The sequence below is a fragment of the Urtica dioica genome, chromosome 5 (assembly GCF_054948205.1).
Source record: "Urtica dioica subsp. dioica isolate 48M chromosome 5, U.dioica_male_clone48M_v1_H2, whole genome shotgun sequence".
NCBI classification, from domain to species: Eukaryota; Viridiplantae; Streptophyta; class Magnoliopsida; order Rosales; family Urticaceae; genus Urtica; species Urtica dioica.
Window position 1 is genome coordinate 30,986,801 of NC_142760.1, and position 72,089 is coordinate 31,058,889.

The 72,089-nt window shown below is 38.9% G+C and overlaps 4 protein-coding genes and 1 pseudogene across 5 annotated transcripts in view; 4 read left to right on the top strand and 1 right to left on the bottom strand.

Moving 5' to 3' along the window:
* The first annotated feature begins 13,107 nt into the window (after nt 1-13,107).
* Nucleotides 13,108-14,735, top strand: LOC149397862 (Bifunctional inhibitor/lipid-transfer protein/seed storage 2S albumin superfamily protein). The gene is made up of 2 exons (XM_089615082.1): nt 13,108-13,983; nt 14,506-14,735. Exon 1 carries the CDS (start codon nt 13,215-13,217, stop codon nt 13,968-13,970), a length of 756 nt encoding a protein of 251 aa, XP_089471208.1. The 5' UTR covers nt 13,108-13,214; the 3' UTR covers nt 13,971-13,983; nt 14,506-14,735.
* Nucleotides 14,736-34,627: 19,892 nt separating this feature from the next.
* LOC149397863 (small ribosomal subunit protein mS37-like) lies at nt 34,628-36,010 on the top strand. Its single transcript, XM_089615568.1, has 3 exons — nt 34,628-34,836; nt 35,341-35,514; nt 35,602-36,010. Exons 2-3 carry the CDS (start codon nt 35,344-35,346, stop codon nt 35,665-35,667), a joined length of 237 nt encoding a protein of 78 aa, XP_089471694.1. The 5' UTR covers nt 34,628-34,836; nt 35,341-35,343; the 3' UTR covers nt 35,668-36,010.
* Nucleotides 36,011-47,431: 11,421 nt separating this feature from the next.
* LOC149397864 (uncharacterized) lies at nt 47,432-52,635 on the top strand. The gene is made up of 10 exons (XM_089616018.1): nt 47,432-47,664; nt 47,813-47,880; nt 48,066-48,127; nt 48,209-48,358; nt 48,794-48,970; nt 49,109-49,321; nt 49,481-51,054; nt 51,458-51,523; nt 51,641-51,713; nt 51,831-52,635. The coding sequence occupies exons 1-10, from the start codon at nt 47,465-47,467 to the stop codon at nt 52,464-52,466; spliced, it is 3,219 nt and encodes a 1,072-aa protein (XP_089472144.1). The 5' UTR covers nt 47,432-47,464; the 3' UTR covers nt 52,467-52,635.
* Nucleotides 52,636-64,647: 12,012 nt separating this feature from the next.
* LOC149397865 (uncharacterized) lies at nt 64,648-65,927 on the bottom strand (annotated as a pseudogene).
* A 2,647-nt stretch (nt 65,928-68,574) lies between these two features.
* The window catches only part of LOC149397866 (Tetratricopeptide repeat (TPR)-like superfamily protein), a 6,799-nt gene continuing 3,284 nt past the window's right edge, over nt 68,575-72,089 (top strand). Inside the window, exons 1-5 of one of the 2 annotated variants that reach the window (XM_089615189.1) lie at nt 68,575-69,106; nt 69,683-69,769; nt 71,055-71,234; nt 71,359-71,445; nt 71,529-71,600. In XM_089615189.1, coding sequence (XP_089471315.1) covers nt 68,891-69,106; nt 69,683-69,769; nt 71,055-71,234; nt 71,359-71,445; nt 71,529-71,600 — 642 coding nt within the window. In that variant the 5' untranslated portion in view covers nt 68,575-68,890. Of the gene's footprint in view, nt 69,107-69,682; nt 69,770-71,051; nt 71,235-71,358; nt 71,446-71,528; nt 71,601-72,089 lie in introns of both variants that reach the window. The other variant, XM_089615187.1, reaches the window with a different exon arrangement.

Below are 72,089 nucleotides of genomic sequence, written 5' to 3' on the forward strand. Positions count from 1 at the left end.
TTAATATGTTTTATTCATAGAATAAATATCTCATCTTAAAATAATAAGATCAAATCAAATAAAATGAAGTAAGTGCGTATTCTATTTTGGGTAAATTAGAAAACTATAAATAAGGGTCTTAGGGTAATAGAAAAATGGCCCATCTTAGCTCAATTCCACTCGTGGAATTCGACCAGCCCCCTCCCCCTAGTATGGACATTTTTCCTCTCTCTCGGAGTTGGAAAACTCATTCATACCACTCCCTAAAGAAAAAAATAATAATTATTCTGACACCTTGTTGGAATAATTAGTTACTAAAGAGTTGGCTGACACCTTGGTCTCTATCCTTCCAGAGATTACATCTTGGAAGACTACATTATCGATCAGCCCGAGCAACCGAGGAATCGACGATCCAAGAACGATGAGGAGCCGGGGAATCCGAGAGCAAGGATATCCAGAAAGCTAGGACCGTGGAGGATCTGTAGATGAGCCGAAAGGTATGTATAACCAAATCCTCTTATGCTTTGTGTTGATTGTGCTTGTCTAAATAATAGATCTATTGTTGTTGACTAATTCTAAGTATCCTTGTAATTATTGTTTACGTTAAAGATTAGCGATTGTTTGTGTTTTTTTCTATTCCGCATTTGTAAACATATTGTAAGGCTAAGACATTGGTTACCCAATAAAAATTATTGAAACGATCGTTCGTGTTCAATACATGGGAACCGTAATTAACTTTTTATGGAAGTAGTTTATCCACCAACTGGTATAGGAGTGATTGTTTGTGTTTGATACCAATCGTATTTTCCAACAATTGATATAAGAGCGATTGTTTGTGTTTGATAACAACTTGTATTTTTTTTTACAGTCATTTGGTGAACAAATGCTTCCATCAATTCGATGTTCATTTCAACGGCGCTTCTCCATAGTCTCAGAACTTGCCTAGTCAAACCAACACCACTCCGTACCAAAATAACAACCAGGCGTATAAAACCACAACTAATGAAGATCAAGAGTCTCAAGAGTGGTTTGGATAGCGGAGTGGTGAACCATGTGACCTCAGACAGTGGCAACGTCACCAATTAGTTTGACTACAAAAGGAAGAACAAATTTACAATAGGTGGTGCCGGGTGGATCTTCACTACCTATATTACACATTGGTAATTCAGCTTTGACAATAACCCATGATAAAAACTTATTTTGAGAAATATTTTACATGTACCAATCATTAATGAGAATTTTCTAAGCATATCTCACTTCACCAAAGACAATAACGTGCAAATTGAATTTTATGCTCTAAGAGATGGATTGTATCTGCTGGATCTCTCCAACTTATAGTTCCTCTCAAGCCAAACTTTCATGTTGTTATGTCAAGTCTTAATGGTCACTTGTTTTAAGTTTCGAGTCAATGTAATGGTAGTGTTTATATGTTCAAAGTAGATTTCATGTAGTCCTATATCTGAGTCTAAAGTTATGTCTAACTGTGACGTACTTACACTAAACACTGTCAAAGATACTCAATTTCAATCCTTTGTGTGTAATATAAGTTCAAATAGGTCAAGAACTTTTTATGCCAATACTTGGCACAAAAAATTAGAACATGTACCAACTAAGATCATGAATTATATCTTGAAATATATTCAACACAATGTTGCAATAAATAAAAGTTTTTATGTTCAAATTGTGCCATTGAAAAAATACACCAATTTCATTTTAAGTTTGTACCAACACACAAAGGCATCTTTTGATCTTGTTCACTCAGACTTATGACGTCCCTCGCCAAACTAATCTCTAGAGAGGTATAGGTACTACATATACTTCATTGATGATTAAATCCATTTTACCTTGTTTTTCCCTTAAAAACCAAGTCAAAGACAAAATCTATTTTAATAGAATTTCAATGTCTTTGTAGAAAGACAGTTCAAAATCACAATCAAAGCCATCTAAACTGAATGGGGTAGGGGAATATAGGACACTTTTACCTATCCTTAAACAACTATAAATTGTCTTTAGACACCATTGCCCACACACTCATCAACAAAATTGGAAATCGGAGAGAAAATATGAACACATTACAGAAATAAGTTTGACTTTTCTCCCATAGCTAAACTCCCATATTCTATGTGGTGGACTCTTTTGTCAGTGATGTCTACACAATAAACAGACTCCCATATCAGACCCTTGGTCTCAAATCACCTATTGAATTGTTGTACAAAGAAAAATCAGACTATAAATTTATGAAAGTTTTTGGATGTGCCCGTTACCCGTACCAGAGACCTTAGAACTTGAACAAGTTCAAATTCAAATCTTCCATGTGTGTCTTTATTGGTTACAATCCAACTCATATAGGCTGTAGATGCATGACTGATACGGGGAGCATTTATATAGCCAGGTCTGTCTTGTTTGATGAAAATGTATTTCCATACATATAACAGTTTTCTAAAAAAAATCATATTGTTTCTTTGTCCAACAATCACACACATGTTTTACCTATTTTACTTTCCATCTCATTGCAGTCCTTTGAGTCCATGCCCTAATAATCAGTATATAAATCAAAATGATTCACAGGTTAGAGTCTTAGGTGTTTCACCACAACACTCACACAACATTCCAATCTCGTCAACCACAAATGACACTACATCACAGACTGTAGGTCACCCCATCACTCAATTACCTAGTCCAAGAGCAACATCACCACTACAAATTCTCTTACCCATTAGACAACAAACAGCTATCACAGATACACTAGCTCGAACATCAATCACAGAGCACATATCACAAGCCCAAATACCATCACAACCCTCATCCAACAACACTCACACAATGACCACGAGATTAAAAGCATGAAAAAAAACAAGAATGTACTCAGTTGAATCATCTGTGTGTGATGTAGTTAGTGAATTATTATCTGTTTTTGAAACTTTGTCTAACCCTAAGTGGAAAGCTGCTATGGAAGTGGAGATTAATGTCTTGCAGGATTATCATACTTGGTCCATGGTGCCAACCGAGCAAGAAACGACCATCGTCTCCAACAAATGGATCTTTATAGTCAAACAAAATGCCGACAGTTCAATAAACAAGCTCAAAGCAAGATTAGTTGCACACAGATTCGAGCATAAACCTGGTGCTGACTTCTTCGAGACCTTTAGTTCAGTGGTCAAGCACTTAACAATCAAAGTCATATTTGTTGGTGGTTATTGCATCTTGATAACCATATTAAGTGCGGAAAAGATTAATTACATTAACAAGAGCTAATTAATATTATGGTTATCTAACAAGATCTAGATTTACTTATTAATTATTCACGAAAAGCAATATCAAGCAACCAATAAGAGTTAGGATCAGAGATTCAGTAATACTTACATGTTTTGGATCAGCTAATGAATCTTCAAGCTTTGATTCCTCCGTCTTCAGTCTTAAAAGACTATCTTCAAGCTTTTAGCTCATTCTTTAAGCTTTAGCTCCTCGATACTCTAAACTCGTATATGATGACACAGTAATCTTCCGAAACGTAATCTCTTAGACGAATAAGAAAGATGAGTGGGCACAATCTTTATCTCACAATGATCTAGAACGAGGTGTTTCGATCGCACCGTGTTTATGGGATTGGAATCACGGAGTTCCAAGGGGGAGAGGGAGAAGTCGGCCAAGAGAGAGAGAGAGAGAGAGAGAGAGAGAGTGTGTGTGTGTCTTGTCAAAAATTTTAATGCACAAGAGTGTGAAGAAGTGTGTGTTCTTCTCTTCTCATGAACCCCCTACTTATAGTAGTGGAAATTATATATTCTTGGTAGTTTCCAAAATATATTATTTCCTTTTATTATGTTCACACTAGTGAATCTAATTTTGGCCATTGGATCTTATCTCATGAATCTTACTTTCTCTCTTAGCCATCAGATCAATATCTATGAGATTTTATTTCATGTTTAAATAGAGAATATTTATTAATGAGAGGATAAAGGAAATATCTTATTTCCTTAAATATTATTCTCTCATGAAAGAGAATAAAGGACAATATCTTATTTCCTTTTGAATATTATTCTCATTAATATTCATGAGAGAGAATAAAGAACAATATCTTATTTCATTTTAAATATTATTCTCTCATTAATATTCATGAGATAAAATAAAGGACAATATCTTATTTCCTTTTAAATATTATTATCTCCTCATATTCATGAAAGAGAATAAAGGACAACATATTATTTCCTTTTAAATCTTTTTCTCTCTCATTTATTTAAACAACTAAAGAGAAAATATTTGTAAGTATCAATAAGACATGAACGATTTTTATGGCACACGGCTAAGGAGGATTTCGCGCAAATCTTGTGCCGGGATCCTCCAAAAATCGTCCACCTCAATATGTGCAAGGCTCAATTGCTTAAAACCCAATTAATTATTTATTTACTTGGTCCAACAATAAACAAATAAGTAATTGATTAATTATTTACTTTATCAAACAATAAATAATTAATACTACCATAAATAATTATTTAATTATGCAAATACCCATATTCCATAATTGATACTGTCAATCACAATTACAGCTAGTGGAAAGTTCTTATCCGCCTTTATCAGAGCCGAATCAGAGACTATGGACCTAGTATTAGAAGCTTAACAAGTCCGATGAAAAGACGAAAAAATCATTTCTCTTTTCTACATCGATTTGTCTAATCTTGGTCAGACTCCACCTTGCAAGCCAAGACTGAACCCTCCCTGGTACTAGAATTATATTTACTCATCGTGACGTGTGTACACTGATATAGTCAGTTTGTGATCAAAATCCTCCAGGTTCAACTCGTGTCGAGAAAAGTCAATTATTCCGTTATACTTTTCTTGACACCTATAAGCGTTGTAGAAACACCAAGTTTCTACAACGCTTATCCATATGTGTTGTAGAAAGAAACACCAAGTTTCTACAACGCTTGTCATAAGCGTTGTAGAATCCCTAGTTTCTACAACACTTATTTTAAGCGTTGTAGAAAGTGGGTTGTATAATCCAACATTTGTAGTAGTGATTGTTGCTTCCCTAGCGAAAGATTCTTCCGAACGTACAAACTTCGGAAGTGTGCACAATATATCGGTTCTGGAATCAACTCTTAGGTGAGAGAACATTTACTTCTTTCAGGAATGCTAGATTCCATATCTGTAAATCACTTCCCACTCGAACCATGTTCCGCAATGCTCCCAAGACATAAGTTGTGATTAACATGATAGTAGCCTTTTAGCGAATGAGTCAAAGAGTACGGTAACATAATCAAGTGTCGATGATCACTTTAGGATTTAGATCAAGTACTTGGACGAAGGTAAGAGAGAGAGAGAGAGAGAGAGAGAGAGAGAGAGAGGGAGAGAGGTCAAACCAGATCCGTAATCAGGAGACCAAATAGAAAGGCAAAAACTCTCGCTGCTGGTTCTGGGATTGGAAGAGCTGCAAGGTTTTCAGGACTCTGCGCTGCCACCAAGGAGTCTGTATTGGAGCCGAGTGGCATCCTCTCGAGCAGAGCAAGGTCGCCACTTGTGGCTGGGATGGTCTCATCAAATACTGGTCAGTCACTCAATCATCAAATCCCATCATATGGTTTTGTTTGTTTCTCTGTTGTTCTCTCTAACATTGAGTGTTTTTTTTTTTTTTTGCTTTTTTCTGGTTCATGTCTTGCCGGGATTAGAAGAAAGAGGTTTCCTTTTTTTTTTGGTAACAAGAACCAGTCAAAACATATATTCTTGGTGCATAGTAAACTAAACTTACAAGTTCATTTTTTTTTTTTTTTAAAGTTACTGTCTAAAAAGAGAAGAGTTCTCTACTTCAATTCCTTGTAAAAAACCAAGATCTGTACATTAATTATACACAAGTATATAACGTAAGTAAGTTTCAAAAGCCATATATAACTTATTATAACAAGTAAGCTAAAGAAAAAAAAGCTTGGCGAAACATTGCAAAATACTCTTGCCGTTGACAACTTGCAAAATCAGTAAAAGATAGTAATGATGAAACTCACAAAGAAGAAGAATGCTTCGGGATTTCGACTGGCTTCGGAGGAGTTGTCAAATCATGAGATTCGCCGGGAAATAACCGATGGCGTTCCATTTTCGCAGCTGCACAATGGAAAACGGTCCCTGACCCAAACAGACACATTCACACACACACAGACCACACATAAATGTAGCCAACGAGTAAATCTAACAAGCCTTTATTTATATAACCACAGCTAAACATATTTCTCATGACCAAAACATAGAAAAGTTTATGAAAGTTCATATTTCACTACCTGATTCAGATCTGCAACAAAATAAACTATTCGTCACTTGTGAATTTCTTTTTCACGAAAAGACTTAAGTTGGTCATTTTATTTGCAAAGCTTCGTGTTCTCCTTGCTTATATCTAACTTGGATTAAGCTCCCGAGAGTTTTCTGCAATTGAAAATATGTTATCCGGGAACAAAACTCACCAAGACAACACTCCATCCATAATTTCTTTTTTATTAGAAAAAAAACACTCCAGCCATAATGATCAAACACAGCAAATGGGTACACAATACACTGCTACTTATACACACACTCACCCACACACACACACACACACACACACACACACACACACACACACACACACACACACACACACACACACTGATTCATTTACACACAGACAGACACTCAAATACACTGAACACATACACACAAACAATCACATACCACATTTGGAGAGATTACTTACACAGGGCTGAGAAAAATCTCGGGGACGAGGTGGAACTCCATTACTGCTTGCACTGAAACCCAATTTTCATATCAATAATGCTCATACAAAAACAAATAAAATTAATGGCTCTTATATTATACCTTTATAGTTGACTCTTATGGGAGAGAGTATTCACTTGCACAATCACAAAACAAGGCAAAAGCTAAGAAGCTAAGAAGAACAGAGTGGTCATAGTGACACGTCGAGGCCTCGCAACTTGCGCCCGTACCGCTGTTGCGCCTCTCGCATCGTTAAAGTTCCTTGACACGCCAAAAATAGGGCAGCCTTCTTTGCCGCGTCGCTGAACCCGAGCAAATCCTCGATGCTCGTCCGCGACTCGCCGGAACCTTCTTTGACGTCTCCTCGCACCTATGGTACACAATGCAAATGGTTTACACTTACTGTGACATCATAAATCCAGTCTTAGTCATTCAACCAAGGCTCTCTAAACACATTATTGAAGATAAAAACATTATATTACTTTTGAGTACTCAGAACATGTTGATGCAGTCTGTTTGAAACCTAATTCTCACGTGATGCACTGACTTAACAAAAATTGTTTTCATAAATTTAAGGGTGTGACGTAGAGGGTGGTGAAGAGTCACAGAAAAATTACCGATGAGCTCGTGCAGCGTTCGGCAGTGGTCGCAGCTCTCTGGTAGCAGACAACAGCTCGGGACAGCTAGGAAAGCCTGAAACCTTTAATAGAGCACGAGAAGGAAAAACTCAACAATCAATCCATCGTTTATAATTCCAAAATCAGAGACTACGACATCATAGAAGATATATATTATTTCAGCTCCAACAAACAATAGTCGTCACAAAATAAGCAAGACAAGTTTTATATTCAGATTTCAAATCCCAATTTCCAACTCTGAAATTCGAGACATTGAAAAAAGAAATCAGAGGTCCTTGCCTTGCTGTGAGATCCGGCGAGCTGCCTTTATGTCCTGGGTCAACTTTTCTTCTTCTTAAACTCTGATTCACGACGCCAAATTCTTCGAGTACGAACCCACACCAAATCACCATGAGATCTCTTCGAGAAGCATCAAAATTCTGAACATTACATAATAAAAAAAAAACAGAGTTTGACAATGCAATACATCACTACTATCAATTCAACAACTACACGAAATTGCAATACAACGAATCATTAATGTGAGAATTATTCTAAAACCTTAGGATTGAATGGTTCAGCTCCCCCAAATCCACAACGCACCCTTTTATCCTCTCCATCATGTCCTGGCTTCTCAGCAAAAATACTTCAAGAATCCAACCATCTCTGCAAAAAAGAAATAAAAATAACATCTTAAGGCTTTCACTTCGCATATCTCAGTTTCAGTCAATTGGATCCACAAAACCCCCAATTTAAACATTAAAATTCGAATCAAAATTTTCTCAACTACAAAACAAAGTCAGAAATAAAACCCCAAATCTTACAAAAGCATTTTATCAAACACCTACTGAGCAATATGCATTAAATCAGATTAATAAGAAAAACCTGGACTCATTCTACCAAATTTATCAATTGATTCCTTGCCTATCTCTTCAATATGCAAAACAGTAACAATAAAAATAAAAACAAAAATAAAAAAGAGAAATGTAGACCAAGATTGAGCGCTCATAGAGACTTATGGTAATTGGTATTCCATTTTTGTGGAGGAGCGGAGAAGAGGATGCACAACTGAGCTCAGTTTGTGATTCGAAACCCTAAATCAAAGATTTTGATTCATGGTACGAAACCATCAACAACAACTGATTTAGGTCAAATGGGATTTTTTTAGAGAACTTACAAAGATAAAGAGAATGTTGAAATGAGATATATATATAGACATTGAGATAGATAGAGAGTAATGAGAACGAGGGACTTACCTTCGTGGCGCCAAACTGAGACGAAGAGTCGACGACCGTAGACAAGGAGCGCCGAGAAAGAACAGATATGAGGAGAAGTTAGTTTGGTGGTGGTAGCGGCAAGGGACGAATAGATTTCATAGAGAGATACAATGTCGATGATGAAGAAAATAAAAGAGGGTTGCAAAAAAGCACAGAGATGTTGAAAATGATTTGGCGTTGTGAGGCATTTGTTGCGAAATTGGGGGCTTTTGGTTTAACGATGGCGGTGCTGCGTGGTGGCTTACGTGGTGGTTGTTGCAATTTAAGAGCTAGGCACAGATAGAAAAATGGAGAGATGGTGTCTGAGATAGAAAGAAAAGATACACGAAGATGAAAGAAAGAGTCTATTTTCAATACTTGGTAGATTTTAGTTTATTTTCATCTACCGCCCAAATCAATTTGTCATTGAGAAATTTCCCTCCAATATGAAATGTGGGAAATTTTTAATTTTTGGAAAAAAAAAAAAAAATTTAGTGTTATTACTACTTCTTTAGATTAGACTGTAGTGAATATATGTCATATATTAGTGGGAAATTTCCCTCCATTCTAAAATGGTGAAATTTTGGTAATTTTTAATTTTTTTAGTATTACCACTACTTTCTTATATTGGTTGTAGTGAAAATTACTCCATTAACTACAGTTTTATATTCGACTAGAGTCTAATAACGACAAAAAAAAAGGGTGACCGTAGTCTGTCTTAAAAGACTCCATTAAAAGGCTAAACTAGAGTTAAAAAAATAAAATAAAAAACTGTAGTTGTATCCCATATTTCAGGTAGTGTCAGCATGACCATCATTTGTGATCTCGGTTAGTGTGTCGTAACGGTCCTTAAACGATACACCTACAAGCAAGATCTGTCTGGGTCATACACTTACCACAAGTGTAGAATGCTCCCACTAAATGATCAACTTTCACTTGTGTTCCACATATATGATTTCAGATTCAGCTACCCAGGCATGAACCAGTTATTGACCAGTTTTAGTTCACTGCCCGAGCTCAGATGCCGTGCATGTGACTCAGTTCGATAGGAGACTATGGGTTGATGAATGTTTGATAAATCTTGATATATAAGAAATAACACTTTCGATTCGAGTAACTTATAAATTTCAAAACTTTTTTTTATTAATATTTCAGCGAGAATTAACAAAAGTATCTTCTCGTGGGCAAGAATTCCTAACAATATTCACGCTAGCGGTAACTTTTGGCTGGGATATTCAACAGCTCGACGTCAACAACGTATTCTTAAATGGCGTGCTAAGTGAAGAAGTCTACACTTATCAACTAGAAGGCTTTGAAGACCCAACCAAGCCGTCTCACATGTGTCGTCTTCACAAAGCACTTTACGGATTGAAACAAGCTCCAATAGCGTGGTACGAACAACTCAGCAATACACTAATCATGTGGGGCTTTGTCAACTCGACCTCAGATAGCTCATTATCCAAGCGTGAGCACCAGTATATTTTCCTACAAGTTTATGTCATGACTTACTAGTCACAAGAAACAATCCAGATCTCATCGCCAAAGCCCTCACAGATCTCGACACCTCGTTCAAGCTAAAAACACTTGGGTCAGTCAACTTCTTTCTAGGATTTAAGTCCAACAGAGATGATAATGGTCTCATGCTGACGCAGAGGAAGTATGTGCATGATCTTCTTTAAAAAAAATCAACATGCCAGATTCTAATACGTGTTCTACACCCATGCGTCCAAGCATAAAGCTCAACAAAACAGATGGTGATTCGTTTGAGCAAGTCTCGCTATACATGAGTAGAGTAGGGTCGCTCTAATACCTCACAATGACGAGGCCTGACATTGCCTTCACGGTCAATAAGCTCATTCATTACTTCCAAGCTCCTGTAATTAATCATTGGACGTCGTGTAAGCGACTCTTACATTACTTGGAAGGCACGCAATATCAGGGGCTCAGATTCACACTAGCTACACTCTGACTCTCATCGCATTTGCTGATGCTGACTGGGCAAGCAACATAGACAATCAAAGATCAACAAGCGGCACCTGTGTATATCTTGCTCCAAATCTCATTACTTGGACTGCAAAGAAACAAGAAATAGTTGCTCAAAGCTCAACAACATCCAAATACATAGCATTGTCCACAGCAACTGCAGAAATCATGTGGCTTAAGCCACTCTTCAGTGAACTTGGAATCACGCTTGAACCATGCCCTTCAGTGATCTGGTGCACCGATCTCAGAGTTGCATCATTGGCTTCAAACCCTGTGTTTCACGTGAGAACCACACACACACACACACACACAAAGCAGGACTTTGGCGAGGCTTATTATTAACCAACAAATTGAGTATTCTGTGTTCCATCTCAAAATCAATTGAAAATGTGAGGAGTAACCTATGATGTTTATAAACTTTGTTAGTTCTCATTTTTTTCTCTGCGGGATTCCTAATAGCCCCCATCAATATGATGGCTATTTAATGATTTACTCGTTATCTTGGGCCGAATCTCGACGATTGGACTGGTTTACCCGTTTGGACTTAGTGGGCTCCGATAACATCTGAAAATATCATGAAGTTTCATCTCAAAACTAATTGGCAATTAGAGGAGTAATCCATGATTTTTATAAACTTTGTTAGTTCTCATTTTCTTTTTTATGTGGGATTCTTAACCTTCCGAACAAAAATCTATATAATTTCTTAATCCCCTTTTTATATAGTTATATTATACCCATGTTTTTTAGCTAGTTATTTAGTTATGTTCTCATTTATCCTAGTGCGAAAATGTTCTATCGTGAGAATTCAATGCAAATCTATATATAATATATATACGGTTGTGTTATTGGATTGCATCCTAATAGCTGAGTAATTAAACCATTAAACCTTGCTAGCAGAACACATTGCAAGCCAATGATTAACTCCTAGTGATAAAATATTGAGAGTGCTTATTTAGTATGAGGTCTCGTGGCGAAGCGCGGGAGTGTGTGTTTTCTCAACTCCCTTTCAATTTGTTGGTAGATCAAAATCGTGTTTTAGTAATTTATATGTGAAATTTTTTTGGCATGTAACGGCTGATTTATGTCTATTTTGTTACGTGACCACGTTCTTATTTTATAAGTTCACTAGTCTAATTTGTTTGGATATTTGACTCGGTAGTCACTGTTTCCCTTCAATCTTGGTATTAATTTCATTCTTATTTTTTAAAAAAAAATTGTTGCTAACTAACAAAATATTGATGCTGATAAGTAGAATCGGTCAACACCGGGGACGATATCGTCGAAATCTATAACATCATGGCCATAAATTATCCTACGTTTAACTGCCATGATCTTTAATTATTGTTGACTAAAAAAATTACTTAATCGTTGTAGTCTTGATATTATTATTGTTGCTAAGGTACAATGTTGGATATTCATGCTAAAGTCTACGTATGATCACGTAGCAATTTACTTATTTAATGGAAATTTTATTATGATAATTATTTCTTTAATATGATCTTATCCTCATTAGCTGAGACTCGCCATATAACTGAACTTTGACCCAGGGAGCTCATCAAATATATTCACACACGAAGTTTCATAATAATCTGACATGATTTATCTTAGTTTTGTTTTTTATATACTTCAACAACAGCAGGAAAAAAAAATTAGATTATAATAAAAATTGACTGATTTCAACCAAGACACGCGACCAATTATCTATCGTAACTTCTGCGAAGTTTCACTTTTTCTTAATGTAAAAAATTCATATACTTCCAACACCAAACAAAACGAGCAGATTATCTCAACTTGTGAATCAACGTAGAGGCAGAGAAATACTATTACACAAAAGTTCAAGCAGTTGTAGAGGGAAAAAAACAGTTAGATATAAAGTACTACGTAATAAAAGTCTTTGAAATAAGTCAATTTTTATTACAGAACTCGATCACCTATCAAATCTATATGGTATACATAGAAAAATATTATAATAATATTTCTGTTGCTATTTTCATAATATAATAATTAAACATGTTTAACCAAAAAAAAAAATCTGCTTTAAGAAAACAAATACCAGGGATTTTTTTTAGTCCTAGGGATAAAATATATAGCGGAATAAATAATTACAGTTATTCCACGTTAAGCATAAGATAAATTATCTGCTCGATCTTCATGATCTATTAAATAATCATTCAGAATCAGAATCAGAAGTCAAGCCAAAGATGAATGCTCTAAACTAGCTAGAGATAACGAAAAATAGTGCACAAAGCCAAACTTGAGGGGTAACATTGTAATTTATAATTTCTTTCTCCAAAATATAAAATCACACACTATTTGGATATATGGTGTGATTGTTCCCTCATATTGCATTATTGTTATCTGTGAGATCGATCGAGCAGTAGCAGTTTTGCCAACTAGCAAAATTTTGGCTGCCTTCGTTATTTTGAGCTTATTAGCCAATATCCCCATCTTCACGTGATTTGGTTTCTCATCAAATAAATCTCAATCACTCATTCATACATCTCTCTCACTCCACTCTTCAATCCCACTCATATTCCTATATATATAAACCTCTTTGTAGCTTCTAATACTAAGACCCTCCTACCGTATTCTCTACACACTCACACTTCTGAGAGAAAACCCTAGAGAGAGAGGAGAGAAACCAAAAATGGGGTCTTATTCTTCTTCTTCCAAGTCTCACATTGCCATTCTTTTCCTTTGTGTTCTCTTCGTTTCGTCGGTCACTCCCATCCTTGGTTGCGGGTCTTGCCCGAGCAAGAAACCCCCCACCAAGCCCACGAAACCGAAGACTCCCTCCAAGCCGAAATCTCCCATAACCGTCCCCCCAATCCACGTCCCGATTCCCCCAGTCACCGTTCCCAAACTCCCCCCAGCCGGTGGCCTCCCCCCATTGCCCAAAGTCCCCATTCCCCCAGTCGGCAACCTCCCTCCATTGCCCAAAGTCCCCATTCCCCCAGTTGGTGGCCTTCCCCCAGTCGGCGACCTTCCCCCGTTGCCCAAAGTCCCCATCCCTCCAGTGAGCGGCCTCCCCATCCCTCCAGTGAGCGGCCTCCCTATCCCCCCAATTGGCGGCCTCCCCACGCCCCCAGGCGCCCCCGGGACACCTTGCCCACCCGGCTCCCCTGGGGGCCCCCCGGCGGAGAAGTCATGCCCTATCGACACCTTGAAGCTCGGAGGATGCGTGGACATCCTCGGAGGAATGGTCCACGTGGTGCTTGGGGACCCAGCTACCAATAAGTGTTGCCCAGTGCTGAAGGGGCTCGTTGAGCTGGAGGCCGCCGCGTGCCTGTGCACCACCCTCAAGCTGAAGGCCTTGAACCTCAACATCTACGTTCCCATCGCTCTTCAGCTCCTCGTCGCGTGTGGCAAGACTCCTCCTCCTGGCTACACATGCTCTATCTAAGTGAAGAAAAAGAGTAAGTCTATTTATTATTAACTTGATTGGATAAACTTCCTCTAGCCCTAGTGTTCATATTTGTTTATGAGCCTTTACATGTTCATAATAATAATAATAATGTGGTGCTAGGTATTAATTCTTCATTGTTAGACACGTTTCTTTTGTTCGAATTAACCCCTAAAGCTTGCCTAGGGTTCTTATTACTTCTGAAGTAACTTATTTCTGTTTTGTATGATGATTTAATGCGAAGCGTTTGTGAGAAGTTCAAACTATAGAGTGTAATTAACATTAGTCCAAAAATGTAGTTTTGACATGTTTATTAAATGATAACCTCTTGGTAGGTTAATTCCGAAACAGAACAAAGGATTAGAAGGATGGTAATCTTTTTTTTTTTTTTGGAAAGTACAAATACATCTCCTAAAATGTGAGTTCATATATCTGGAAAAAACCACGATCAGTTACAATATTTGAAAACTCTCTCTCTCTCTCGGATTCGATCTTGTATGACTCAAATACTGATTTGGTGATAATGTAATTGCAGGCACAATGCGAGTCTGAATATGTTTTGGACGAATTCGTCATGATAGGATGCCGAGTTGTCATTTATCTCTCCCTCTCTCTCTCTCTCTGTTATTTTTTTCTCACTTTCTCTCTCTCCTTTGAATTATTTGTTTATTGGTACTGCAGTGATTTGTTGTTAAAGGCGCTAAACACGTGTCTTGTTGTGCATACTGTACCAAGTATTTGTTTTTAATTTATTGAAATTATTGCCTCTCTCTCTCTCTCTCTCTCTCTGTGTCACCTTTTAATATTTATAAGTTTTATACCTCGAATGTTTGCTGGTGAATATAGTCTTATCAATTTTTAGACATGAGTGTGACGTGAAAGAAGCGTAGTTATTATCAACTACACGCGTATGAAACTGCCCCATAATATTAGTTTATAATTGTTTGGCGATTTTCAGTATTTTGGAGTTCGAATTTTCTATGCCTGATTATTTATCAAGAAAGTATAATGAAACCAAACTGCGATAATCTTACCAGTACGAGTAAAAACAATAATATACGTATGTTTGTTGATCTTGCAACAGAAAATAATTTTTTTTAGAAATTTAAATTAAATTTTCTATTGTGTTGAAATTATAATGAGTAAAAGAGAATAGAGAAAGTCACACGTGTGATACTGGAGAAACCTAAAATCTCGAGTGACATGAACGAATTTGCTGAACTTTTATTTTCCATACATTTTCTGAGAAAAATAAAATCTCAATTTTAAGTGGTCTACTTTTCTCAAATAAGATCTCAAAATTTATTCTCTCGACTTTTTCTCAACCCAGACATTACCAGAAAAATATAATTGATTATCATTTAACAACGTCTCAATATTTTTCAGGTTCCCAGGTCACGAGCAATTGTTGTTCCCAGCAATGACTATTACTTTAGAAAGTAGTGCTAGCTTTATCTCCGCAGTATATTACAAGTTACAACTTAGTTTTATTTATTTATTAATTAATGAGTAAATTTACAAATAAATCCTTCTAATTAAATACAAAAGAATATATTGGAAATTTTCCGTATATTCTCTTTTTTTATCATTAGATCTCCTGCGTATATGGGTGCTAATAATAATAATAATAATAAATATGCAAGCAATGAGCAGTGTCAAGGTTTTCACGGTTAAAGCTAAAATAAAAGGGACCACGGTAATGTGAGGCACATGAACGTTGCTTGTATCCTTTTCCACAGAAATATGTGGTGTCTATGGGTTTTTCTCTTGCTAGATTTTTCGTTTGAAAATACACAAGCCAAAATGATGAACCTGGTGTCATAAGGACCAACAAATGCTTGGTTTCATAATGGTTTTTTTTTTTATAAAAAAGCTCCTAAGAAAATATACTTAAAAAATTCAAAAATATTTAAATTACAAGAAATTAAACTCAACACAAAATTAAAAAATTACTTAATAAAGAAGAAAATATATAGATCACAAACAGAATGCACCAACATTTTTTGTAACCAGATTGTTAAGGCAAAAAAAAATTTTGTCTTCACTTGATACAATGCTCACAATGAGCAACAAAATGGGCTAGCTAAGTTCGTATAGCACCACCCACCCCTGCGTTTGAGTCCCTGCAAAGTAGTGTGTTAAAAAAAGTCATGTACGTTCTTTGTGATTTTTACAACTTCTCTACCTCTGAATTCTCTATAAATCGAGGATCTCTTACACATATGATATATACATACACATCAAACCCCTTTTCGAAGGAAAAAAACTTATACTGCATCCAAAAATGCAACATTATATTATTTTGTGTTCATGCAATAAAATCTATTGTAACATTTATAGAGTTATTGAAAATTATTATAACCTTAAACCATAAACCCTAAAATGTATATATATCATAGATATTCTTTTTCTCGTAGTTTTTAGAGATATCAAGTGTATCCCTTAACATAATCAGTAATACCACGTTTATATCCTAACAAAAATCTTATTAAGTTAAATATGACACTATATGACTTTCAGTTGAATTTCTTGGAAAAAAATTGTTAAAAAGATAATCATATTGACAATCGGAGGGTAAAAATTTTCAAGAAATTCAACCGAAAGTCGTAAAAAGGTCATATTTGACTTAATAAGACTTTTTATGGTATAAACATATTATTAATGATGATGATAACCGATGCACCTAATATTTCTAAAAACAATGAGAATAATTGCTGCATATAGATTAAATAAAAAGGATATATATGATATTTTCTCTAGTACTTTTCATCTACTTCACAAACCCTCGTTCTTCATTCTCCATACATATTTGTTTTCTCCCACGCTCAAACCTCTGAAATGTCCATTTACCATAGAAAAAATAAACATACATACTTTAGAAAACCAATGATCTTAACATTTTGTCAAATTTGTATGTATGTTACTCAATATGTTTTTAATAGCTAAAACCTTTGATAAGTAGTTTGAATTTCATTATTTTTTTAGTATATGTTGTTATGGTATATATCGTCGATAAGTAGTTTGAATTTCATTTTTTTTTTTTTTTGCATTTTTTCGGCTTCAACAACTTTATGTATAATAATCGTTATGATTTCTAAATTTCACTACACAAATGTTCAAAGTATTTTAAATAGTTCCGCGTTTTTGGCACAACATAGTTTTTAACATCTAAGTAAACGTCTTTTTTAAATAGCTACAAAAATTAATTTAGATTGAAATTTTTATAAGACATAAAATGAAATTTTTTTCATAAGATTAGATTTTTGGTGATTTTTAGGTCAACAAAAAATGTGTCTGTGAATTTTTATAGGATCGGTGAGCAAGCCTGATTCAGAATTTTATCGTCTAAAGCTTGTATATATATATATATATATATATATATATATATATATATATATATATATATATATATATATATATATATATATATTTTAATTGATACTTCAAAGTCATTTCTTATTCATAAGAAAATGTTCAAATATCAATTCCTAGTTTATGGAATTTTTTTCAAAAGTTTTCTCATATATTTTTACACAATATGTCTAATCAATCCGAGCTAGCGATTAAAATTTCGCAAATATAACGCAACATGTTAAATTAACTATTTCCTCATATACCTAACCTACCGCACATTTACTATAAATACCACATAGTTTTAATTTATATTGAAATGTGATTTCTATATATAATATATACTTGTGGTATGCTCCAAAAACTGCAAAATACCCCAACAATATCTTAGTTATACCTGGTAAAGTATGAGTCGTGGTGTGATAGCTGTAAATGATATTTTAATTATTTGTTTGAATACATGAGCCTAGCGTTGCTTAGTAAGCTCGAGTGTTTTATCGAAGACGGTTCATCACAAACTTGGGCAGATATTCACAAATCGAAGTAATGCAAGCGCCCTTGTTTTCTTACGTGCGAAGCTTAGGCTTGGATTTTCTAAGGTGGAAAGATATTATGTCCAAACAGGCGTTCCTCATTTGAGCGAATTCTTGTTTCTTAGTTGGTGATGATGGCCGAATTCAGGATTTGAAAAGGAATGGGAGTTGCAGGGCTAGTCTCACTATCCAGAGCATGTTTATCCCGAACACATGTATATGGGACCATGGAAAACTCCTCTATGTTTTTTTTAATCAAGGATCTATAGAGACTTGAGTTATTGGAATAAACCATTGCCTTCTCATAGGTAGGACCTGCTAACTTACTATGTTAGAGGTTAGATCGCAGGCACCACTTAGTCAAATAGGCCTATTTGAAACTCCCGCAAACTCCACTCAATCCCAATCTTCCAAAGGAGCTTAAATTTTAGAATACACATGTGAAGATAAGTGCAATGCCACATCAGCCGAGTTGAGCGAGCTGGGCGAGCTATGTTGAGCGAGCTGGTCGATCTGCGAGTTAGGCGAGCTGAGCTAAGGAGCTGGGCGAGCTGCGAGGTAGGCGAGCTGATAGCGAGCTGGTAGAAAAACGGTTATAACTAACCTGAGGTAGCTTGGGCGACACGTCAGCACTGAATCGTTCTATATAATCTTCTTTAATTGCTTGCGTTAGTCAAGTCATTAATTATGTATTGTATTCATGAGTTTCTGAGAGAAGAAAGAGAGAAAAACAGAGAATCGCAAACAAGGGTTTGACGATCTAGAGTGTTTGTCTCGACGGTGATCGAGTGATCTTCTTGTAAACTCCGATTGGATATAGTGGAAGCAAATAGGGAAATCTCATCCCTGACTGGATTAGGATCCGAGTTGGATCTGAACCAGGATAAAATCTGGTTGTGTTCGTTCTTACTTATTAGTCTGAATTCGTGATTGCTTGCATCTTAAGGTATCTCGCGTGTTCAAATCGTTGTTCTGGTTTGGTTTTAGGGATCGTTTTTTCAACAAACTGGTATCAGAGCCTCACCGCAAAGCCACGCTGAGGAAGACGTAGATGATCGAAATCAAATCAAGCACAATTGTCATCGATCACGAGACGCGATCAAATCTTTCGCAGACCTAACATCGGAAATCTCAAGATCGGCGAACAATGTCTACATTCAAGTCAGACATCGAGAAATTTGATGGCAAGAACGATTTCTTGCTATGGAAGGAAAAGATGACAGCACATTTGGGAATCCTAGGGCTCGATGACACGCTCAAAGGACTCGCCAAAATGCCACAGACAATGTCAGACGAAAAGAAAGAGGAAGTCATGAAGAAGGCAAGAAACACCATCATCCTGAGTCTTGGCGATCAGGTTTTGAGGAAGGTGATCAAGGAGAAAACAGCCGCTGCAATGTGGTTGAAACTCGAGCAGCTCTACATGACAAAGACCCTTCCCTCAAGAATCTATCTGAAGCAAAAGTTCTACAGCTTCAAGATGGACGAAGGTAAAACTCTTGATGATAACATCAATGATTTCACCAAATTGATTTCAGATCTGGAGAGCCTAGAGGTAGAGATAGATGAAGAAGACCAGGCCATCTTCCTCATGAACTCGCTGCCTAAGCCCTATGAGCAACTGAAAGACACTCTCAAGTATGGGAAGGAGACCCTATCTCTTGATGAGGTGATCAGTGCAGCCTATTCAAAAGAACTTGATTTAAAGTCAAATGGCAAGATAACCAAGGATGCATCAGAAGGCCTTAATGTAAGAGGACGACCAGAAAAGAAATCAAGTGGCAAGAACAAGGGAAGGTCAAAGTCCAAAGACTCTTCATCAACAACAGTTACTTGCTGGAACTGCAACAAGGAAGGCCATTACAGGAGAAATTGCCCAGAGAAGAAACAGGAAAAAGGGGATGGGAAGACAAAGAAGAATAACAACAACTCCAAGAATGGAGATGTTGCAAATATCCTTGATGGTCTTGATACATGTGATGTCCTCTCAGTTTCTAACACTGACCCACATGAACAATGGATTCTTGATACTGGATGTACTTATCACATGACCCCAAGAAAGGATTTCTTTTGTGATTATCAGGATTACACAGGTAGCAAAGTTCTTATGGGAAACAATGACAGTTGCGATGTCATTGGCCTTGGATCTATTATCCTCAAGATGTCTGATGGAACTCAACATACTCTGACTGATGTGAGACACATACCAGACCTCAAGAGAAACCTGATCTCTTTAGGAACTCTTGATGCTCTGGGCTATAACTTCAAGAGCCAAGGTGGAGTTCTCAGAATCTACAAAGGTGTGCTCCAAGTGATGAAGGGAAAACTGGAACATGGGCTCTATGTGCTAGAGGGTGAAACCTTCACTGGAGAAGCTAGCACCATCAACATGAAGCCAAAGCGAGCTGAGGTGTGGCACAGGAGACTTGGACATATGAGTGTCCAAGGAATGACCGAACTCAATAAGCAGGGAGTGCTAAAGGTAACTGGTTTGTCTGATTTTCAACTATGTGAAAACTGTGTTCTTGGCAAGTCTCACAGGTTGAAGTTCCCAAAGGCAATCCACAATACAAAAGGCACCCTAGACTACATTCATTCAGACCTGTGGGGCTCACCAAATGTTCCACACTCTCTCTCAAAATGCTAGTATTTCATCACATTTATTGATGATTTCTCAAGAAAGGTATGGATTTACTTTCTGAAGACCAAAAATCAGGCATTCAGCAAATTCTTGGAGTGGAAGGCACTTGTAGAGACACAGACTGAGAGAAAGATAAAGAGGCTGAGAACTGACAATGGCCTAGAGTTCTGCAATGAAGAATTTGATTCTTACTGCACACAGCAAGGAATTGCAAGAAAGCACACCTGTTCAGGGACTCCTCAACAGAATGGCCTAGCTGAGAGGATGAACAGAACCATATGCTTTCTGATTCTGGTTTACCTAAATCATTCTGGACCGAGGCAGCTTTTACTGCTTGTTACTTGATCAACAGGTCACCATCTGCTGCCCTGGATTTTGAGGTACCTGAGAAGAAATGGTCTGGGCACAACACAACATATGAACACTTGAGACCTTTTGGCTGTGTTGCATATGTTCACACCAGTCAAGGAAAGCTCAATCCCAGAGCAAGAAAAGGAGTGTTCTTAGGCTACCCTGAAGGAGTCAAAGGCTACAAAGTGTGGCTGCTAGAGGAGAAGAAATGTGTCACCTCAAGAGACGTGAGGTTCAATGAAGGAGTCTTCTACAAGGCACAGAACCAAGATCAACCTGACACAGACACAACAACAACCACAGGTGTTGATAATGGAGCCAACACTGAAGATCAAGTCAGTACAGAAACTCCAAGCACTGATCAAGGTGGAGCTGCTGAAGAAGATCTTGGAGATGTTCCAGGAAATGAAGAAGAAGACCAAGCCTTTGACACTTTCTCAGATGGCATTGATCCTCATGCAGAACAACTCAGGGACTATGTCCTTGCAAGAGATAGAGAAAGGAGGGTCAGCAAACCAAATGCAAGGTATGCACAAGCTGACCTCATTGCCTTTGTGTCACGACCCGCGACCTCTCGTCGCCGGTTCACGAGCCGCGACGGTGGGTTACGTCACAAGTCACAACGTCACTATAATAATATATCTCATATCCACAGGAATAACATTATATAACCATAATCAACGCAATACTTATATTAAACATAATACGATAACATATAAGTATTATAAGTCGTTATATAAAACCTGGTAAATTTTTCGTTTTTCTCAATTCAAACTTTGAGTCTCACTACGACTCTAAATATTTACATAACCGCTCTTGGGTTTACGTATAATTACAGGAAATAGTTTTAGGGGCGTAGTTTACGGAAGGGGTTCAACAAAATATAGTTATAACTATAGAAGAGGTTGATCCCGAGTGAGTCTCCACTAGCCCAAAGGTCAAGAGATACACGTCCGGTCTTCGTCTTCAGTTCTGTTATTCACATCGCCGTCTTGCCCTTCTCTACATTACCAAGGGTCATAAAACTATGAGTCGATTGACTCAGCAAGTGGGAGTCTAACTTAGAAAATAAAGCGACTAAATGCCATGTGATATCATGTGACGTGCAAACAAGCAAATAATAATGCATGGATGCAAATCTAACAAGTCTAGAGCATGACTCTTGTGTATACACTTTAACTAGAACTTGTCGTCTTTAAGGTTACACACATCCCCCGCTATAACCTTCAGAACGACAAGAGACCAGCCTTAGACTTCGAGCAGCAGTCGTCCGGCGGCCTAAGAGTTTTAACGTTTGTCTGGGATCCACTAATGGTACCAACTTCATTCGGCGTCGGCGCAACCCCCAGGCCCTCATAGCCCGTCAAGGTGCGTCCTTCAGGTCCTCATAACCTGGCATTAAGATCGGGTGCGACTCTTGGTCGACTTCCCGATAAATGAGTACTCAGCGCCATCCCCCAGGCCCTCATAGCCCGTCAGGGTTCATTTCGTTTTGGTACCATCGACGCAACAATTCTTTAAGGTTCGGGTACTCTGTTGCACTCAGAGTACACACCTATGCTACTTACAGGAGAGCGACTCAGGATAAATCCTGAAACAAATTTCATTTCCCTTTTATGCTCGTTAGTGTTTTAGGTTGAAGACTCGGGATATGACTCCCGGTACTTCTACCCTCGATTTGAATTCGAGAGTTAAACACGGCTCTCCTGTCTCCCCCGTTCTAACGGGTCATCACAGCTAAGGAAATTATATCACATATCAGAGGCTGGGTTTCACAAATCTCATGTTTGAACTTATTGAGCGAACTCACGCTAAGTTTTCAGGAAAAGCGGCCGAAGCCTTAATCTTTGAGATTATTCGATTTTAAAGCTTTTCCTATTCTTGTTTACTAACAAACAATAATGCAAGTAAACAGGGTTATTCCCTTGGTATGTAGTTGACTTAAGTCTCCACACTTACCCGGAAAAGATCGTCTGAAAATCTATTGACTTCCGGAGTTCCCTTGCTTTTCACGCTTCCCGACACTCTACACGTCCTGGAGCGTTATCACGTTCTGAAGCGTCGAGAAACTAAAACCCAAAGTTGAAATCTCATCAGTCAATGATCCGGAAGGTGATGACAAGCTTAAGGTTCGTTATCGGGATTCATTGCGAGTCGGTTCAGGGGTTCGAGAATTTAATTCACTAAGAAATAATCTGAAATAGTACAAACCGAGAATTCTAAATGAATTAACCAAAATTAAATTCTCGAAGATCTCTTAATTAAATAATTGATAATCCTTGAATACAAATCTCAAATCCAAAATCAAGACTCGAGTCTAACGCTACAAAGCGATAAACGACTCACGAGTGAGATCGAGCTTTAAAAATCTGTTATGAATTCTCTAACTTTCCAGCTTCCACGCGTTTAGTTCCGCCGGCTCTCGCTCGTCTCGACCTGATCTGTGACTGAGCTGTGAAATTCAGAAAACGAATATCGAATCAATTATAACATCCAACTCCCGACTCGACTTAGAAACCGAAATCGAACCACTAACACAATTCTTAAATCCAATATAACTTGTCACATAAATGTCTTATAATCATCAAACAACTCCAGAAATTCAAGAGCCCCAACAATTCAAATCTCCAAACCACTCCATGAAATTCGGCCAAAAATTCAAACTAAATCCAAGATATTCGAGTTCAATACTCCAATTCAAATTATCAACATCACCAATCAAGCTCAAACATCCATAAATCACATTCAATTCCTCAAGAATCCCCTTAGAACTCGAAATCCCCAAATCAAATTCCAAATCCCTAAACTTCAAAATTGATTTCGGAGAAGAAATTTCCTCACCTTGCTTGCTATGAAATCGATCTCCTCGGCACGTTCTCACTTGATTTCCGGTGTCCTTCCTCGGTCAGCGGCCACGGCGACTCGACGGCGGCGACTCTTCTCCTCGGCGAGGCGCGCGCGCGGTGGCTGTGAGTTGCGCGAGAGGCAGAGCGACGAAGGAGAGGAAGACGAGGAAGAAAGAAGAAAGGACGAGGTGGTGGTGGCTGAGTGGCGCGGCTGGTGGTGAGCGGCGGCGATTGAATTTTTTTTTTCTTTGTTCCTTCTTTCTTGCAGGTCGCGCGATAGTGAGGAAGAGAAGAAGATAAGTTTCTTCTTTGCACGTGAAGAAGAAAAGAGAAGGGGAAAGAACATTGGAGAAGAAGGAAAATAAATTATTTATTTATTAAATTCACTTTTCCTCCATCTTCTAAAATCAACCCCACTCTCACGTTTTTATTCTCAAATAGCTCCAAACACGTTACAATCACGTCCTTGTCACAAAATTTTGTGACTAAAACCCGTACTCGCTCGAACTTTTAATTAAGTTATTCAAACCGAGACTTTCCTCGTTCATTCTTGATTAATTTAAATATATTTAAGGTTTCTCGGAAATAATTCTCGTCCTTGAGAATTTATTTCTTAAATTAAATTCCGGCATATTTCCTCGGAAAATAATTTATTATTCGAGACGAACTCGATAAATCCTTTATTTATTCCGAGATTTTCCATCACCTTAAGATAATTTAAATTAACTCGATAAACTTCAACGTCTATAATTCATTCAAGAACTTACTTGTAACACACGAAAGCTCATTTATTAACCGTAAATTACAAACGGCGAGATTCAAAAGTTTATCCTTTACAATCCCTACCCCCTTAAAAGAGTTTCGTCCTCGAAACTTAAAATAGAGTAGGGTACTTCTTTTGCATCTCACTCTCGAGCTCCCATGTAGCTTCCTCTACAGCATGCCTCTTCCACAAAACCTTGACCAAAGGGATGGTCTGGTTCCTTAAGACTTTATCTTTGCGATTAAGAATCGCTACAGCTGGCTCTTCATATCTGACTTCAGGAGAGATCTCAACCTCTTGCTCTTGTAGAACATGCGAAGGGTCAAACACATACTTCTGTAACATGGATACGTGGAATACATTATAAAGGTTGGGCATATACGGCGGCAACGCCAAGCGATAAGTTGTCTTGCCTACACGCTCAATGATCTCAAAAGGTCCAACATACCTTGGACTGAGCTTCTCTTTCTTTCTAAACCTCATAACTCCTCGCATGGGTGAGATCTTCAGAAAAACTTTCTCTCCGGCTCCAAACTCTAGAGGTCTTCTATGTCTGTCAGCGTAGTTTTTCTGACGACCTTGAGATGTCTTCATCTCGAACCTTCAATTGATGGTATCCCGAACGCAAGACAATCTTTGAGAACGATGTCGCTCATGTGATCAAAAAGATCGTTGATCCGTAGCAACGGATACTTGTTCTTGATCGTTACTTGGTTCAACCCACGGTTGTCAATACAGAGCCGTAAGGAACCATCTGCCTTCTTAACGAACAAGACAGGCGCTCCCTAAAAAAAAATCAAGGAAATCTCTAGCAACTGGAATCTCATGCGGCTGTGGTTTGACTGTCTTCGTGACGTCTACCACGCTTGCAAGGTAACCAGTGCAACCCTGATGCATCATCTTCACGGCTTTCAGCGCCGATACGATCGAAAAACTCGATTTTCGAGAGGAACCTTGGAACTACAGCGTTCCAAGTCCTGGATTCTTGAACAGAACCAACTTCTTTCGGCAATCTATGATTGCATGGTGGGTATTTAACCAGTCCATTCCAAGAATTACGTCATAGTCTACCATTTCCAATTCTATCAAGTCTGCTTTCATCATCCGGTCATGAACTCAGATGGGCACATCTTTATACCAGCATAATGACTGGTACTTTTCTCCAGAAGGCGTAGCCGTAACGAACGGGTACGAGAATTCCTTCTGATGCTCACCTAACTAATCAGACTTCCTAGATGCGATGAATGAATGCGTGGTTCCTGAATCTATAATGCATATGCAGAGAAGGAATGCACGAAAATCTGACCTGTTATAGCGGTGGACGACCCTGCTCGCACCTAATCTTCACGGATGGAGAAGACTCTGGCATTGCCTTTCGGTTGCTCTTTGGGTGCAGGGGTCTTCACTTCTGGATTCTCACATACTCGGGACAGATGTCCCTCTTTCCCGCATCTGAAACACACTAGCGCACGAGCATAACACTCTACCTCGTGCGATCTGCCACACCTTTGGCATACGGTCATCTGATTACTTCCAGATGTCATAGGCTTCTTACTGGGAGGCCCTGACTCTCCGCTATCTTCACGTCCTCTGTTCTGGTTCATCGACTGTGATTGATTTCCAGAACTTCCTTGAGGTCGATAACTCAAGCCTTGTTGGGACCTCATTCCGTCTCCTCGCTGTGGCCGACTCTCCCATCTTGATGGGGATCTGAATCTTTTTCTCGATTCGCTCTGCTTTAGGCCCGCAGCTTCTGAAGGTGTCGCAGCAATTGGTTTCGGTGCCGGAGTTCGATTACCCTCGCGCCAACCAGCAATCCGCAAAGCTCTTTGCACGGCGTTGGCGTAAGAACGAGGTCCATCATCTCCGCTATCCACTTGGCTCACGATATCCACATTGAGCCCGTGCATGTATTTCATCTTTCTAGCATGATCAGTAGGGACTAGGGAAGGAGCGAACCTAGATAACATGTCGAACTTTGTCGTATATTCTGATACCGACATTGAGCCTTGACGCAGGTTCATAAACTCGCGTACCTTGTTCGACAGGTTAGCTTCACTCAGATACTTCCCGTGGAAGAGATTGAGGAAATGAACCCACGTCATTGAGTGAACATCCTCAGTCGACGCCATCACCTCCCACCAGCCCCTGGCCTCATCCTCCAGTTGATTCACAGCGCAAGCCACTCTCTCGGTATCGGACAGCTGCATGTAGTTGAAGATCTGCTGCATCTTCTTAACCCAATTCTCAGCTGCAGCTGGATCCCCATGGCTGTCAAACGTCGGAGGCTTCTGCTTACGAAACCTCTCGTATACCGGCTCGCTCACAGGAGGAATGACGTCAGGAATCTGGAAATTGAGCTCCTCAAGAGGCTCCATATGTACTGGCGGTGGATTCTCATGTCGTTCCTCTGGAACTGGAGGCGCTGGTTGCTGTGGAGGCGGCGCGTTCAACCTCATTAAGAGATCCGCGATCGTGCGGTTTGCTCTTCCAGCTGCTGCACGAGCCTCTGACTCAACTCATCTCTTTGGGTCGCGTCAGCAGCTTGTCTCTCCAGCGTGCGTCTGATCTCCGCGAGATCCGCCGCTGTAACATTCTCGGCATTTGTTGGGTCTCGCCTAGGGCCCATGCCTTCTTAACCTTCAACTGGAAGAAAGCATACTCAAATCTCAAATCATAACATCGAGAATGCGAGAAAAGAACATATCAACACACGATCATATCTCAAAACGAGATCTCATAAACATTTCTCATATCTTCATCAAGTCAAAAGAGACATGCAACCTGCATTCGTGCATCTACTATTTACACGTCACATGGCAACTAACGCTATCTACACAAATCTATAGACTCCCAAAAAAAAGACTAGCCTAACCCGAGGCTTAGTCGGACAGATCTCAAAAAGGGTACTCATGTCGCTGTTTACTAACTATCCGCGTCCTATCAACAACAAGGCAACATTAAGCTCAGTATGATCCCACAATCCGTACCAGAACGTGTATCTCAAGTCTACATGAAAGGTTAAACCTGGGCTCTGATACCACAAAACCTGTCACGACCCGCGACCTCTCGTCGCCGGTTCACGAGCCGCGACGGTGGGTTACGTCACAAGTCACAACGTCACTATAATAATATATCTCATATCCACAGGAATAACATTATATAACCATAATCAACGCAATACTTATATTAAACATAATACGATAACATATAAGTATTATAAGTCGTTATATAAAACCTGGTAAATTTTTCGTTTTTCTCAATTCAAACTTTGAGTCTCACTACGACTCTAAATATTTACATAACCGCTCTTGGGTTTACGTATAATTACAGGAAATAGTTTTAGGGGCGTAGTTTACGGAAGGGGTTCAACAAAATATAGTTATAACTATAGAAGAGGTTGATCCCGAGTGAGTCTCCACTAGCCCAAAGGTCAAGAGATACACGTCCGGTCTTCGTCTTCAGTTCTGTTATTCACATCGCCGTCTTGCCCTTCTCTACATTACCAAGGGTCATAAAACTATGAGTCGATTGACTCAGCAAGTGGGAGTCTAACTTAGAAAATAAAGCGACTAAATGCCATGTGATATCATGTGACGTGCAAACAAGCAAATAATAATGCATGGATGCAAATCTAACAAGTCTAGAGCATGACTCTTGTGTATACACTTTAACTAGAACTTGTCGTCTTTAAGGTTACACACATCCCCCGCTATAACCTTCAGAACGACAAGAGACCAGCCTTAGACTTCGAGCAGCAGTCGTCCGGCGGCCTAAGAGTTTTAACGTTTGTCTGGGATCCACTAATGGTACCAACTTCATTCGGCGTCGGCGCAACCCCCAGGCCCTCATAGCCCGTCAAGGTGCGTCCTTCAGGTCCTCATAACCTGGCATTAAGATCGGGTGCGACTCTTGGTCGACTTCCCGATAAATGAGTACTCAGCGCCATCCCCCAGGCCCTCATAGCCCGTCAGGGTTCATTTCGTTTTGGTACCATCGACGCAACAATTCTTTAAGGTTCGGGTACTCTGCTGCACTCAGAGTACACACCTATGCTACTTACAGGAGAGCGACTCAGGATAAATCCTGAAACAAATTTCATTTCCCTTTTATGCTCGTTAGTGTTTTAGGTTGAAGACTCGGGATATGACTCCCGGTACTTCTACCCTCGATTTGAATTCGAGAGTTAAACACGGCTCTCATGTCTCCCCCGTTCTAACGGGTCATCACAGCTAAGGAAATTATATCACATATCAGAGGCTGGGTTTCACAAATCTCATGTTTGAACTTATTGAGCGAACTCACGCTAAGTTTTCAGGAAAAGCGGCCGAAGCCTTAATCTTTGAGATTATTCGATTTTAAAGCTTTTCCTATTCTTGTTTACTAACAAACAATAATGCAAGTAAACAGGGTTATTCCCTTGGTATGTAGTTGACTTAAGTCTCCACACTTACCCGGAAAAGATCGTCTGAAAATCTATTGACTTCCGGAGTTCCCTTTCTTTTCACGCTTCCCGACACTCTACACGTCCTGGAGCGTTATCACGTTCTGAAGCGTCGAGAAACTAAAACCCAAAGTTGAAATCTCATCAGTCAATGATCCGGAAGGTGATGACAAGCTTAAGGTTCGTTATCGGGATTCATTGCGAGTCGGTTCAGGGGTTCGAGAATTTAATTCACTTATTTCCCGGCTTTTCGGAATTTAAACTTATTCAAGACTCGTACGAATTCGTACCAGAGAATGAGTACGAAATAAAATTCAAATCCTTATTTTAACGAGTCTTAAATAAATTAAAGAAATAATCCGAAATAGTACAAACCGAGAATTCTAAATGAATTAACCAAAATTAAATTCTCGAAGATCTCTTAATTAAATAATTGATAATCCTTGAATACAAATCTCAAATCCAAAATCAAGACTCGAGTCTAACGCTACAAAGCGATAAACGACTCACGAGTGAGATCGAGCTTTAAAAATCTGTTATGAATTCTCTAACTTTCCAGCTTCCACGCGTTTAGTTCCGCCGGCTCTCGCTCGTCTCGACCTGATCTGTGACTGAGCTGTGAAATTCAGAAAACGAATATCGAATCAATTATAACATCCAACTCCCGACTCGACTTAGAAACCGAAATCGAACCACTAACACAATTCTTAAATCCAATATAACTTGTCACATAAATGTCTTATAATCATCAAACAACTCCAGAAATTCAAGAGCCCCAACAATTCAAATCTCCAAACCACTCCATGAAATTCGGCCAAAAATTCAAACTAAATCCAAGATATTCGAGTTCAATACTCCAATTCAAATTATCAACATCACCAATCAAGCTCAAACATCCATAAATCACATTCAATTCCTCAAGAATCCCCTTAGAACTCGAAATCCCCAAATCAAATTCCAAATCCCTAAACTTCAAAATTGATTTCGGAGAAGAAATTTCCTCACCTTGCTTGCTATGAAATCGATCTCCTCGGCACGTTCTCACTTGATTTCCGGTGTCCTTCCTCGGTCAGCGGCCACGGCGACTCGACGGCGGCGACTCTTCTCCTCGGCGAGGCGCGCGCGCGGTGGCTGTGAGTTGCGCGAGAGGCAGAGCGACGAAGGAGAGGAAGACGAGGAAGAAAGAAGAAAGGACGAGGTGGTGGTGGCTGAGTGGCGCGGCTGGTGGTGAGCGGCGGCGATTGAATTTTTTTTTTCTTTGTTCCTTCTTTCTTGCAGGTCGCGCGATAGTGAGGAAGAGAAGAAGATAAGTTTCTTCTTTGCACGTGAAGAAGAAAAGAGAAGGGGAAAGAACATTGGAGAAGAAGGAAAATAAATTATTTATTTATTAAATTCACTTTTCCTCCATCTTCTAAAATCAACCCCACTCTCACGTTTTTATTCTCAAATAGCTCCAAACACGTTACAATCACGTCCTTGTCACAAAATTTTGTGACTAAAACCCGTACTCGCTCGAACTTTTAATTAAGTTATTCAAACCGAGACTTTCCTCGTTCATTCTTGATTAATTTAAATATATTTAAGGTTTCTCGGAAATAATTCTCGTCCTTGAGAATTTATTTCTTAAATTAAATTCCGGCATATTTCCTCGGAAAATAATTTATTATTCGAGACGAACTCGATAAATCCTTTATTTATTCCGAGATTTTCCATCACCTTAAGATAATTTAAATTAACTCGATAAACTTCAACGTCTATAATTCATTCAAGAACTTACTTGTAACACACGAAAGCTCATTTATTAACCGTAAATTACAAACGGCGAGATTCAAAAGTTTATCCTTTACACTTTGCACTAGTGTCAGCTAGTCTCATTTCAGGAGAAGAACCAAGCAATCTCAATGAGGCCAAGAGTTGCAAGGAATGGCCTCTGTGGAAGAAAGCAATGCAGGAGGAGATGGACTCCTTACACAAGAACCAAACTTGGGACATTGTCAAAAGACCTGAAAAGAAGAGAATAGTTAGATCCAAATGGATCTTCAAACTCAAGCCTGGCATTCCAAGAGTGGAGAGTGCCAGATTCAAGGCCAGGCTTGTAGCCAAGGGTTTTTCCCAAGTTGAAGGGGTTGATTACCATGAAGTTTTTTCCCCTGTTGTCAAACATACCTCAATAAGGATTCTTTTATCTTTAACAGCTATGTTTGATCTTGAATTAGAACAGCTTGATGTCAAAACAGCTTTTCTGCATGGAAAGCTTGATGAACAAATTTATATGCAACAACCTGAAGAGTTCGTAGCCCCGGGAGATGAAGAGAAGGTTTGCTTATTGAAGAAGTCCTTGTATGGACTCAAACAATCCCCCAGGCAATGGTATCTCAGGTTTGATCTTTTCATGTTTAACCAAGGCTTCATAAGAAGCAAATTTGACAGCTGTGTCTATATCACAAAATTGAAAAATGGTAATTACATGTACTTGCTTATTTATGTGGATGACATGCTAATTGCTTGTAAAGACAAGTTTCAGATTCAAAAGTTGAAGGATCAACTGAGCTCAGAATTTGACATGAAGGACCTTGGACCTGCCAGCAAGATTTTGGGAATGAATATAGAAAGAGATAGAGACAAGGGCATTCTCAGACTATCTCAAAAGTCTTACTTGGAGAAGGTTGCAAGATCTTTTGGTCTAGACAAGGCAAAGGCTGTCTCAACACCCATTGGAGCTCAGTTCAAACTCATGTCTCTCACAGAACAAGAGCTCAACAATCAGGCAAAGTACATGGAGAAGATCCCATACTCAAACTGTGTTGGAAGTCTGATGTATGGGATGATCAGCACCAGACCTGACATCGCTTATGGAGTCAGCCTAGTAAGCAGGTTCATGAGTAAACCTGGTAAAACTCATTGGGAAGCTGCTAAATGGCTGGTCAGATTAGGGGTGGCAATTTGGGCCGGACACGAGACACGGCACGGTTACGACACGGTTTAAATGGGTTTGGGTCGACCTTAAATGGATCTGGATCCATCCGTGTCGAACACGATTAACACGATTAAATAACGGGTGAACACGACACGAACACGACAACCCATTGGGACCCGATTAGACACGAATATTAAATGGGTTGTTAATGTGTTTGAACTTCTCTTTTGTATTACAAATATTATGTTGGTGGCTTAGTTGATTATAGGGAATATGGAGTATTTTTATTAATTACTTATTCTGACTAATTTTTTAATTAATTTGATTTAGAGAATTTTAATAATTTGAAATAAACATGTCTAAGGGCCTAAACCGATTCACGTGCTCAAACGGGTTTAGTGGTCTAAATGGGTTTGTGGGTCTAAGTGGGTTGTGGGTTACATGGTCCATTAAGACACGATTAATAAATGGGTCTTAATGGGTTGGGTCTGGGTTTGACAAAAACATAGTGGGTCGGGTTTGGGTTTTGCTCCTAGACACGATTAATAAATGGGTCGGGTTTGGGTCTGTCAAAAAATACATGAAAACGAATAGGACACGACACGAACACGACATGTGACCCGAATTGCCAGCCCTAGGTCAGATACATCAAAGGAGCGTCAGATCTGAGCCTGGTATACACCTCAAACCAATCAAGTCACTGCAAGGTTCAGGGTTATTGTGACTCTAATTATGCTGGAGACTTGGACAAGAGAAGGTCTCTATCAGGATATGTGTTCACTGTTGGAGAAAACACAGTGAACTGGAAAGCAAGTCTTCAACATGTGGTTGCCTTGTCCACTACTGAAGCTGAGTATATCTCTTTAACTGAAGCTGTAAAAGAAGGTCTCTGGCTAAAAGGTTTCATGTCCGAACTTGGATATGATCAAGACTGTGCTGAGATCTACTGTGACTCACAAAGTGCAATTCACTTATCGAAGAACACTATGTATCACGAGCGAACTAAGCACATTGACGTGAGGCTGCACTTCATCAGAGATATTATAGCAGAAGGGGTGATCAAAGTGAAGAAAATTTGTACAGATGTTAACCCGGCTGACATCTTGACAAAGGTGGTTCCTATTGACAAGTTCAGAAATGCCCTGGACTTGCTAAAGCTTAGGAAACGTTAAGTAACCGGGGAAAATGGGGATGAGAGGACTTTGTTTGCTTCCACGGAGTTGGAGATGTGCATCGCAAGGTGGAGATTTGTGAAGATAAGTGCAATGCCACATCAGCCGAGTTGAGCGAGCTGGGCGAGCTGAGTTGAGCGAGCTGGTCGATCTGCGAGTTAGGCGAGCTGAGCTAAGGAGCTGGGCGAGCTGCGAGGTAGGCGAGCAGATAGCGAGCTGGTAGAGAAACGGTTATAACTAACCTGAGGTAGCTTGGGCGACACGTCAGCACTGAATCGTTCTATATAATCTTCTTTAATCGCTTGCGTTAGTCAAGTCATTAATTCTATATTGTATTCATGAGTTTCTGAGAGAAGAGAGAGAGAAAAACAGAGAATCGCAAACAAGGGTTTGACGATCTAGAGTGTTTGTCTCGACGGTGATCGAGTGATCTTCTTGTAAACTCCGATTGGATATAGTGGAAGCAAATAGGGAAATCTCATCCCTGACTGGATTAGGATCCGAGTTGGATCTGAACCAGGATAAAATCTGGTTGTGTTCGTTCTTACTTATTAGTCTGAATTCGTGATTGCTTGCATCTTAAGGTATCTCGCGTGTTCAAATCGTTGTTCTGGTTTGGTTTTAGGGATCGTTTTTTCAACAACACACATGTTTTAAAACTCTTTATTGGCATAGTCGCGGCGATTTCTTACCCAAAGAAGTTAGGATTTAATGGTCTTCCCGAGGAATGATACACAATGTCATGTATGTCACGCTAGTGAAAGCCATACGGGTAATAATCATTTACAGTTTCTCGTGGCCGAACGTTGATGCCCGTGCAACTTCGAAGTTCAACGATGTTTTTGTAGACTCCCTCACGGTTATCACTGGCTTGAGCTCACAAGAGAAGCGCTTTTGGACACTTTAAGTGTCATAATGAAGACGTTGTGGTGGCACCGTAATCAACAAAAGCTAGATATCTTGACACCAACTATGTAGGTCTCGATTGACCGCGTAGAGTGTCATTAGAGGTCCTAGTTTGCGCCCCCGCTGAGATGGCGTTATCACAGATGATGCTTTATGTGACAATAACACCTCGGTTGGAGTTGCAATCTAAGATCAAAACGGTAAGGTCCCGAGGTTTAGTTTGTGCGTCCTTAGCTCTGGAGGCCGGGCTTTTGGGCATTCAAAATGGGGTTGGTCTCCCCGTTTAGCCCCAACTTCCGAGAGTTATATTAGAAGGCGACAATAAGGCTCTTTTGGATTCCCTCGCTGAAAGACTAATGTGTTCAAATTGGATGATAGCTCCAAATTTTTTTTTTTTTTTCAGTATTCTTAACTTCTTATCATCTTAGTTGTTGATTTTGTATCCTAGTTTTGCTTGGGTCCTTAGTGAGACAAACTATGCAGCCCACTCTCTTTTCTTAGGCTTTCATATTTATAAACCTCTAACCAGTTAAGACCTCTAACCACTTAATTGTTAAATTTAATATATCTTTTTTTCTCTTGGGGATTAGTTAATCACAATTAGCCATGAAATATTAAAATTTATAAATTGACCTATTAATTTTGGCCTGTTGGTCTACTTTTAGTTGTCCTTGCCTAAATGGCCTTTGCAGCAGCAAAAAAAAAAAAAAAAAACCTCTTTTCGAAAAAATTAAAGTTAAAATAAGTTTCTCTGTTAAAGGGCTGAAGATGAATTCTTAGAGAAAAATGAGCCCAACTTTCTCTCTCGTATTCTCAATCTCTCGTCTCGTCTCTGCAAAACCCCAGATCTCGATCGATCCATCTCCGTGCTTCCGAAAATTTCGGCGCGCGATCATCGGCCTCTGATTTTCTCCTTGACGAGCAATAAACTCCGATTATCAGGTATTGATAAAATAAAACACTTAACGTTCTTTTAGCCCCAATTTGTATGGGCGTTCAATATAATCTCTGGAGTGTGCTGAGTTCAATTCATGGGTTTTACATACATATCCTCGTAATATATGAGTATTAGAACATATCCCCAGTCATCCTTATTGCTATTTGATTAGGGAAATAATTATCTCTGTCTCATCATAATACTGCATAACAATTCAGGATGTTTGTATTATATTGCTTGTTTGCTGTAATGTGTGAAACCTATGCTTATCTGTTTTAACAGTCTTTTGTGAACAGTATTGAATTTCCTAACAAAGTACATTGCTTATACAATATGGTCATCTACTATGTTCTTTATACTTATCTGTCTCAATAAACCAGTTCAGAGTGTGTCTTTTATATTTGTTGAGAATGTGAGAAAAACCTTGTTGGTCTGTTTTATTAACATCCCTCTTGTGAAGAATATTGGACTTGACAAAGCGCATTTCTGTATATCTTGTCTTTGTGCAGATCATGGGTCGAAAAGCTTGTAATCTTCGTGTAAATCCGAAGATGTTTTCGGGGTTGAGCAAACCGTGCACGGTCGAATTGGTCGCTTTTCTCAACTGCTTGTCTCTTCACAACAACAGCGACGATAAATGTGTGAAACACAAGCAATTATTGGACACTTGTGTCAGCGCAAAGGTACGGTCTTATTTCTTTGTGCATTTGGATTGCATTATATAAATAAACTAGGGTGATCTCTGACCTCGTAATTTCTTTTTGTTGCAGAGCAAGAACAAAATAAATTGGGGAAGCATAAACTACCACTTGGCCAGGCTTAGCAAAGGAAGATAATTTTTTGGGCTTTTTTATTATTTTGCCGAGAAGCAAATTTTTAGCTCATGTATGATTGCTTTTGTTACCTCGCATCATTTGCAAAGGCTTATAGAGTTATGATGGGTTATTTTTTAGTCGAGCAATAACCCCGGAAATTACACAATAATTGAGCTGTCTTTTATGTTTCCTTGTGAAAAGTAGTAGAAAACTAGATGATTCATGACCTCGAAACCTATCGGCCAAAACTGACCAGTTTGGACTCTTGTTTGATTGTTTTATTCAACGGGAATGATTTTTGTCCCGACGCACGACCTCACGATTCCCCACCAAAAGTAATAAACACCAAAAAAACTCTTTAAAATTGTCCACTTGTATCCTGTATGGCTCGTCCAAATTCGAGCTGGTGTCAAATGGCAGTGCTCTTTATTCAATTCATCATTTGCAGAGGCATGGAAAGATTCGACAATACTGTCTTATTTGAGTACAGGTTGATATTTTCTTTACTGATTGGTGAATTAGTCATCTGACAATGTGATCAGCATTTCGTTTCAGTCTCTTACTACAAAGCTCTGGAAAACTAAGAGATATTATATATGTATGACTTTATGGGGTCTGTAAAACAAAATGAATTAATGACATTTTTAGTCCCTTGACTATGTCGTGTGTAACAAGTTTGTCATTTGGCGAAAAAAGCTGAAGGATCGATACCTGGTGAATGTGAGAAAATCACGTTTGATCCTTCTGTCTAATTAATCGTCTATTTAAACAGAAATATGCTGACGTGGCGTGATCGATTAGGGTAGTTAAGTAATTTTATATTTCAACCGATTAAATGGAACCTATTCGATACATTTTCCCCAAAATATTCAAATTGAACGAGAACGAAAATCACGTTTGGCGGCTGTGAAAACCCTAATGGCGAAGACGAAGTCGCCGACTACGAAGACGTCGGCGGTGGCAGTTACTGGAGGAGCAACGTCGAGTCGAAATACAACCCCAGTGCATTCGGGGTGTTACGGTGAGAATGAATGAAGATTCAAAAGTTTTTGGTTAGTTTTAGAAACCTGAAAATGGTTTTTGGGGACCACGGGGACCACTTGTTTTTGTTGTTGTCGTTGGAATGGGGTTTAGCCATATTTTTTGGTCGGGATTTGTCTAGGACCACGCGAATAACTTGTTTATGGTTGGATATTATTTAGGGACCACTGATTTTTGGTCGGATATTTTATGGGACCACTTGTTTGTTTATTCTTTCTTTGTTTTGTCTGGGACCACTGGTGTTTTATTGTCCCCTGATGCATATTCTGTGTTTATTGAATATTCTTGTTTATTATTGTCAAGTAATGGACTGATTTTTGTCATCTGATTGTTTTGTATTTTGTACCCAGATGCGTTGGTCAACAGTTTTACGTTACAAGTCCACCATGGTGGGTCAATGGTAATTGATACTGATGGAACCAGATACGTTGGAGGTGGCATAAGTCCTCAAGAATTCACAGATTTAGACAAGATGTCTATCTTTGAATTAAATGGGATTTTGAATGACCTGGGTTACTCATCTGCTCCAACATATTTCTTGAAGTCGGGTACGAGCGATTGGATGATTTTTGTTGAAAATGATGAGTGCTTGATTGGAGATATGGTTGAGATATTGAAGACACAGTGGGAGGTAAACTTGTTCTGTTCTCACCCACTTGGCAAGATTGAGAATGATGAGCTATTACGTGCCGGTGATGAGCTAATCCATGACGCTCAAAGCTTGTCGCGGTTGTCTTCAAGCCCAGTTCTGAAGAAATTTCTTCATTTCTTCTCGATTATGGAATTACACGATTTGAGATTTTAGGGTTTTGTTGATGGATTTGATTTTCTCGATTTGGGATTACACAACCATGTAAAAGAAGAAGAAACCATTAAAACAGGGGCAAAACCGTAACCCCCCTCAGTAGTCAATGGTGGGATGATTCCAAATTGAGTGCAACACCTACAGGTAGATCCATATCCGAGACTTGTTTAAACCCCATGTTTTGGCATTCGGTGGACGAAGTGTGTGCCATATTCGAGCCGATGTACACCACTCTTCGATTAGTGGACACTGAGGTGCATCCCACGATGGGATTACTATACTACGTCTTCCATGAGATGAAAAAGAAGTTGGAAGCGATGAGTGGGAAGAAATGGGTTGTCGACATCGTGAACCACAGATGGAGTACTCAAATGGAACATCCACTACACATTGCAGCTTTCTTCCTAAATCCAAAGTTCCTGTTTAACCCGGATATAACCATGAACAATACTCACTACTACAAATTAACATATTAGGTGCGGAAGGGTATTAGGTGCGACATGTCGCACCTAAGAACATATTAGGTGCGACATGTCGCACCAGATAGTCTTCCAAGCGCCTAAAATTTTCGCTGATGATTATGGCTATCCGGTGCGACTTTGTCGCACCTGATATGAAATTGTCGCACCTAATACCATTGGGTGCGACTCGTGTCGCACCTAATGGGTTTAAAAATTTAAAACGGTCAGAAATTCCCCCCGAATATTTTGGGTTCTGGAATTTCACATTGGGTGCGACAGTGTCGCACCTAATAGTCATATTAGGTGCGACACTTATGACTATTAGGTGCGACTATGTCGCACCTAATAGGTTTAGGGTATTTTAAATACCCGAGCTTCTTCTTCTTCGCCCAAACCAACTCTCTAACTCTCTAACTCTCTCTTCTCTCTCTAACTCTCTCTCTCTCTCTCTCTCTCTCTCTCTCTCTCTCTCCGACGAGCGTCTTCTTCCTCGACCAGCCCCGCCTCCAGCCCGACGCTCTCCCCGGCGTGACCAACCCTACCTCCAGCGCCCAACGCTCGTCCCCGGCGCGACCAGCCCCGCCTCCAGCGCCCGACGCTCGTCCCCGGCGCGACCAGCCCCGCCTCCAGCCCGACGCTCGTCCCCGGGCGACCAGCCCCGCCTCCATTCCCCGGCGCCGTGAAGCTCGCCGTCCTCCAGGTACGACTCACTCTCTCTCTCTCTCTCTGTCTCACTCTCTCTCTGTCAATCTCACTCTGTCTCTCTCAGACCAGGCCCGAACATCTTCCGGCGAACTAGTCCTCACCTCGTACACCGAGAACGAAAACCGAGCCCCCGGCCCACCCTCGGCCCAGCCCCCGGCCCACCCTCGGCCCAGCCCCCGGCGAACGCACAACAGCCCTCGGCCAAGCCCCCGGCCCACCCTCGGCCCAGCCGTCGCCGCACTCGAGGGGCACGACGGTCTTTTCTCCGTCTACGTGCACTCGAACCCGTCGTACAACGAGTCCGAGCCGGAGAGTCCCGTGTTCCGTGGCCGGAGAATTCCTAGCAAGGTAATTTGTTAATTATTGATTAGTTGCACTTTATTTTTATTTTGTTTAATTAGTTTGGGGTGTGTGGTTTATAATAATATGAGTTTTGTATAAGCTTATTTTCTTACTTTTGCTAATCAGTTGCTAATTAAAAAGAGTGTTATATTTGAGAATATGAAAAAATATTAGGAATGAAGTTTGGAACGTTTGTGTTAAGATAGTTTCTTAATTTTGATAATTAATTACAGTTTTTGTTAGTCAGTTTGGTGTTTGTTTTATAATATGTGTTGTTGAGAGTATGGGAAAAAGGAAACAAGAGTGTGAGAGTTTGTTCAACTAGAATTCGGTAGATTTGTTTATAGCTTTTGCTTCTCATTAAAACATGGTGAGTATTTTGTTTACAGACAAAGTAGCTAAAACAAATTATGGTTAATTAATTAATTAATTTAATACTTTTTTAGTTAGATTAATTAATAATATATATGAATATATTTTAAAATGAATTAGTAACATATTTAATTTAATTTAAACTTATTGAAAATTTATTGCAATGGAGCTACATAGGTTCAATTTAGTATTTAGTATGTTAATAAGATAGTCTTGGTTGGTTATATATGTGTTTTTTTTTTAATTGCAGATTTTGGTTAGTCAATATTTTAGGGAAAACTCTGCCGAATTTTCGGTAGAATAAAACGTATTTCTCAAGAAAATTAACTCTTTTGATAATATATTTTAACGAATTAACTAATTTGTCGAAATTGGTTAACTCGTTAATGAAATCAGTAGTGAATTTGTATATATTAACGAATTCTAACCACTTTTCAAAATTAATACATGTCAATCACAATTTCTCTTTCATTCTTACAAATTCGCTCTCGAATCTTTCAAATATTAACGATCCACTATCAATTTCCTAAGAATTCATCACTCTCAATTTCATAATAATTCACTCTAAATTTCAAATATTAACGATTCACTCTCAATTTTACCTCTCAATTTCCTAATAATTCAATCCTACAAAATGAATTCTAACGATTCAGTTTTATCCCCTAATTTCCCGTCTCATTCAGAAGAATGTCAAATCCAAGTAGGGACTGGATTACCGAGAACAATCGGTTGAGTTTGCAATATAAAACAGGGGTTAACGAGTTTATCCGCGTTGCAAGCAGACTCCCGAACGAAAACGGTCATTATCGTTGTCCTTGTAAGTCTTGCAATAACGTGAGATGTCTGGACATCGGGGTCGTAGAGAATCACCTTTTGAACAAGGGGTTTACTCCGGGATACACCGAATGGTATCATCACGGCGAACGTCGAATGGTAGAAGATGCCAGCGAGACTAACCAAAGAGGAGTCGGTGGATTGCACGATGCTCTCCATGGTATAATGGATCACGAGGACTTCGACGATTTTACGGATCCGACTCCGAGTGAAGTGCGTGCAGATGAGCAAGTGGAAGATTTGTTCGCTGAGTTGGAAGCAGAATTGTACCCTGGGTGCAAAGAGTTTTCGTCTTTTTCGTTCTTGGTTTCGTTGATGCACATCAAAGTCACGAACCATTGGACGAACAAGTCGTTTACAGAATTGTTGCAGCTCTTGAGGAAGTCTCACCCAATTGGTAATCGAATTCCGGAAAAACACTACGAGGCAAAGGCGAAGCTGAAGCGTTTCGGCATGGGATACGATATGATTGACGCGTGCATCAACAATTGTGTGTTATTTCGAAAAGATCTCGAGAAAGCTGAAGTGTGCCCAATTTGCAATGAGAGCAGATGGAAGCCAACGGGGAAGAATGTATCACAAAAGATATTACGATACTTTCCCTTGAAAGATCGATTGAAGCGATTGTACGCTTCTCGACACACGTCGCTTGAGATGCAGTGGCATGAACGAGATCGCGTCAAAGAAGAAGGCGTTTTGCGACATCCGGCAGATGGTTCGACGTGGAAGAATCTAGATGAGAGACACCCAAATTTCGCTACAGAGCCTCGTAACGTACGTCTGGGACTAGCTTCTGATGGGTTCAACCCGTTTGGGGAAATGAGTCTAGCGTATAGTATGTGGCCCGTGGTACTAACTGCGTATAACTTGCCACCTTGGTTGTGCATGAAAAAAGAGTACTTGATGCTAACGCTTTTGATACCTGGACCGAGCTCACCTGGAAAAGACATGGACGTGTTTTTAGAACCACTAGTTGAAGAGCTTAAAGAATTGTGGGATAATGGATTCCAAGTGCGAGACGGGGCTAACGATGAAGTGTTTCGGTTGCGTGCCGCGCTTCTATGGACGATAAACGACTTTCCGGCTCGATCGTATTTGTCGGGATGGAGTGGCCAAGGGTATCTTGCTTGCCCCACGTGCAACATTGAGACGCCATCTATGAAAATTAGAAACAGGATTGTCTACTATGACCATCGTCGATTCTTGCCTACGCCTCACCGATTGAGGAAAAGCACTGATCACTACGTAAATCGTCACGAGAAGCGCCTGAAACCTGTCAAGTTGACTGCGCAAGACATACTCGATCAGTTGACTAGTGTGTCTTCCATGAAAACCGGCAAGAATATCGGTAAACGAAAACGTGCTGAGTGCGAATTGAATTGGACCAAAAAGAGCATCTTTTATAAGTTGTCTTACTGGTCAGAATTGGAGTTGAAGCACAACATGGACGTCATGCATATAGAGAAGAACGTGTGCGAGAATCTTCTCGGGACGATGCTCAGCTTGGAAAAGAAGAACTACGATACGGAGAAGTCGAGATTTGACTTGATGGACTTGAAAATCAAGTCTTCTCTGCACTTGAGACAACAAAGGAATGGGTGGTACAAACCGCCAGCAGCGTACACGTTAACGCTTGAGCAGAGACACCGGTTTACCGAGTTCCTTCAATCTGTTAAATTCCCAGACGGGCTCGCTGGAAATTTGAAGAAAAATGTAACTGCTGACGGGAAGGCGGAGTGATAAATCTGAAAACTGTGTGCCTTACGGGATGATGAAGCCGATAGTTTTAGACGACGACCAAAAAGAGAAGGCGGAGTGGTACATTTTTACCAATTGTCCAGAAATCGATCCGTATTTGATGTAAGGGATTCTTTCATTTAAATATGTACATAATCTAGCTTACATCTAATTACGTAATGTTAACAGTGAGCATTTGGAACTTATACAAAATAACTCTGAAGCGGGAACTGCAGATTCTGATCTCGAAGCAATGCACAGAAAAGAATTCAAAATTTGGTTTGCGAAAAAGGTAAACCGAAAGGATTCATTTGCGAAAAAATGCTACTAAAATTGCTAATGACATCATCTTAATTTGTATATTCCAGATTTATGACATGAAAGTTAGTGGTTCCGACGTGTCTGAAGAACTTTACGCGTTGTCTACGGGATCTATGCAAATTGCTCATCAGTATCCGAGTTGCTTTGTGAATGGCGTGAAGTTCATCACTCGTCGTCGTGATAACCAACGAATCACCCAGAATAGCGGTGTTTGTGTGCCCCTGAACGACTTCAACTTTTACGGTCGAATGGAAGACGTAATCGTGCTGAACTATACACATAACTGTCGTGTCGTACTGTTCAAATGCATATGGTATGGTGACAAGTACAATGCAGGACGTATAGTGCACGTTGATAAGACCACCGGAGCAACGAGTTCGTATACCGCCAAAGAGTGGTTTACAGAAGAGCCGTTTATACTCGCGACTCAAGCGAAACAAGTGTTTTACATCCAAGATCTCGTTAAGGGTCGCGAATGGGAAATCGTTCAGGAATGCAATCAACGTGGGATATGGGACATTCCTGAAGTTGATCCGACCACTTCAGCATCGATTCCATTGACAATAGAATTGTCAAATATCGACCGTCTTAATCATCGACACGAAACTGCTACGGCCGAGCTTGTTAATGTCGTTGAAGATGATGAAGAAGTGGATGAAGAAGATGAGGCGCTTGCCGTTTTTGAGGGAGACGATGTTGATGTCAATACTAACATTACATCGAGTGACAACGATGAATGACTAACACCATGTAATAACCGTAGTCGTCGAATAGTAATTACATAGTAATTAAAAATACTAACTACAATTCATTTTGCAGGATGTCTACTTCAGGTCAGGACCCATCAGGAGGAGAGCGTGACCCCCCGCAGATGCCGAGGAAGAAGCGGGGACCAACGACTGGCGTCGTTTCTGCGAGAGCTCGTGTTGGGACCCATGGAGCGAACACAGTTCGCTACGATCAGAATGCGCAGGCGTTCTACCAAGACGTCAGGGAGCAAAATCCGTTGATCGGGACGTTCCAAAACCGATTAGGAAACCTGATCAAGAGTACCATTCCAGTCGACCTCCCAGACTGGAATCATGTGCCTGCGCAGAGTGTGGCGGCTCTTATGAACTCGATTCATAACGAGTATAACTTCGTTTATGCACATCCCGAGAGTGGCGAGCTTGTGCCTGCAGATCCTATTCGCAACGAGATTGATATGGCTATCATTCGCGATGCGAAGAGGATGCGTCGTGGCCAGAAGTCGAGGTTGTCGCAGCTCTTCTTCAAGACATTTTGCGGGAGTAAGGATCTCGCTAAAAATGAAACTCCCGATGGCTACAACCAGGAAGCCTGGTTGAAAGCAATAGAGGCGTTCGACTCGCCAGAGCATAAGGTATGAGTTGAACTTCCGATGATTATTCGAATTTCTTAAAATTAAACTTCACGTATTTATGTCTTGCAGGCGAAATCTCTCCGCAACCGGAAAAATTCGAAGATGAAGAAGACGAAGGCGAGGCAAGGCTCGCTTAGTTTTTTTGGTCATCGCTCGAGGAACGTAAGTCTCTTAAAATTAATATGTAATATATATGTGATTCATATTTTAATGTTGAAAAATTACAGCGAAGAGAAGATGGGAGTATAGGCTCGGCTTTAGCGATATGGTTAGAAAAACACCAGGACGCTAAGGGATCGTGGACGACGGACTTCGCGAAGACGCAATACGTAAGTTAATTTTTTTTTATTTACTATATTTAATTACTTTATTTCTTCTTATCTGATAAGTTTTTTGTGGTTTTATTTTGAAGGATCAAGTCACCGCCCAGACGATAGATATTTTGCGGCAAGCGGAGGAGCAAAACATCGTGATCTCCCAAGAAGATGCGGAGATGTACGCGATGCGCGATGTTTTGGGAGTGCGCAGAGACTGGGAAGTCGGTTTAGGGCCTTCGATCCCAAGGTCATCGTTGGGTGTTGCCCAAACGCTAGATGGAGGCTCGTCAAGTTCGTCATCTCAGACCGATCCATTGGTTGCCGAGATGCGAGCTCAGATGGATGCCCAACAAGGCGAGCTGCAACTGATGCGGCAACAGATCGCCTTCCTCAGCCAGTAGCACAACCAGCCTCCCACGACTCCTCAACCTCCGCCTGCATCGCAACCAGGTGGGACGGATCAGCAGACGCCAGGTTCCACGCCGGGTTCTATGGATTACTTGCGAGACCGTCCTTACGGAAGCGGCGGAACGAGCGGCAGCGTGTCAGGCAGCGGTGGACGAGGACGCGGAAGCGGTTCTCGAAGTTCTGGCAACTTATTCGGTAGAGGAAATTCTACTATCGATAAGTTTTATAAGAAAAAAAATAGGAATTCATTTTTTTTCGTTTTTTGGAAAGAATTTGTATTTTTAATTAAGAATTCTATTTTCAGAATATTATTTCTAATTCATTTAGAATTTTGTTTAATTAATATTATTTGAATTTTTATTTTTAATTCATTTAGAATTATGTAATTCATTTTTATTTTGTTAATTTACTTTTTTTAATTTTGTATTTTTTTTTAATTAAACAAACGTATTGGGTGCGACATTGTCGCACCGAATACCATGGCGCGAAAACTTTCAGGTGCGACATGTCGCACCCGATATGCCATTACCCGCCAATTCTATAAAATTTGGCAAGAAAATAACTTGGGCATTAGGTGCGATAAGTCGCACCTGAAAGTGTCGCACCTAATGGGGTACCTATTAGGTGCGACATGTCGCACCCAATACCTTCTGCGACGGGTTATCAGGTGCGACAGTGTCGCACCTATTGTCGCACCTAATAAACCTTTAGGTGCGACATTTGAGGCATTAGGTGCGACATTCGTCGCACCGGATAACGTCTTTTGTCCTAGTGACTCACATGGCCGCTGTCACAAAGGTGTTCGACTTCTAGTATCCGGATCTTGATGGGGCCACTCTTTGGAGAGAGGTATAAATTCTTATTAGATATATCACATTATGAATATATGAGTCTAATTTGATTTTGTAATTACAGTTAATCGCATTTCGAGACGCTCGAGGGGACTTCTCACAAAGAAGTGCTATTTCGGCACGAGGCACCCTTTGTGCAAGTAAGCTTTTGAGATGAATTGTATACATTAACTATGTCATGGAATGGTATGAAATGACATGATATGATTTATGTCATATGATTGTAGGTGAATGGTGGGAGTGTTACAGAAATTGGACCCCGACTTTACAGACGTTGGCCATTTGAATTTTATCACAAACTTCATCCGCGTCCGCTTGTGAGAGGAATTGGAGTACATGCCCTCGTCCACACAAAACAACAGAACCGTCCAGTATACAACAGACTCGAGAAGCTTGTTTTATGCTCATACAACATGAAGTTGCAGCTCCGAGAAATAACTCGGATTCACGACAACAACCTCACCCCGATGGATCCTTTGGATATCATCGAACGAGGTTTTGAACGCTCGGGGAATGACAATGAGGGAGACGACGAAATGCTCCGCTGGATTGACGAAGTTCACATGGACGACGTCAACCAGAACCCGGATCCGATAGTAGCTGAAGTGGCTCAATAGCATGAAGTTGATCCGGAGCGAGTTCTGAATGGATCTGGAGACAGTTCGGATTCAGATGGCAGAGGTTCAAGTTGTAGATCAAGCGGATAAGGTCGAGGTGAAGGTGGATCAGGGGGAGGTGGTGGAGGTTCATATCGGGCTGGAGATTCCTTTAGTGCTGGAGGTTCATATGGTGATGTCGGCGGTGCTCGCACCATCGGAAGAAGATTATGATCGTCTTCATCACCCTGCCTTTTTTTATTCCGGATACGGGCGCGGAGGTCAGGGCGGAGGTATGAATGATGTCATGTCATTTACGTCTAGCAATGACATTGATGACTTGTCCTACAACTTCGGATCGGTATCAATTGGTCCTCAAGGCACGGAGTCCTCATATGATGACGGGTCTTCCAGTTACAACCAGGACTACTATCCATCAAGTCAAGCTCCCGAGACGGTGCAACCAGTTCCAGGTTATCCCCTCCACTCCATGTCTATTGCTGCATCTCAATATGAGTACGACCATCACTTGGACAAGTACTTTCGTGCATGTGCTCATTACATGAGTTGGTATGATTATTGTATGACCGCTGCATACGGTCGGTATGAGTAGTCATTTATATTCCTTTTATGTTGAATTTGTTGAACTATAGTATTTGGTGGATTGTGTTGAACTTTATCATTTTGGTTTGCACTATTGAACTTAGTTTTTTGTTGTGTTTGTAATTTGGTAATGTGTTGAAACATTATACACTATTTTTAATTTTATGAATTTTATCCTACGTAGTTTGTATGTATTTTTCTATACTTCTTTTTTGGATTCCTCTCGGTAAATACGGTATTTGATGGTATTCCTCAAAGGTAACGGTAAGTTCAACGGTACCGGTTTCCTTTTTTTTCTTGCTTTCTCCGGTATTCTTTTACGGTACCAGGGGTTATCAGTAAATTCTGAAGCTCAGAACGGTAACTACAACAGTATTTCGATCAATTAATTAAGAAATAAAAATACCTATTTTAAAAAATAATTCTTCTGAGCACCGAATCAATATAGACAGCCAAGTTATAAAGGAGATATGATAAAATTATTATAATAAAATTAATATTTTTTTAAGCAAATTTGATTTTTTTATAGATATACTAAAAATGTATTGAGGTTTTCTTTTAAATAGTACGAAATTGCAACTTGTAACCACCAAGAAAAGAATAACGGTGGTTTTTTTCCATTTTAAAAAAAAACCATTATTCTTTTATTACAGTTTATAAATATTTCTATCAATATACATATGAATTTAATAAATCTATCAAGGGTTTTATTACTTTTAATTCTATTGTTGTAAACTTTTATTTTTTGCTTCCAAAATTTATTTAAATCACCAATAATTTGGCTTTCTAATTTTGTAACATCTATCTACTATTTAATATTAATCATTAAAATACGTGATATATATATATATAATATTTATTTATAATGAAAAAACGTAAAAAAATAAAAATGAAAATAAAAATACCCCACCCGCCAAATATTACACTATACCCGGTTTGGCGCGAAAATTGTCAAAGAAGCTTCACATTTTGATGATATCCAAAAGGAATTAGGGCTTTCAATTCCTCTCTCTCTCCCACTCTTTCTCTCTCTCCAGACCAACAATGTCGAATTTCTCAGAGCAGATCGAAGAAATCACAACTTCGATTTCATCGACCACCGGCAAGTCCCTCGCTTACTCGACCCTCTCGTTCCTTCAAGAACAGTCCGGTGACGATCCTGCTCTGATTCAGACCTTAGTCGAAGCTACTCCGAGCTTAGTTTCGTTAATCGTTGCCGATATTCACTGTCAAGACGAGGAAATGTAAGTGAAACTGGAAATTTTGTGCTAGGAACTATACGACGCCAAAAGAAAAAAGAACAGAAGCTTTTACTGTGATACATAGTTCTTTAGCCTGCTATGAAAGTAGGCAGCGAATGTTGATATATTTTTTGTTTATATAAATTTTCAGTGCAGTTCAGGCATTAAAATGTTTGGGATTTATGGTGTACCAGAAATCCCTGGTAGCTGCGATATCAGGTAGGATTTAATGTAAAAATATGTATATTATTGTATTTTTTCCTGTTAGTAAAGTTGAAAGTTTATGTGTATCCTTTGAATATAGGAAGTGTGTTATGTGTTTTTTGGGATTGCGGTATTGTTTTGTGTAAAATCTTCTTGTTATCTAAGTTTTGATGTTGAATTTTTGTATATTTTTTGGGTAGTCGAGGAAGCGAATTTGGTTCTGGATTCACTGGTTAAACTCATAACGACCACCAAAATTAAGGTGTGTAAAGACGCAGCCTTTAAAGTTTAATTTCTATTTTTTTTAACTGTGGAGTTTACCATTTTGATCTGTTTCGTTCAGTCGGTTTGCAATTTAGGAGTTTGGTGCATATCCGTACAGCACTTTGGCGAGCAAATTATCGCTTCTCGTTTCAGTTCTCTGTTGCAAGCGGTTCTTCGTAGCCTCGACAATCCTTTTGGTTCACTGTCAATAACTTTTGAGGCTAGTCAGGTGTGATTATTAGAATTTATTGAAACAAAAAATTGTATGAATGCAGTCAGCAGATTCTATGTCAAATAAATAAATAAAATCCGGCGGGCTAATCTGTATATTTTTTAATGTAAATAAAAAGAAAAAATAGTAAAATTTTGAGTCCATCTCCGAATGCAGCTATAGGCTTTACTTGCTTAGTAAATAATAAATAAATTTCTTCCATCTACAACCAAAAATACACAATGTTCTTTATTGTTAGCATCAAGTAAATTTTTTTTTTCAGACTTCTTCTAAAAAAGCAGATATTCTTATATGTAAATCTGGCTTGTGCCACTATTAATAGAAAAAGTTACTGTTTCAAAAAAAAAAAAGCAGATATTCTCAACTTTGCAGTCATGATATGAAGAAGGGATTTTTAATCAAGTAAATGTGTTTTTTCTTTGTCTTTGTCAGGCGGTGATGAGGCTAGCAGTTCAATCAGGCGAGAATATGAGGAATTCGTCACATGTATGGGCTCCTCAATTGTACAGAAGACTTGTCAGCTTAGACAAACGGGAGAGAGATATGTCAGAAAGGTGTCTTTTGAAAAATGTATCTCTTTTGATACCTCCTCCACTAAATCTTTCTAAGGTACCGTTAGGGCATTTCTGCTCCAAATATTTATCTTCACTTGTGCTCTAAGAAGAAGAGAATTTGTTTAAAGAGGAGATAGACAACTCATTTCAGTACACGACTTATATGTAACTTTAGCTTTTCACTCTCTAATAGGCACTTGTTAAAGACATGAAGCAAAATTTACTCACTGGGATGAAGGATTTACTTAACTCTGGAATGAAGATTCAAGCCATTCGGGCGTGGGGATGGTTTATCAAGTTATTGGGATCCTATGCTTTGAAGAATAGAAATTTAGTTAATGACATGCTTAAAATCCCCGAGCATACGTTTTCAGACTGTGATTCACAGCTTCAGATTGCTACACAGGTATTTTTCAGTTAATTATATGTCTCTTCCCGACGATTCAAATTCACATATATTTCTTAAAAATGAATTATCATGCAACGTGTGATCAAATATTGAATTGACGAGACAATACCACAGAGCTTGTGTTACTAATTAATTTTATGTTTACCTTGATTGCAGTTTGCTTGGGAGGGCCTGATTGATGCTCTTATTCACCCAGCAATGCTTCCTCAGGAGAGACATGTCGATGAAAAGAACGAGAAAATTGGAAAATCTGAAAGGGAAAGTAAGGAAATCCAAGGAAATGGATTCTCAAAGAGTGTGAAGTTGATTATGAGACCTCTGGTTGGCATCATGCTGGGTAAATTCGATGCATCGGTTCATGGATCTTGCTTCGACACCTGGTATTATCTGTTGCATAAACTCGATTCTTCTGTCAATTGTTTGTTAGTGAAAGAGCTGGTATTACAGCCAATGCTTGAAACAATTTTTCAAATCCCTCCCGATTGTAAGAGCACCTGGTTATGGAACCGAACAGTTGATCTACTGGGCGATTCAATATTAGCAAACTCTAAAGATGTGGAATATGGAGGTTCTACATCTGGAAAAGGCTCCTCTAAGGAGTATTCTATTAAATGGTTACCTTTGGAACCGAATCATTTGGAGTTTCACTTAAACTTTATATCTATCCTCGTCAGTCAGATGTTGAAGTCGGGTCTGACTCCCGAAGAACAAAGTTTTCTAAGCGGTGCTGCCTTGAGGCTATTTAGTTCTATTTCAAAAGGTGTCCAGATGATACTGAAAATTCCATCCACTACTTATGATGATATTCTCTTGTGTCTGAGTATACTACTCAAGTTCGTAAAGAAGTTGTGGGAAGAGCATTCCGATGGAAGTGATGGAGACAATTTGTGCGACATTTTGCTTCAGCTAATCGAGGTTATAATCGAGGAAATAGAACCTGCTACGTTGAGCTCTCCTCTTTACAAGATCGCCTTGGATCTCGGTCATATTAAGAGCCAGACTGATGCTGATGACACTAGACATGCGAAAATCGTGGAAATTTGCACTATCAATCATATGGATATGGTGTCGCCGATAGTTTATTTGACTGTACTCTACTTCTGCGTCACCGCTCGATCAAATGTCAACACGGCTCAGCGATACCGTAAATTTATGCTGTCATCTTTTGAACCGGCGGACACTTTCATCGTCACTGTCAGATTGTTGTACAAGTGCACAGGCCTAAGCTGCTTAAGATTGTGGACAGTCATAGCAAAAGCTCTGGTGGATTGCATCGGTGACGTGAAAAGTATCTCGCTGTTCAATTCGGAGAGTGCTTACTTTGCCACACACGATATGTTGTGCTATCCATTCATTATATGCTCAAGACATTCTAGTATTTTCCAAAAGAAGAATCTCGAGTTTGAGCAAGTTATTGAAGTGTGGAAGTCGCTGTATGGTTTTCTTTGTAGCTCTCGGTACGAGCATTCGACCCCTCGTGTAAATGCTTCTGAAGATCTGTGCAATATCTTGGACGGTTGGCTTGACAAGTACAGTCGAATCTATGAATCTACGAATGAGCTCGAGTCGAATCACGAGGATCGGGAACTTCCTCACATTGATGTCTATGGTGGTATGGTGATCTCTATTTTGGATCAACCCCAATGTTCAGGTTTAAGTGCCGACAATAGTGATAGCATAGGCTACAAGATTATGACAGGCGTAAACAATCGCATGACGTTGGCTATTAGGTAAGTCTTAAATAGCTTTTCTAGTCTGTATGTAATGTGGTTCAAACTGTATGGATCGTGAGTTTTAATCTGAATTGAGCTTGAAATTCAAGAGTCATTGTACATGTTTCACATTGCATAGGGTTCTATATTCTCATTAATTTACTCAATTGAGCTTACATCTATAGTCTATATAATATATTTGCCCGTTACAACTTAGATTTCATTTATACGAATTATGTGCGATTTAACTTCCTAATTTCCGAAGATATTTTTGCATTACATTACTTTCATTTATTCCACTATTTCCCATATGAACATAGTGTCAAGTTTGCTGATTCAATCAGTGTCGAAAACACAAGGGTGTGATATTGTCGTGCACTATCAGTCTTACAATTATCTTGTAATGTTTGGTGCTTTACAGATTAATGAAGTTGCTGCAGACTAGAAGAGGAAACAACCTTCCGACACATTTCGGTTTGGCTTCTAGGTACGTCGCATTTTTTTTTTTAATATCATAAAGTCGAGTTGAACTTTTTCGTCCAGATTTATGTGCTCTTGCATATCAAATTCCACTGTTTTTATTTATCACGTCGTGGAACCACAGGTTATACAATGCCCTGGCACGCTTCATTGGTGGTCTTCACTTGAAGAACCAAGATGCAGATACATTCCTTGAGGTTTGTGTCAAACAAAATTTCAAGGAACCGTTCACTTCTAAAGTCTCAATCTTTAGGCTCTTTAGTTCATATTATGATATAAATTCTTTATTTGTTTTTCTATTTCTTTCCTTGCAGATAATATCATCTCCATTGTTAAATTGGCTGACCCGAATCGATTCTCAAGACGAGAGTTCCTATCATCAATTCAAGCTCGTATGGAAAGAAACCTTGGATTGTCTTCGGAGGAGTCGACCTTCTTTACTCTTCGACTCTGCTCTCCTCGGACTCCAATCGACCCTCCTCGAGAAAACTCTCGACCATCCTAATCCGTCCATTTCTGAACCAACCATATCATTTTGGAACTCCACATACGGCGACCAAATCAAGCTGCACTATCCGCAAAACTTACTTCACATCCTGGACAAGCTGTCGAGAGAAGGAAGAATAAAACTCTGCAAAACGACCACCCCATCGCTTCTCGGAAAATGCAGTTCAGAAAACGAGAACCGGGCGTCGTTGAAGAGGAAAGAGCCGCCGAAGGACGTTCCGTGCGTGAACATGAACATGAAGAGGAAAAGGCTAGAGTTGACCGAGCACCAGAAGGAAGTGCGGCGGGCCCAACGGGGACGAGAACGGGATTGTGGCGGGCACGGGCTCGGGGGCATCAAGACGTACACCAGTCTCGATTTTTCTCAGGGGAACGAGGATTCGCAAGATAGCCAAGACGTCGTGAACTTGGAATCCATATTGGAGAAATTCAAAAGAAGGTAAGCAAGCTTTGTATTTTTCTTGGCTTTTGGTTGATTGTTACAATGTTGATCTTGTAATTCAGCTCGTGTTGTTCTTATTGATCTTATGAATGTATAGCCAGTCAGAGTGATACTCCTTTAATTATCATATTTAATGTTGATGTAAAAAGTGCCAATATAAAGAACGTCTTTATGTAGATTTAGAAATTGTCTGTGTATGTGTTTTTTTTTTTTTGGCTATTCTTCTTTAGATAGTTGTTCTAAGGCCAGCACTTTTTTGCTTGCATATACTTTCTGCTTAGATTTAAGAATAACGGTGTCAAAAGATGCTACTCTGTAAACGTAGTATTAGACACGTAAAACAAAAAGGTGGAAATTACCCAAATTACCTCGAATTAGAAACATTTTCAATAATTAAACACTTCTCATTTTATTTTGAGAACACTTTTATAACTTCTTTTTTTTTTTCTTTTTTTTTTTTACTCTAAAACAGTTTTCTTTAACCTTTTCTTAAAAAACGGTTTCATTTAAAATAATGACAATATTATTTTACGTAAAAAAAAAGTTTTTAATGGAAGATTTGAAAATTTGAGATATTAAGAAAAATTACTATTTTAAAAACTCATGCCTGCAATCAATTTTAAAACACCCTCCCATACCTAATGGCAAAACCATGAATAAGCTGCAAGCCCGGCGTCATTTTCTGTCTACTTTCCACCGAAACCAGAACACCTATAAAATAAATAACCTATTAGCTTGCTTGCTGCACAAGAAAAGAATACGAAAAGAGTGTTTATCCACGAATCATACCCAAAGAAGCTGAGCCAACAAAAATGGCCTGCATATATCATTCTGGAAGCTTCCCGGTGGACCCCACCAAGGTCCCATCGACTAACCCGTCAGCCAAGCTTTCGACAGATGAGACTTCAACTCCATAGTCCACAGTAGTGATGAACACGTTCCACGGGAGGAGATTTCTGGCGCCGAGAAGGAAGTGGATGATGTAAGCGAGATTGTAAGTGTCTCTTGGCTCAGCCCACTCTACTGGGAGGTTTAACGCAACCACTCATCATGGGCTGCAAAAAGTTTAGAGAGAATTGTTTCAAAATTAATTAATTCCTTGCAAGATTCAAACGAAAATGTAGAATTAAAAGCGAGATTCAAACGTATAACAACTCACACGCGTGGACTATTTCGACATTTTTCCCTCAACTTTTCTAACTTCAAGAAATTCGATTTCCATTGAATTATGCAACATTCATTTTTCTTTTATATCAAAATTTTCAATTTCCATTCAGGTTCAAAGCGTTAGCCATGTTTTGAATTTTATTTTTTAATTTTAGATGAAAATTATGAACATATTTGCATTTAAAACTAAACTAGGAAAAATATCAACATTATCTCATGTGTTTAATTGAAATGCGAGATTTATCTCCTCGGTTTTTAGAAATATCATATATCTCCCCTCAGTTTAATATAAATGACACTTACCTCCTTTAAAGATATATAATATCTCATATACCACATTTCCAATTATTTTTTTAAAAAAAAACTTAAACTTCCCAAAATGCTTATAATGAAATAAATCTTTATTTTTTTATATTATATATAAAAAAAAATTAAATCAACATCTTTCTTTATAAAAAATTAAGGATTTTTTTAAAGAGATGTTTTGATTTTTTTTAATATAAAATAGTAATAAAATATGTATTTTATTAAGGGCATATTGAAGAGTTCCAATTTTATTTTTGTAAAAAAATAAACGAAAATGGTGGTATTTGCAATGTAATATATTTTTAGGGGAGATATTTATCATTTATATTAAACTGAAGGGAGATGTATCAAATATGAGAGATATTTATCATTTATATTAAACTGGAGGGAGATATATATTTTTAGGGGAGGTACTAATCATTTGTATTAAACTGATGCGAGATGTCTGATATTTCTAAAAACTGACAGGATAAATCGCGCATTTTATTTAAACACATGGATATCGTTCATATTTTCCCACTAAAGTGTAAGAATCGTACATTTCTTAGAATGTGATTAATTAAATGACACTGTTAAAAATGTAATTGCATTGCATTACATGAACCAAACACGCCCTTTATAGTATCTAACGATAGACGGTTTAAAGTTGTATCAAGTACTACATTAACACATAAACATTCAATTAAATTCAAATAGGCATGCCAGTATCTATGTGTATGCAATTTGAATGTTTTTAATGTTTTTATGGAATAATCACACTCTCAATTTATTTTGAATGTTTTTTATTTGTACGTAAAACTACCTAATTTCGTGACAGATCTGTCATGATATACATAGGTCCGTGACAGATCTGTCACAGAATCATCTTTGACACAATCAAACAATAAAGAAAATCATGTCAAACAGTAAAAGAAATTATAAAAGAGTTCCTTGCTAAATTCAATAGGAGACTAAAATGAAATAAAAGGAAACGACAAATAATTAAAAAGAGGTCTTCATCTGCGGTACATGAAACGCAAAAATAAAATAACAAAAGAGGTCTGATGTCAACTTACAAACCAAACCAACTACTCATTCCTCCACCTCTCGTTTATGCTGGAATTGAGTTGCGACACGTAGCTCTCTTGCGGTTGACCTTTTTTTTCTTTCCTCCACTGAACAAGTGTGCGTTAGATCATATCTGAGATAAGCATAAAAGTGTACACACTGTCAACTACATTTCGTTACTTGTCTTGGCTGACGTTGTGACACATGAGTCACAAAATTGCCCAACTTCATTACACATCAATCATAAAATACATCCATTTGTGACAGGTCAGTCACGGAGTGCATCCATTTCGTGACACACCAGTCAAGAAATGCATCTATTTCGTGACTGATATGTCACGAAGTTGGGCAATTTCATAACACACCAGTTTGAAAAGATATGATGTTCGAGCGGAGATAAAATTTTACGTTCTAATTTCAAAACAAATTGTGTTCTTCTGCCTTACTGTCCGGACCGCTCAATCACAATTTTGACCCGCACAAATGACATGAAGTTTGAGTGGAGTAAGTTCTTCATTTTGAAACGATAATGATTTTTTATTGCATCCATCTGCAAATGCTTAACATATAGACATATTTCTGCCATCCCTGTATACGATGGGTCACATTAGATATAAATTTTAAAATCAAGTTGTTAATATCGAAATACATCCAGTTCGTGACACGTGTGTAACGAAATGCATCTACTTCGTGACACATGTGTCATGAAATGTATGTACTTCATGACACCTGGAAAACCCAACTTTTGAAATCAAATAAAAACTCTATTTTTGACAAAGCATTAACTTAGAAACGCATTGGAACCACTTTCAATACGAACGAAATCACTAAAAAATGGTTGTCGTAACATATAAGAAAAACACAAATACATCCATTTAATTAGATTCCATAGTCTCCAATGGGTGGTGGCACCTTTTGGTCCCTCTTAAGATGAAGCTTATTATGTGGAAGGTAAGGTTGGATTATGGCTCAGACAATGTTGGCTAGTCATGTGATGTTAATCGATACGTCATATGCGATCTCCACCTACTTCCATGAAATCGCTCCATGACTTTTGAGGTTATTGTGAGGCCTAAAAAGCGTGGTAATCAGTTGGGTTCGAGACCTTTTATTAATATGGACACGAAGATTTTAGGAGCCTCTGGTGGAGAATCTGTAGGTGCGTCATGTTGGGTTTTTTTTTTTTTTTGCCACTCTTATATATGGAATTTATGGAATAATAGAAATAGTGTGCTTATAGAGAAAACAATGTAGATCACACGAGGTGTTGATAGAGTGATGAAGTGGATTATTAAGGAAATATGAGAGTCGAACAAACGGATAGATCATGCCAGTGGAGCTACAACTACCACTCTAGTTGTTTGTCACGGCCTTTGGTGTCATCGGGGTCAAACTGGGTGGGAGTGATGGCTTGGGAGCATGGTGGAAACGTTCTTTCATCTTAGATGTGCTTCTCGCGACAGGGATTCTTGTCTTAGTTGGGTGAGGTAGTGGTGTTATAGAGGGTGTGGCGGTCCATGGAGCAAGGGAGGTCGAGTAGCGAAGATTCCATATCCAATAGGATTGTCTTGTGGTGTAAATATTATAAATAGTGGTATGACTCCGATATTCGATTTTGGCACGATTCTTTATGACGCTTTCTCTCTTTCTCATTGTTTTGATATATATATATATATATTTTGCTAGAAGCTCACTATTTTGATTTAAATTTTGTTATGTTTCTAGAGCTCAATGTTTGACTAAGCTTGTGATATATATATATATATATATATATATATATATATATATATATATAAAAAGAGAGAGAGAGAGAGAGAGCCTACGACTTGCATGGATTATGTTCACCATGTGTAGACTGTAGTGAATAATTTTATTAAGGGTGCTATACCTAACCGGTCAATTGAAAATTGTAAAATATTTTAAGTTTTGTCTAAAATTAACAAAATTTCAATATGTGCATTTACATGATTTCAATGCCCACATCCATGTTGAACGGAATTCAAATGGACTTTAATTAGGTTATATCGGGCTTATAATGGACTTCTACCATTGTAGACCAAGATCTTAGGTTGTGTTTGGTTATAACTCAATTCAATTTTACTTTTGTTTTTTAGTTTTCTATAATTGTTGTGTAAAATATTTGTGTAGTTATTTTTAAAAACTTGTTTGGTACCGTATATCTCTCTCTCTCTCTCATTTTGTTTTCATTTTTTAACATTAAAAAAAATAGACTTCAGACAAACAAAAAAAAACTGGAGCTTCAACTGCCTCATCGGATGCTCGCGACGGTTCTCCGGCGGATCCGCGATCTGGACGACCAGGACCTGGGCCTTGGAGCCGCCGTTGTGCTGCTCGAAGCTGCACTCGGACTGCCAGCGAATGGTGATGCGGGCCAGCGGCGCGAGCCACTCGAGAATGGCGGCCATGGCCTCGGTCCACTCGCGGGCTAGCCCCGCGTCGTAGCACGAGGCCAGGCTCCTCGAGAACGGCCTCAGCTTCTCCCGCAGCAGAGCCCTCAGCCCCGAGGGCAACATCGAGTACAGATCCTCCCTCGCGTCCACTCCGATCAGCTGCGGAGACGCCGCCAGCTTCTCTATCACGATCACCACGTTCGCGTAGTGCAGCGCCAGCGCCCTCGCCCCCAGAGTCCCCGCCGGTGCCGCCAGCTTCCGCTTCGAGACCGACCCCGTCACGCGCCGGTCCGCGACCAGCCGCCTCGGCTTCGCGCTCGATCTCTGCCATATCTTCTTGCCGTACCAGAGAAGACGGTGAGAGCGGCGGAGGTTGACTTAGTGACAACCGGAGACGACGATCGGAGAAGACAACCGGAGAAGATGATCGGAGAAGACAACCGTGAAGATGACCGGAGATCAGCGAAGGCAGTGAGCGGGGAGATCGACAGATGTTGACTCGGTGGAAACGGAGAAGACGGTGGTTCGCAGTGTGGAGGTTGGCTCGGTGACTGTGGAGAGTGAAGAAGAAGAGAGCGAAAGATGGAAGGAGAGAGAAAGAGGCAGGGAGAGAGAAAGAGGAGTTTTGAAAAAAGAGTTAAAAAAAATGAAAACACCTTTTTACACTTTTCTGCTTTTACGAAGAAAAATGAAAAACAATTGCAATACAACTCAAGTTTAGTTTTCTAAGCGAAGAAACAAACAGCTTTTTTCATTTTGTTTTTTATTTTTGTCATTTGAAAAGTCAAAAACTGTTTTGGAGATGACAACCAAACATAACCTTAAATTCATATTTTGGGATTGAAATTCCCCGTAATTATGAATTTAGCTACTCATAATCAAGGATGCACAAAGAGAAACAAAACTAGTGATAGAGAACGTAGAAGATAATTAACACGAAAATTGATGACTCAAATCTTTGTTTCGATGATGAAAGCCTTCGAGTCGAATTACGTCTCCCTACTCTCATTAAACTTTGAAAATCAGTGTGTAAGTGTGTTATGTTGAAATTTCAAAGTCCCCTTTGAATATAATTCGAATGAACTTTAATTAAGTTAAAGTGGCTTATAACATATTTATACCGCAATACAAGATTGTTGTACCACAATACAACCACTGAACACCACTTATTTTGCTCTTGTATGCTTGTACAACTACAGCTTTTGCTCCCTTCTTTAGCTAATCTAGTATGTTTTCTTTCAAAAACTTGGCATAAGATCCAAAAAAAAAGGTCAAAAATCACGGAATTCACACATAAACACTCAAATGTAAGATGGCAAATTATAAACATTATTTGAATGATTACAACATATAATATGCTGGTAAATTATCATAAAATTAACGAGAGATAATGCACTTATTAGTTATTAGGGACCTTTCCAGTTATTCCTTGGTGGTCGGGAGAAAATTTGGTGTGATTCTTTTAGTCATATTTATTCTACTTGAATAAGAATAGTTTAGTTCTTGATCTAAAAAGACATCAACATCTCGTATATAATTTTAAAGACTTTTTAAAATCGAGCCATTCGTGCATTTTCTCAATTTTTAATTTTATTTTATATAATTGTGTGATCATTTTAAAAAAAAATACGGAATCTTTATGAAATTATTACTTTCTTACTCAGAGTACATGGCTTATACTTGAAGTTCCATGTTAATATAATATATATATATAATTGAATAGTAATTAGGAAATACAAATAATTAAACCATTGTAAATGTTGAATTGATAAATAGCCAATGTTTCACCAATATTTCATATATAGTCATTGAATATAAGGTGGATAATTTAATTTGATGTCTAATTATGTGTTTAACGTTTAAAAAAATTAAAAAGATTTACTTAGCTACCATTTCACATATTCTAATTAACCTATTATAGCTAAGATTTGCGCTAATTAATACGGGATAAAATCCCAAGCGGGGAAAAAAGTGCTTATACAATCGGTCCTTAAAGTTATTGAACGTAATTGAGATCAGAGAAGGAAGAATTGATCTAATCTTTTATTCATTCTCAGCGAGAGTTTTTATACATCATGATGATAACAAACCATTCCTAAATACAGGGAAAGAGATAAATACTAACAATAACTCTAACAACTTATTTAAATCTTCCGGAGGAGATAATATCAAATGCCTACAGACTAGGAATGACACGTAAATACTTCAACACTCCCCCTCAAGCTAAACTATATACGTTAAGAAGGTTTAGCTTGCGACTCAAGTCTCTGAACAATGGAGGTGGGAGAGCCTTTGTTAAGATGTCAGCTATCTGCCCTCTTGAAGGAACATGGTATAACTTGATGTCCTCGTTGTCAATCTTCTCGCTGATGAAGTGCTTGTCTATCTCGATGTACTTAGTGCGATCGTGATGCACAAGGTTCTTCACAATACTGATGGCTGCTTCATTATCACAGTAGAGCTGGATCTGCTATTCACATGGAATCTTTAGGCTGTTAAGCAATCTTCTGAGCCAAATGCCTTCACAAATTCCTTGAGCAAGGGATCGGTATTCTGCTTCGGCACTGCTACGTGAGACGACTGACTGCTTTTGGCTCTTCCATGTCACCAAATTTCCATAGACAAACGTGCAGTACCCTGATGTAGATCTCATGTCAGTCTGGGAACCTCCATAATCAGCATCAGTGAACACTTCAATTCGTCTACTTGAGTTCTTCTGGAAGAATAGGCATGTTCCTGGAGCTCCCTTGAGATACCTTAGGATCCTGAACACTGCTTCCATGTGTGACTCATTTGGGTTGCTCATGAAACGACTAACCAAGCTGACAGCAAAGCCAATATCTGGTCTTGTATTAGCTAAGTAAATCAGCTTGCCTACCAACCTTTGATATCTTCCTTTGTCCACTGCTTCTTCTGAGTCAGCTGTATCTAGCTTGAGTTTAAGCTCCATAGGTGTGTCTGCTGGTTTGCATCATAGCATTCCTGTTTCCTTGAGCAGGTCAAGAGTATACTTCCTTTGTGACATGCAGATACCCTTACGAGACCTGAGCACCTCCATTCCCAGAAAATACTTCAGTTGTCCCAAGTCTTTGACTTCAAATTATGTGGCTAGCATTTGTTTCAATCTAGCAATCTCTTCTTCATGGTCACCTGTAATTACAATGTCATCAACATAGCCACTGAGCACTGTAATTCTTCCATCAGATCCATGCTTTGAGAAGAGAGTGTGATCAGCTTCACTCTGAGAGTAGCCAGCTTGCTTTAGAACCAAAGAAAATCTATTAAACCAAGCTCTTGGACTTTGCTTGAGGCCATATAGACTTTTCTTTAGTTTGCAGACTTTCCCTAGAGAGTGTTGATCTTCAAATCCAGGAGGAATGTCCATGTAGACTTCTTCTGACAATTCTCCATTAAGAAATGCATTCTTAATATCTAACTGGTGTAAGGGCCAGTCAAGGTTAGCTGCAAGGGTAAGTAATACTCTGATAGTGTTTTGCTTAGCCACAGGAGCAAAAGTTTCTTGGTAGTCAATACCATAAGTTTGAGTAAAACCTCTTGCAACTAACCTGGCCTTGAACCTCTCAACTGATCCATCAGCCTTGTGCTTCACTGTGAATAGCGATCGACACCCAACAGTCCTTTTTCCAGGAGGCAGTGTTGTGATCTCCCAGGTGTCATTCTTCTCCAATGCCCTGATCTCCTCATAAGTTGCTTTCTTCCATTCTGGATTTGACAAGGCTTCCTGAACTGTTGAGGGCACCTGATATTGATCAATCTTTGTGACATAAGCTCTGCAACTGGCTGATAGATTACCATAGTAGATGAAGTCCTCCATCTGATAAGGAGTGATGCTTCTAGCAGTCTTTCTCAGTGCAATTGGTAGATCATCAGCAAATATTTCATTATCAGTCTGAGAAGAAGGTTTATCAGTAATACCTTGACCATGGTTGCCAGGAGACATTGGACTTGGTGATGATGATTGGCAGCTTTGAGTCACATCTGGTATGGGACTGGACGGAGAGATGGGGTCTGATATGTGAGTCTGGTTTTGAATAGGCTGAATGATGGTAGTGGTGATGATAGGCTGACCTTTATCCTGAGATTCTACCAGATTATCCCCCTGAATTGAGGTGTAGAAAGGACTATTTTCAAGGAATGTGATATCCATGGTATGGAAATATTTTCTCAATGATGGTGAATAGCATTTGTATCCCTTTTTTTATGGAGAGTAACCTATGAAAACACACTTCAAGGATGTAGGATCTAACTTATTTTGGTCATAAAGGTGAATGTAAGCTGAACAACCAAACAGTTTAGGAGGTATGGTGGACATGAGTTTTGAGTTTGGAAAGCTTTCTATTAATTTCTGACATGGAGTTGAGAAGTTTAGGACTCTTGAGGGCATTCTATTTATTAGGTAAGCAGCTGTGAATACTGTTGGGAATATTGCCCACTTGAAGATAATGAATAAATGATTACTAAATTCGATAATAAGATTACTTTATTAGCATTATATGATTAGTGGGTTGAGTTCTAAACAATTAGAATCAATAACAACTATCTTCCATAGCCTCCGTATCTAACTGAGTCACGTGCTGGGCACCTGAGTTCGGGCGGTGTACTAAAACATGGTCGATGACTGATATACGCCTGGAAAGCTATATCTAAAGTCATATATATGGAACACATGGGTGAAGGCTGATCACTATGTGGGAGCATTCTACACTTGTGGTAAGTGTACGACCTGGACAGGTCTTGGTGTATATGTGTCGTTTAAGGACCATTACGACACACTAACCGAGGTCACTATGATGGTCACAGTGAGACTTGATCTAAATCCTGAAGTGATCATGGACACTGGGTTATGTTACTAGGCTCTTTGACTCATTCGCTAAAAGGCTATTCATGCTAATCACAGCTTATGTCTTGGGAGTTTTCTCAGAGCATAATTCGAGTGGGAAGTGATTTACAGATACGGAATCCAGCCTTCCTGAAAGAAGGTTAATGTTCACTCACCTAAGGGTTGATTCCAGAACCGATAGATTGCTAGCACTTTCGAAGTAAGTAACGTTCGAAAGAATCTTTCGCTGGGGAAGCAACAATGCTTAGGGCTGATATGTATCAAGAGAAGTATAACGGAAAAATTGACTTCTCTTGACACGGGTTGAACCTGGAGGATCTTGATCACGAACTGACTATATCAGTGGACACTCGTCACGATGAGTAAATATAATTCTAGTATAAAGGAGAGTTCAGTCTTGGCTTACAAGGTGGAGTATTTGATCAAGATTAGACGAATCGATGGACAAAAGAGAAATGACTATTTCGTCTTTTTCATCGGATTTGTTAAGCTCCTATTACTAGGTCCATAGTCCCCGATTCGGCTCTGATAAAGGCGGATAAGAACTTTCGTATAATAATGTCTATCATTATTAATCTCACTACTGTAATTGTGATTGACAACATTAATTCTGGAAAACGGGTATTCGCAGAATTAAATAAATATTTATGGTAGGATTGTTTATTTATTGTTTGATCAAGTAAATAAACAATTATTAATTATTTGTTTATTGTTGGACCAAGTAAATAAATGATTAATTGGGTTTTAAGCAATTGGGCCTTGCACACATGAAAAATTCGAATTTGGTTATTTGGCACTAGGGTTTGCGCAAATCTCCTTGGCCGTGTGCCATCAAGTTCGAAATTTCAATATTGGTATTTACCAATATTTTCTCTTTAGTTGTTTAAATAAAGGAGAGAGAAAAATATAAGATATTGTCATATATTTTCTCCTTATTTAAAGGAAAGTATTTAGGAGAATATTTAGGAGAATAATATATTCTCCTTTATTATCTCACTAAATAAATTATTCTCTATTTAAATAAAAGAATAATATCCCATAGATATTGATCTGATGGATGAGAGAAAAAGTAGGATTCACTTGTTGAGACCCAAGCGCCTAGATTAAATCCTCTAGTGTGAACACAATAAAAGGAAATAAAATATTCTTGAAGATTCCATGAATATCTCCTTTTACTACTATAAATAGGGGTTCATGAGAAGGCAAAAATAAGCAATTATTTTAAGAAATTTTTGGTCAAAATTTCGTGCATTCTAGCCTCCCCTTGGCCTTGCACTTCTGCCTCTCTTCCCCTCGGAAATTCGTTTCCATTCTTAGTAAAATAAGAGAGAGATCTCGAAACACCTAGTTTCGTGATCTAGTGAGATAAAGACTGTGCCCACTCATCTTTCTTATTCGCCTCGGAGATTACGTTTCGGAAGACTAAGGTGTCATCCTCGAGTCCTTCATCAAGACGACTCAAGACGAAGATTGTGAAAGCTTTCAGTTCGTAAGCCAAAAACTGTAAGTATTCGTTTTTCGCTCTATATCGGTTGCTTGACTTATATGCTCTCGTGAATTAAATTAATTAAACATAACTAGATCTTGTTAATTATAACCATAATTTAATTAGCTATGATCAGCGTAATTAATTATTTTTCCGCATTAATATGGTTATATGGTGGAATCATCTCAAACGAGTCGCATCGGAGCGATCGTTCGTGTCAGATGCGAGCTCGATCCACCAACAAGTACTGCCTCTCCCCAGTATTGTTTAGGCATATTAGTAGTAAACATGAGTGATCTAGCTACTTCTAATAAGTGCATATTTTTCCTTTCTGAAATTCCATTTTGCTGGAGTGTTTTGACACAGGAACTTGTATGCACAATGCCATGGGACAAGAAATACTCATTCAGTATGGAGTTAAAGAATTCTGTACCATTATCTGAGTGAAAAATCTGAATTTTGGTATTGAATTGAGTGAGAATCATTTTGTGGAATTGTTGGATTAGAGATATGATGCTTCTGACTTGTTTTTCATCAAATAACCCATGTGAGCCTAGTATGATCATCAATAAGCAGTAAGAACCATTTTGCACCAGAAATGTTGGAAAACTTTGAAGGCCCCCATATATCACTATGAATCATTGAGAATGGTTTTGAAGGTTTGTATGAGTTTGGTAGGTATGACTTTCTAGTATGCTTAGAGAGATGACAAATATCACATTTCAAAGATTTCAAATTCTTATTGCTGAATAATGAAGGAAAGAGTTTTGAATGATACAAGAAATTTGGATGACCAAGTTGATAATGTAGCAACATGATTTCTTCATTTGTTGATTTCTTATTTGACACCAAAGCAGAACTAGAACATGGAGGATTTTTGAGGAGGTATAACCCAGCTTTGACATCAGCACTGCCAATTATCTTCCCCGAGGCCTTGTCCTGAAAAACACAAGAGTCATCTGTGAAGTGAGTGGTACATTTCAGATCTTTATTCAACTTGTGCACAGACAGTAAATTGCAGTTCAACTTTGGTACATAAAACACTGAGTTGAGCCTCAAAGAAGATGAGATTTTTACTGTTCCAATGCCCTTCACATATGAGACTGAGCCGTCTGCTATGATTACTGATATTGAGCTGTCACTCTCATGATATGAGGTAAATAATTCACGGTTACCAGTCATATGATCAGTAGCTCCATCCATGAGGAGGAATCATCAGATTTGGAGTGAAAAACCAGTGAAATATTACCTTTTGCTACCACGAGTGCATTTCCAGTTGAACTTTGAGTATTCAGCTTTGATTGACTGATCAAAGACTGAAGAAGTTCTAGCTGATCTTTGCTGAAGAGTGGAGAGGAGACCAGATTGCCCTTGTGTTCTTGATCTGATGAGGATTTCCGAGGTTTCCAATCTGCAGGCTTTCCATGGATCTGCCAACATGTATCTTTGTAGTGCCCTGGCTTGTGACAATGATCGCAGTATGGTCTCTTGCTGGTTCTTCTGTCGGTGTAGACTTTGGCAGCTTGACTTTGACCTTCACTTGAGACTGATAAGGCAGAGACATCAAGATTGACAGCAGTTGATGAGGCATCTCCCATCATGAATTTTCTTCTACTCTCTTCATGTCTGATGACTGAAAATGCTTCTCTGATTGATGGTAGAGGTTTGGTGCTGAGGACTCTTCCCCTTGCATCATCCAGATCTTTGTTGAGACCTGATAAGAATTTAAAAACTCTTTTTGTCTCTACAATAGACCTGAACAACTTTCCATCCTCAGGACACTTCCAATTGTGAGTATCAATGAGATCTATTTTCTGCCAATGTTTGGTGATGGAAGTGAAGAATTGGGTAACAGACATATCACATTGCTTTAGTTCATAAAGAACACTCTCAGTTTCAAACACTTCTGATGTATTCTCGGAGCTAGAGAAGGTGATCTTGGCTGCTTCCCAAATCTCGGCTGCTGTGGAGTATAGCAAAAAATTCTCACCAAATGTCAGGGGTCATTGAATTAATTAGCCATGACATCACCATGTTGTTGTTGGCTTTCCAGGTCTTGAATGCTGGATCATCTTCCTTCGGGGTAGCAGTGATATTGAGGAACTCATCTTTGCTCTTTCCACAGATGAACATAAGGACTGATTGTGACCATTGAAGATAATTCTGGCCATTCAGTTTATGGTTGGTGATTTGAGTAGAGAAATGATCAGAGTTTATGGTGGGTGATGGTTGCGGAATTGTGGTGATTTCTGTGAAGGAAGAAGTGAGGCCTTGCATGTTTTTACCGTATTTGGTCATGCTCTGATACCATGAACGTAATTGAGATCAGAGAAGGAAGAATTGATCTAATCTTTTATTCATTCTCAGCGAGAGTTTTTATACATCATGATGATAACAAACCATTCCTAAATACAGGGAAAGAGATAAATACTAACAATAACTCTAACAACTTATTTAAATCTTCCGGAGGAGATAATATCAAATGCCTAAAGACTAGGAATGACACGTAAATACTTCAACATTTATCTTTAGGTATGTGGCGAGTTGCTTCTGACTCCCGAAGGCTTTGATCGACGGCATCCATATGTGGCAAAATTTAGGTGGGGTAATGGAGGAGAGGAGAGGAAAATACATTGGAGCAAGTGGGAAGAGATTGTGAAGCACAAAATGGACGGAGGCTTGAGATTTTGTGATCTTGGTAGATTCAAACCAAGCTTTCCTTGTTAAGAATGCTTGACGTCTAATTCGAAGACTGGCCAGCCTCATTAGTAGAGTCCTGCGGTCATCTAGCTCCTTTTTTTGGAGTAGCTTGATGTGGGGAAAAACATTGAGAGGGGCTTTAGATGGAGGATTGAGGACGGGGAAAGTATGTCGGCGATTGGCAATAAAAGGATTCCGCGTCCCACGAGGAGGAGGACGCGACGACCATCATTAGGGAATGGTGAGTAGATTGGGAGCCATTGATGTGCTCCGTTGGCATTATTCTAAAGACGGAGAGTACTCAGTACAGAGCTATTATAGAGTGGCTTTGACCTCCTCTCCCATGGCGAGTTCTTCCACGACCTCCGAAAACGCTGATTGGTGGACTAAACTTTGGCGTCTCAATCTCCCGTCCAAGACCAGGCTTTTCGTGTGCCGGGTATGTAAGGATTCCGACCCAAAATATCATTGCGAGATGCAAAATCACGGAGGAAATAAGCTGCTCGGTGTGCTCAAGCGGTGTTGAATCGGTCCTACACGCCTTTGGGAATGCCCGTGGGCCTGAAAGGTGTGGAAGATTGATGGTTTCGACAGCGTAGTAAAAATCCGCGAGGCGAGGATGCTATGAGTCTTTTCCTCAAAGTCAAGGACTCCCTTAAGGTACGTAATCTAGAATTGTATGTGGCTTTCGTGTGAGGATCATGGAATCACAGGACTAACGTCGTCTCTGGGAGAAGCATGTGGTCTCTGACCGAATTGGTGGAATGGACCAACGGGTTTGTTGAAGAGTATCGCATCGTCGCTCTGAGCTTGGGTGCCTCCACTGATCGGTCTTTGGGCCGTCTCGGTTGATGCGGCCATTAATTTAATGACACAAATACCTTTTATGGAGTGAGGTGTATCATTAGAGATTATAGATGGGTTGTTTTAGCCGCGAAAGGCGCGTCTAAAAACATGAGCCTCTTAGCCCCTCTTGAGGAGGCAAAAGCTATGACCCACGACATGTCTCTTGCGATAAAATCGTTGACTTTAAATATCATCATATTTAAATATTATTAGAATCAATTCGTTATTTGAATCATTATAGTAAGCATGTCAAATTGTGTTTGGATCTCTTATTCTATGAGATTAGCTATTTTCTTTTATTAAACAACTCATAATAAATTACATTTATTTGAGGCGGTTATCTTTTAATTTGAATGACAAATTGTCTTTTTATTCAATGTGAAATCAATCCGTCTATGTATAGGGATGGCAACGGGTACGGATAAGACCGGGTACACCTATTCCGTTACCCGTACCCGTTATAATTTTTTACCCGTTACCCGGACCCGTTTACCCGGATTTTGAGACGGGCCGGGTAACGGGGATACTCGCCGGGTAAACGGGTTAAAAATGTTGGACCCGTTACCCGTTTATCCGGTTTAAAAAAAGGGTAGCGGGTCGGGTAGACCCGCTTACCCGTTTATAAAATAAAAATCCATCAACAATATAAAGTTTACAAACAATATATCATATTTAGGTAAATATATGATTTATTATATTTTTAAAAACAATGTTTAAAATATATCATCTAATTAGGTAAACATATGATTTATTATATTTTTAAATATTTAAAAGTTAACGGGTCGGGTCCCGGGTAACCTGGTACGGGATGACTATTCCGTTACCCGTACCCGGACCCGTTAAAACCTTAACGGGTATTACCCGTTTATCCGTTTACCCAAAAAGAACGGGTATTACCCGACCCGAATAAATCGGGTAACGGGTCGGAACGCGGGTAACGGATCAAATTGCCATCCCTATCTATGTAGGGTTCGATTACATATTTTAACTCAATTTAGTTAATCACTCTTCAATTGTTCATTATGGTAAGTATTACTGATTTATTTTCGCAGAAAAACGCAAATTTCACTAAAATCAAGAGTAAATCGAGAATACATTTATCAAAATTAACAATGATTTTAAATGTGATAATTGCCTATAAATTAGTCTTCACATAAAATTTGCATTGCATACGTAAATTAAAGTAAAGGAAAACCAATGTAAATGAAATTCGTAAAATACCCCCCCAAAACCCAAATGTAGTAGCCTTTACGAATATTTATTATATTTCTTTATTTATTTATCTATTTCACTTTCTCACTCTCTCTCTTCTTCTCTGCAAATCGGACACATCTCAATCTCATCTTAACGAAAAAAACTCAACCAAACCATCACTAACCCTTTTCCTAGGGTTTTCAATTTCCCTCCTTACCCTCTCACTCTCTCTCTTAGGGTTACCATTGATGCAAAGTCTCGCTTCAACACTAGTCTTTTATTTTTCTCTGCCTCCGATTCGGCCTTTCGATTCTGTTTCTCTCAGCGGTGAAATCGCATTTTTGGTTTAGGTTTGTTTTTCCATTTTTTTTTGAATTTTTTAGAGCTTCGATTGGTTCGATCCGGTTATGGAAGCGCGAGATTCGTCAACGTCTCCGTCGCCGTCTCCTGCTCCGGCGGCGATGGCTCGCGACGCCGGTTTCTCGCCGGCGGAGGACGATGCCGTATTCTCCGTCGCCGCGGCGCTTGCCAAGGACGCCGCTCTGCACTTTCAGGCCGCGAAGTTCGCCGACTGCGCCGATGTGTTGTGTCAGCTCTTACTCAAGAAGCCCGGCGATCCGAAGGTAAAATTACCCGTTCGTTTACTGAGTTTCTTCGTTAAATCGGTGAATTTTTCTCGCATGTGAGTGAGTGATTGAATGTGAATATTTTGTTCGAGTTGATTTCGTTTGCTCAAAGAGAGTGTTATGATTTCTGGATTGGATAAATAGATATTAGAAATGAGTTGGTGAAATCTATTTCCTAGTCAGTCTTACCTTATGCGAGCGTGTTGTGTTTAGTTTATTGATTAAAATGTCTGTGCACTTTAGGTTCTTCCGAAGAAGAAGTGGTCACTTAGGTTGAGTTTCCCCTTTTAATCTGTTAGGTTGAAAGCAATTTAGATCCTAGCTAATGATTGTAATAAAAAAATGTGAGCAATCCTATAGTCCTTAAACTATCCACATACGAAGGAGTGTTTTGAATTTGGAGGCTTTACTAGATTGCAAGTTAAGGTAACTGGTGTCTGTCTTGTACTGGCATTTATTTTTGGGCCATAGATTTTGCTCAGATAGTTCAAAGTAGCCATAAATTTCTTTGTAAGTTTGTGCTAATATAGCCATTTTGTTTTCTTTTTTGGCCGTTGTGGTTACAATTATCAGATTTTGCACAACATTGCAATAGCCGAGTACTTCCGGGATGGCTGTTCAGACCCGAAAAAGTTGCTTGACGCACTTAATAATGTAAAGGTGCACATAGCCTTCCCCTTTTCTCCCATTTGTGCTTTTTATACAAGTCAAATTGCGAAGCAGTGATGTTTTTCTTATTGCATTTACAAATGGCATGTGAATATCTGGCCAAGTCCAAATAGTTGAAATAAACCAAATGTTTTTCCTGTATTAAGGACTTAATTGTTATTATTATTATTATTATTATTATTTTTTTTTTTTCTGTTTGGTAGCTTATTATATCTTTTGCATAAGAAAGTTGAGAGTTCCACGTTTCCATTTTTTGAATAATTTATGCCCTGTTCGTTGTTTAGTGAACCTCGATGGAAGTCATGTATAACCAGATAATAAAGCAATTTAGTTAATCTTGATGTAATTCATGGCATAACAATGCCTTTTGTGCTCCTAAGCCCCAAACCATTTTATATTTACATTGAGGTCGGTTACGAGAGTTGAACACTTATGATAACTTGATAATTTTGTGTTTATCAGCGTCTCGCTTTCTTTAGTTGAGGGGTATATCTAACTTTGTTGTGTAGTGTTATAGGTGCCCCTTCTAAATGTGAAGTAGATGATAGGTTGGTTGTATTGTTACAGTCCGCCACCTGACTTTAATGATGAATCAGATTTTTAGAATTCCAACTTTGTTGGTTGTATCTAACTTTGTCGTGCAGTGTTATAGGTGCCCCTTCTAAATGTGAAGTAGATGATAGGTTGGTTGTATTGTTACAGTCCGCCACCTGACTTTAATTATGGATCAGATTTTTAGAATTCCAAATTGAAATTAGAACAAAACTTGTTGGACTATGCATAAATGAACCAGAAATATGAAGAGCTCTTGACATGTAACTTATCTACTTGCGTGTTTATATTTTTCCGCTGTTTGTAATTCACATTTATGTAGAGTTACAGTGCATAATTTGATTTGCACTCCACCCCTGTAACCTGTCGGAGCCTATTTCTGTTATTATAGTCAATTTTATAGCCTTGCCCTAGATATAGTCAATAACGCTAATATGTCATTATGATTTATACCCCTACATTTTCAATACCATCTTGGACCAGTCTCACTTAGCCTTGCCAACATAATTTCAATTTATAATGTCTTTCATGCGTTACGTTGCATGTTTCAAGGTTTTCTACTTATAATTTTAGTTTCATCCTTCGTGTAAATTTTTATTTTGCCAAAATCAATAGAAAAGTTATTTGTTTTAAAAAAAAGTATTATTATGTGTGTGTGTGTTTTGTTTTTTATTTTTTTATTTTTTTTTATTTTTATGTCTGTGTTTACTTTTTCTAATAGAAGCGGAGTGAAGAGCTTGCACAAGCTTCTCTAGAGCAATTGGAGACTGGTGTCGTTGTTGGGAATAAAGGAGTCTCAGTGTCTAAAGGATCTAGTACACTGACACATCAGCTTTCTGATGCGACAAGTTCCAGTATTGTTTACATGGATGAATTCAATATTTGTGTTGCAACTCTGAACATTGTAGGTTTGCCCATTATGTTTTTCAGTGATTAAATTATCTTATATCAAGGGTTCTCCCTTGCTGTTGATTGTCGTATATATTCCCTATGCTGGTCTGATTGACAAGTTTGGGTCTAATTTATAGGCAATTATCTGGTTCCATCTTCACGAATATACGAAGGCATTATCAGTTCTCGAGCCTTTATATCAAAATATTGGACTGATAGACGAGGTAAACAAGTACAGCCGCAATTCATGTTTGTTTAGTAGCAAGTAGTTGTTTAGCTACTGATGTTCCTTTTTCTGTATATTTAGACAACAGCTCTTAATATCTGTCTTCTGTTGCTGGATGTGGCGCTAGCTTGCAATGATGCACCAAAATCTGCTGTAAGTACTAATTTCACATTGTCGTTTGTTAGCATTTTATTCTCAGATGTCTTCAAAGGTGATATCATGTGAAGAATTGCATTTTCATCTTTCGAGGTCCTGGTATAGCAAAACATTGAGCAAGTTAGGAGTTTTTGAAATTAGTTTGACCATCACGGTGGCCTATAGTCTATACTGCAATTTATTTGTGCCCTATTATCATATTTATATTCTTATGAAGGGCTTTTGGTAAATGAGTAGCAATATTTTATTTGTTAGGATCAAGTTGCTTACCACTGCCCCCTACTTAAATGCATGGCGAAATCACCTTTCTCGGGTCTTATGTGTTTCTATTGTCTTAGTTGATACTTCCATTTAAACAATTGTTTACCCTTCAATAAAAGATGAGATGTTATTCGCTACATAAACACAGAAGCTGACCATGAATGATGAATCAGAAGCCTATGATTTTGAGTTTCAATATTACATAGAAATGTCTGAAAAAGTACT

Bases quoted from the DNA above. Each gene is read 5' to 3' on its own strand.
- LOC149397862 (XM_089615082.1), top strand. From the start codon at position 13,215: ATGGGGTCTTATTCTTCTTCTTCCAAGTCTCACATTGCCATTCTTTTC.
- LOC149397863 (XM_089615568.1), top strand. From the start codon at position 35,344: ATGGGTCGAAAAGCTTGTAATCTTCGTGTAAATCCGAAGATGTTTTCG. The intron at 35,515-35,601 runs GTACGGTCTTAT...TTTTTGTTGCAG, and splicing joins ACACTTGTGTCAGCGCAAAG to AGCAAGAACAAAATAAATTG.
- LOC149397864 (XM_089616018.1), top strand. From the start codon at position 47,465: ATGTCGAATTTCTCAGAGCAGATCGAAGAAATCACAACTTCGATTTCA. The intron at 47,881-48,065 runs GTAGGATTTAAT...TTTTTTGGGTAG, and splicing joins CCTGGTAGCTGCGATATCAG to TCGAGGAAGCGAATTTGGTT. The intron at 51,055-51,457 runs GTAAGTCTTAAA...GGTGCTTTACAG, and splicing joins CGCATGACGTTGGCTATTAG to ATTAATGAAGTTGCTGCAGA.